General features: G+C 37.5%; 3 protein-coding genes across 3 annotated transcripts in view; 2 read left to right on the top strand and 1 right to left on the bottom strand.

Moving 5' to 3' along the window:
* Window positions 1–17,083: 17,083 nt before the first annotated feature.
* On the bottom strand, window positions 17,084–18,331 carry LOC139727566 (cholecystokinin receptor-like). Its single transcript, XM_071638548.1, has one exon. The coding sequence runs from the start codon at window positions 18,329–18,331 to the stop codon at window positions 17,084–17,086; it is 1,248 nt and encodes a 415-aa protein (XP_071494649.1).
* A 10,456-nt stretch (window positions 18,332–28,787) lies between these two features.
* On the top strand, window positions 28,788–59,376 carry LOC139727544 (elongation factor G, mitochondrial-like). The gene is made up of 21 exons (XM_071638518.1): window positions 28,788–28,942; window positions 32,117–32,170; window positions 38,502–38,612; window positions 39,917–40,049; window positions 40,831–40,996; window positions 42,167–42,322; window positions 43,563–43,636; window positions 44,714–44,790; window positions 45,758–45,838; window positions 48,962–49,029; window positions 49,946–50,021; window positions 50,655–50,792; window positions 51,529–51,630; window positions 52,272–52,328; window positions 52,903–52,992; window positions 53,942–54,072; window positions 54,478–54,547; window positions 55,178–55,270; window positions 56,159–56,303; window positions 57,956–58,116; window positions 58,866–59,376. Exons 1-21 carry the CDS (start codon window positions 28,874–28,876, stop codon window positions 59,043–59,045), a joined length of 2,232 nt encoding a protein of 743 aa, XP_071494619.1. The 5' UTR covers window positions 28,788–28,873; the 3' UTR covers window positions 59,046–59,376.
* A 7,550-nt stretch (window positions 59,377–66,926) lies between these two features.
* Window positions 66,927–72,089, top strand: part of LOC139727543 (thialysine N-epsilon-acetyltransferase-like) — a 5,281-nt gene continuing 118 nt past the window's right edge. The window contains exons 1-4 of the mRNA XM_071638517.1: window positions 66,927–67,044; window positions 69,561–69,728; window positions 70,323–70,363; window positions 71,995–72,089. The exon at window positions 71,995–72,089 is cut by the window's right edge and continues 118 nt beyond it. Coding sequence (XP_071494618.1) covers window positions 66,927–67,044; window positions 69,561–69,728; window positions 70,323–70,363; window positions 71,995–72,089 — 422 coding nt within the window. The remainder of the gene's footprint in view (window positions 67,045–69,560; window positions 69,729–70,322; window positions 70,364–71,994) is intronic.

Below are 72,089 nucleotides of genomic sequence, written 5' to 3'. Positions count from 1 at the left end.
CTAGTAACCAAATATGCTACTATAATTTAATAAATAAGAAATAACCATTCCAGTATGTATCTTAGTGTGCACAGTAAGACAGATCAAATCAAATAGGAAAACATCTGAGCACTAAGCCTGAGGTCTGAATTTGCACTCAACTTCTTCCAATGGCTAACGGATGTTTAATTTTTGAATTTCACTGACCTCCAAATTTCACAAAGAAAACCTTCTTAGCATGATGGTTAATATGACATTTGACTGATATTGGAGATGTTTGCAAATCGGATCTACTACCTTTGATATTATTAAATCTAAAATGATTATTTGAAAGTTCGGAAATGCTGGAAATATCCTACCACAAGGAGGCAAAATATAAATGGTTCACATTTACAATTCATTTTGTTTTAAAAAATTTCTTATTTATTTTCGTTTTTGACAAACTCGCATACCAACGGCTGATATACTGTATAGTAAAGTGAATGTTTCATCTTCCAAACAGCATCCAATGGGATGGAAAACTCCAACTGAAAGGTGGACACCGTGACCATACTCGCTAAAGAAAACGCGTAATAGGGGTCGTTTTTTCTCACGGATTAGATGGAAAGTGTGATGTACGAGCGTATATAATCAAAGGGTATCAAAAAGGCCGAAATTTTTGAAAATGGTATATTGTTCAATCATGATGAAGTACTTCTTTAGGGTGCAGGAAACATTTAAGGAATACTTGTTTTTAAGGCCCGAAAAAATCATATGATCATTACTCGTTTAGGGGCCATTTTGAAAGTCCATGTATGAGCATGGTGTCCACCTTTTAATTGTCGCTACCCCTCCCGGGACAGTATCAAAGGACCGTTTTGTTAATTAACGCAATCCCCCCTTCCTTTAAAAATCCTGGCTTCAGGCCTGCTAACGCGGGTATACAATAGAAAAAATAAAAGTTAAAACAACACCAGGAAAATCACTAGTCTCAATTTTGCGGCGCGCTACGCGCGCAGAGTCTCGAACACAATTAAACTTTGCAACTTCCTGGCAAAATGAGTTTTTACTATTTCCTAGATGAAATACCGTAACGCGATTGCATGCAACAGACAAAAATACAAATTTCCTCGAGACTTTAAAACGTCATTAAAACAGTCAAAATTCACAATTTGCGGCGCGCTTCGCGCGCAAATTCTTATACAACTTTTGTAGTTCGGTCGTCCAAAGAATATATATATATAAATAATTGTGTGTGTGTGTGTGTGTGTCATCATTGGTATTGGTACCGAAGGTCCTTTTTTTTAGTGACCGCACCCCCCCCCCCCTTGAAAAATCCTGGCTACGGGCCTGCTTACCTCTCTACGCCTTTTTCCCTCGGTTCTCTTCGAAGTCGATGCTCGAGGTGTTTCTGTTTTATAACTCATGTGAGCAAATGGTCGGGATTGCATCTGGTTTCAGGAGTTTTCTCGGTTTATAACCGAGGGCCACAGCCTGCCGGTCCATGTAAAAACATCGCTTCACAAGTTGTCCACGCACAGGTAGGTCACAACACGATTTCGAGATTTTGTAGGCCCTAAGTTTCTTATGTTCGGCATCGTTGTACCGATATTTCCCAGCCATACAGCTCACCTTTCACGATACTTTTGTGGGTCTGAGACGGAAAAAAAGGATTTTCCTGGGAAATTTTCTGCACGATTCGAGCAAAACTACTGATGTAAGATAGCCTGACCAGACGACGCTGAATGCGGTCGCCCCTATAGTGTACTAGCAGGCCTGTGTAGAATCGTTTCTACCTACAAATATGTACACTCTGTACGTACTATAGAACATGCATGAGCGGCGACAGGGCTGCAGCTGCGCTTGAGACTGGAAAAGTGCGAAGGGCAAACCGCGTACGGGGTGCGTACGCGTATCTACCGTAGATCTATCATCTAGTTGTACCGTCCACACGTGCGAATACAGTATAATACACAATACATACACACACACACACACACACAAACACACACACACACACACACACACACACACACACAACGTAGAAACAATGTCAAATACGAGTCGGAGTAGCCACCGACGTCTCCATGCATCCGGGTAAACTAGGGAGCGTACGGATAACGAGCAGAACACGGCTGGGAAGAGTTGTGCATCGATGACGTATGACTCTCCGCCAAGACTTGCTCATTAGCATATTCACCATGCAGAGTCACACTTTTTCAACCAAAATGTACGAGCTTATTTGGTGATTTGAAAGTTTATTTTTGGTGAAAGTAGTTCATTGGAGGTACCAACAACAACATATTTTTTTTAAATTTCGTGAGGTCTGTGTCCCTTTAAAGGGAAAATCCAATCCAAATATAAATTAGTCTGATGACGAAAAGTGAAATCTTACGTGTTCAAAATTTTGACTGAAATCTGATGAAAAATAAGGAAGTTATGACATTTTGAGGTTTTGGCTAATTTCTGCGAAACATTTCTTGTACAGTTTATATGAATATGCAAACGAGTGAGCTAACATTTTTTCCCCCTTCCACAGGGTTCCTTTATTGAATAATATCATACACACAAATATACACAAAAAGAGATATGTATGTACATGCAGATTTAACACATGATATTCTTGGCCATTCTAAATACAATAAGAACAGCAAACAGTTACGAAAATCAATTATAAATTGCAAATTCTTTTCAAAGTGTCAGAAAATTACCTGACAAATCATTTCATAAGAAAACACAATCAGAAACATTTAGTAAAATGTAACCACTTTTTCATAAATTTCTTTTCTTTCAGATTTGTTTTACATATATACTTTTCCATATCATAATAACTTTTTATCGCTCACATGATTTGTTCAAAAACTGGCAAACAATTTTTGCATTTGGCTGTAAAAATTTCTTTCCTTACTATAATCATAATGCAATTGAGGTCACTGTTATTACGTCCATAAAAACTAAATAATTTATTTTGATTTGTAAGCTTAATATGAATAACATTACGGGACAGCCAAAGCTCAAGTTTTGACCATATCTCGTTTGAATATATACAAGAACAAAATATATGCATAATTGTTTCTTCGCTGTTATTACAAAAAGTACATAAGTTATCTGTTACTAATTTAAAACTCAATAAAGCGTCTTTCATATAAAGAATTCTATTTAGCATCTTGAACTGAAACCATCTCATGTTTACATCGACAGTTGAATAAAAGGGAATTTGGTAATAAAAACTCCAAATGATATTGTCAAAATCAAACTCCTGTTTCCATTTTATAAGACTTTTACTTTCCTTTGTCTTATGTTTCAAGAAAGCCTGGTAGATATGTGCACAACCTTTTTTCACTTTCAGTATTAAAAACAATGTTTCAGGGATAATACATGTAGGTTCCATAATCTTAGGTATGACATTTTTATTATAACCAAATCGAATAGCATTACACAAACCATAATATTGAAGAAAGTTTACTTGTACATTGTATTTACGTTGAAAATCAAAATATGAAAGAAATTTTCCATCTGTTTCTAAAACATCGTTAACAAAACGTACCCCCTTAGCACACCATGACTTATAATAAATAACATTATTATTAACTTGTATTCTAGGATTGTTCCAAATGGGTTGACATGCGATATTATCTACAATGGACTGAGTTAAATTTGAAAAGGCTTATAATACCTCTTTCCAAAATGGGTTGCGCATTAAAATGGCTAATTCTTTGTAATGTTCAGCCCCCATGAATAAGTGGAGAGATGTGTTTGATGGAGGCAAGAATGATTGGAACATATGTAGATAGATAGCTAGATAAATGGTATTTTATTGAAGTATTCATGTCTCCCAGTCATACGACTGAATTGCACATAGAATTACATCGTAAAAGAGACAATAGATATTACAAAAAAGGGTATTCATACAAATGAAACACGTAAAATATTGACATCAAGAAACGAGGTCATACGACAGGACATGTAGACCTACAGACTGGGCAAACCGTAAACATCATCTCATAACAAAAACACAGATGATCATGGTTCGGTATTCACACACTCCCTTTCGACACCTGCCTCACACACTATCACACGCCCTTTCGCTCTTTGTCACTTTCACTCGCTCTTTCTCTCATGTTTTTGCATACGCACCACTACTACGCTCACACAATATATTAGTACATTAACAGACCTGCTGATTTCCTATTCTCGTTACACCCCAGTGTTCACTCTCGTGCACCTGATCATCAAAAGTGAAATTTTCGTTACTTCTTATCCATGATATTCTGAGTGATTTAGAATGTATAAAAATATCTGTCATTTTAACCCCACCATCACTGTATAATTGGCACATTAATTTTGTTTCCTACTTATTTTATCAGGTTTATCGTGCCATATAAATTTATAAAAAGATCGGTTAACATCATTCATAATTTCTAATTTTGGTTCTGGAAGAGATAAAAACAAATAATTCAGTTTGGGTATCAATAAAGATTTTACTATCGTTACTCTCCCTAAGGGAGTCAATGTTCTTTTCAGTCATATCGCTATCTGACGTTTTATCTCTTTAACCTTTTCTTGATAATTGTGATTAACCATTTCAGATAATTTAACTGAAAAATCAATGCCCAGGTACCTGAAATATCCTTCAGATATCCAGTTTAATTTGTACTCGTGTAAAATCTCTTTTTTGAAAGTTCTGTTCTTCCCAATCCATATTACTTGAGTTTTAGTTACGTTAATTTTAAGATTGGACATATTTGCAAATTCATTAAGTATTGTAAGAGCACTTTGTAAATCCTGGGTTGAACCGTTGAGTGTCAAAAGGGTATCATCTGCATATTGCACAAGTTTAAGCGATTTCCCATTCATATGCAATCCAACTAAAGAATCCGAGTGTCGTATTAGGATACCAAGTATTTCACTGACTAACAAAAAGAGGTAGGGGGACAGAGGATCTCCCTGGCGACACCCTCGTCCTATTTCAAATCTATCTGTACAGTATCCGTTAACTAATACACAAGAGGATGCATTTGCATAAAATAAATTGATCCATTTCTTTACAGATGGACCGAAGTGAAAAAAATCCAGGACCTTGAATAGAAAAGTATGCGATACGGAATCGAAAGCTTTTTCGAAATCGACAACAAGAAGCATGCCTGCTATATCATTTAATTCAGTATAAAGTAGCGTGTCATATAATAGACGTATATTTTCGCCAATGAAGCGACCACTCAAAAATCCTGTTTGATTTTCATGTATTAAAAAAGACAAAACGCCCTTGAGTCTATTTGCACTACAACCGGATGCCAATTTGTAAACTACATTCAGTAAAGTGATCGGGCGCCAATTTTTTAACAAATGTTTAGATTTATTTCCTTTAGGAATCAAGGTTATTATTCCCATTTTTTGTGAGTTTGACAATTGTCCTGAGAAATACGCATAATTCAGTGATCTTACCAGAAAGTATTTAATATCTTCCCAAAAGTAACGATAAAATTCTACAGTAAAACCATCCTGTCCGGGAGATTTATTATTTTTCATGAGTTTTAAAGTGGAATAGACCTCATCAACACTAAGTGGACCTTCCGATAAAGAGGACAATTGTGAAGACAGCTTAGGAATATCAGGATGATTTAATAACATTTCCAAATTAATTTCATCAGTTTCTTTTTCTGCATAAAGATTAGAGTAAAAATCAAACACTTCCTTAAGTATGTCATTTTGTTTATCTAAAATATCACCATTTTCAGTCGATAACTGACGTATTTCTTTATTGATATTATTTTGCTTTTCCAAATTTAAAAAGAATTTAGAAGGTTTTTCTCCAAACTCCATCCACTTTATCCGAGATCTAATCGCACTTCCTTCATTTGATTTTAAACGGAAAGCTTCCAATTCTAATTTCAATTGATCAATTTCCTCTAATATAAAATTCTTATCATTTAAAATTGTCAATTTTCTTTCTAACTCTTCAATTGTCTTTTCTAAATCCTTTTCACTATTCACACTTTGTTTTTTAGCGAAAGAAGCATATGATATTGCTTCTCCCCGTATTATCATCATTAAAGTTTCAAAAAATAACTGATCATTTACAATGAATTCACAGTCACCCACTATGCAATCATTTTGATCGAACTGTACTCCGTCTTTTGCATAAAACAGAATAGTATCTTTTATTTTTTTCTTAATGTGTGAAACAAAACCTTCGTTTTTTTAACAAAGAATTATTAAATTTCCAAACGCCAGGGCCTCGTTGTAACTGGTTCAAACTGAGACTTAAAAGAATTAAAGAATGATCTGTGAGCGAGCTAACATGTCATACCCTCACAATTTTCCATTGACCGTGTACAAAAAAAAAATGACGAAAATTCAATGTTTCTCTCAGTGAAGTCTGAAACTTGATGTTTTTCCTGGTTGAATAGCTTCAGAATAATGATCAGTTAGATATACCAGGATTTGATCCTCGGGCATAATTGCGTTTGAATTAAAAACTGAAATTGTTAAAATGTACACTGCAAAAAGTCCGGTGTTAAATAGTGAACACCGAGCTGGTGTTAAATTTTCGGTGCTCATTTATGGTGTTGAATTAACACCTCCGGGTGTCATTTCCAAATTTTAAACTGTTTTTTGAAGAGTTTTTAGTAACTGCACTTCTTGTTGATTTTTAATTTAAACAAGACGATCAAGAATTTTACATTAAAATACTAGATTTTTGAAAAAATGTGAAAATAAATTTACACCAAAGTAACACCAGCTGGTGTGGTCTCTTATTGAAGCTGGACGGGTGTTAAACCATTGATATTAACACCAACACATATCAAATCAACACCATGTGGTGTCATTTTTGAATTAACACCAGTACAGTGTCAAAATAACACCAGGTACAGTGTCAATTAACACCTCGAAGTGTCAGGTGAACACTTTTCAACACCATCACAGTGCATTTTCAACACCTGTGGGTGTGGTCCTTTATGGAAGTTTGATCGGTGTTAGATTTAACACCCGTGGTGTTAAATCTAACACCGATGTTTTTACAGTGTATGTGCAAACTATATGGCAAGTTGTGAGGGGGTGATATGCTCACTTTGCCATTTGCATATTCATATTGACAGTTCAAGATTTTTTTCCTGAAAAATTAGCGAAACTTTAAAATGTCATAATTTCCTTATTTTTCAAAAGATTTCGATCAAAATTTTGCCGTTGAACCCGTAATATTTTATTCTTTCTTATGAGACCAACTTGTCAAGACTGGATTTTGGACTGGATTTTCCCTTTACGTGCAACGCACATCGTGTGTGTTCGTCGATTTTAATAAATCTTGAGTGGGAGAAGGTAATCATCAAATGGCGAAGTTTGCTCCCGGTATCTCTCAGTGCAATAGTTAAAGGTGAAGCGGGGAGGTTTGTGGGTATGTGTTAGTGTGTTGGTGTGTGTGTGTATGTGTGTGTGTGTGTGTGTGGGTGTGTGTGCGTGCGTGTGTAACTCTATGTAGGCATATATGTATGTCAATATTTTCTCGTGAAGAAATTACCAGTGGGATTGATTTACAACTGCGTTATCATCCTTGTTTGAAGACAGAGGTTTTGCAGTATAAGTTGAAAATGTATTTTGTTAGTGTTTTTGAATTCTGTTTGTATTGTCATTGCTCATGTTACACCCAAAATGGGTTAATTCATGAATGATTTGAATTAAATCAATAAATAGCAAGGAAAACCAAAATATCCATATGAAACGTCGTTAATGTCTCTTCTCATTCACTTGTTTCTCCGAAAAAAAAATGTCACCATGTCAAACTATAACCCCTTGCAGATGGGAAAGACATTAGAACCTTGAATGAAAAACCAGAACCAGAAACTTAGAACCAGACTCTCAGAAAAGGTTATCATTATTACATTCCAGAGTCATAAAGCATATACATAGCCATACGTTATTTCTGACAGTTAATGAGAGGAATGTTATTCATAGTGTGAACCTTCATCAATCACTGCCTTGTAATGTTCACAGATTTTATCTCCATGGGAACCCACACATGCGCGCGACAAAATCATGGATAATGACATAAAACGAAATTGCAATCAGGGTCACCATCAGAATCACCTTGCTCAACGCTAACTAAATAATGATTCAACAGACCAGTTGTCCAACATTGATGATCATTTGCCCTGGTTATCTATATAGCACTGATTGATTGATTACTACATTGATTACTACATGCAATCAATACAATAATAGAGGAAAGAAACGAGGTACATCATTTTATATATATTTCTGGTCTTTCGCATTTTAAACGCATCGATATGAGGACGAGTCAGTATAACTATACATTTTCTGGGAGAGCAACGTCAATATCATCGTGATTGCGGGAAAAGAGGAAGGAATGCATTTCTTTATTGTGCGACAGTGCAGCGCACTATGAAATTTGCCCATTAGAGAGGCATTACAAGGCAGGACAAAAGGTAAAGATCACCTTCTGGCAAACATTTTGAAGTTTGTAAGTAGGACAGACGCAGGCGTGTAATCGAGGATTGCTCCGGTTGCCATAGTTACTTGCCTCCCTCTCCACATTTTGACTGATGTATCGTCGATCGAGAAAAACAAAGAAGGCGAACATGCGACCTCAAGAAATGTCTCTCATGGCTCACGGTGAATCAGATATATTATGATTCTTCGATTCCTTTGAAAGTGCGCTGTTTATTCATGCTGAAGAGCGTGCAGGCTAGTTCGTGCTCTTGTGATTCAATTTCAATAAGTTAGAAGATGTCAGTCAGAGATGTCGAACATCAAAATAATATGCTTCATGTTCATTGAATTATCATATGCGGTGACGGAATTTAAAACTTTCCACATCATCACAGTTTCATTAAGCTAACAAGTATTTTATATATACAGCTTTTCTGTACAAAAAAGCAAGCAAACAACAAACTCGTGCATATGTACATTGAATTAATCAAATTCAATTTTGTGATGCATATATTCACACATTATTATAAAGTTTCACGTGAAAACAAATCAAGAGGAGGAGAAGAAAACTCATTCCTGGTTTCAATGATTTCTTTCATAGTAGCAACTCTTTGATGTGAACAATGACAACGACACGAGATTCACCGCTCTGGAAATAATTCAATATGAGATTGTTAAACATCAATTAAATCCTCGCCTGATTATATTATGTCTACATGCAGCAGTCACAAAAGAGAGCATATTTTGGTTTGTTTGTTTGTTTGTTTGTTTACTGCTACTCGATTCCTTCAAGAAATTGTTAAGAAATCCAAATAGCAAGGAGGAATTTAACTGAAGAAAAAGTGATACCGTTGAAAGCAGTGTTAAAAAAATCAGCAGACTGACTGAAAGTTAAGTTCCTTCAAGTCAATTTTCATATTTCTCAAAACTAAGCAATTCATTGTGATATCACCATGTATCAGACATGCACCAAATAAATATGTTATCTTTGAATCTCACAAAAGATAAACACTGTGAAAGTCTTACTTTTATTGTCTTCTGATATTGCAGAAATTGCAATAGAACAGAGAAAGAAACAAGAAGGATACATACAAAGAGTCCATCCAAGCTTGTAGGAATTACAGGTTTCCAGTATGAGGAAATACAATGTATAAGTTATTTAGCATCAAGACGAAATCGAAATTGTAATAATAAAAAGACTAACCAAAACATAAAACCTATAAGAATAAAATGCTTGGGATTCTGTATTGTAGCACAACGTTTACCACTTCAGTCTCTAGAAACGTGTGTGTGTGTGTGTGTGTGTGTGTGTGTGTGTGTACGTGTGTGTGTGTGTTTGTATGTGTGTGTGTTTGTGTGTGTGTGTGTGTTTGTGTGTTTGTGTGCATGTGTATCCACGACAGTGTAGAGAATCTACATCTATTACTGTAGCTTATGAAACCATTGAAGTGTTCAGAGCATTTTTTCGATTCATACAGCCTATTATACGTTTCATGTTCTCATCATTCCTCTAATGTGCCTTGACAACTTTTGATAATCATTAATGTCTCGCATCATTAAATTTTGCGATGAAACTTCTTCTAGAACATTGTATTACTGTATTCCCTGTCTTTTTATAATCTATATGCCAAATGTGCTTTATATGCGTTGCTAACATGTGACCAGATCGTACTGAAAGTTCTACATTACTTACGGTTTGTCTGAACGAGTTTTGATAAAGATTTCTACCATGCATCCAGTCTACGCTTTGAACAACTGACAAACACTAAGGAAAATCAAACAAACAAACAAACATGTTTCTGACCAAATCAATATTAACCCTTAATATCATGTTATACCTTTCAACCTTGGATGCAATAATCAAGTCAGCCCTGAATAATAAAATCGGAGGCAACAAACCTAATTTCAACTCTAAATGTAATAAATTTTAACAATATATGTAAGAATCAAATCATTGTGACATTTCGATCGATATTACATTTGGTGTTACAATGAATTACATTTATGGTTAAAATGTGTTGCATTTAGGGTTTATATGACATTTAGGGTTGAATTGTAGTGCATTTAGCGTCGATATTACTTTTAGGGTAAAAAAATGTATAATATTTACGGTTGTGTCCGGCTGTTGAATTTAGGGATTACATTTATTACATTTAGAGATGACTTAATCATTTTATTTTGGGGTTAGATTCATTACATTCAGGGTCTATGATACATTGAGGGTTGAAAATAACATTTAAATGTGATCGAGTGTTCGCTGATTCCGTTAAATTTGATAGAGGACAAGCTTTCAAACTTATTGTAAAAATTGCGAATATTGCTGCCAGTGACAGAGTAAAAATGCAATATTTACCATTTTGGAAATGATAGCTTATCGTCGTGTATTGTGCTAATGCCATGTTGTTGCCCTTTATAAAGCTCTTTTAAATTGATTACCTGATTTTTTGTTAGTTTTCCGGTAACTTTTTTGGAAACTAACTTCTGATATGAAGTCACTCTATGTAACACAGTCATACAAAAGTTATTATTTTTCGATTCCATTGCTGTCAAAAACACACGTAGTGCATGCCTCATGGATTAAGATGTAATGTCAGTATTATATATATATATATATATATATATATATATATATATATTTGTACATTCACATATTGATAATATAATGATTACATATTAATGATTATACTCCTACAAACAAAGTTAATGCCTCTAATCTGATGGTGTGCTGCTTTCCAAAGACAGAGTTACAAAATCTCCAGAGATATAGAATCGTAAATAACACCGTAATCTTCTAGTCAATCACATTATTTTTCACAAACATCTACCATTCACCATGTGTCCGGGGGCTATATGCGTCACAAACCTGAACAAATATAGACTTGATCAAGGATAAACTTTCGAAGTAATGGTAAGTGTATAATTCTTCGCTGGGACTAAGTGTACAAGCGGGAAAATAGGGGTGCGGCTTACACCCAGCCTCGAAGCGTTTTCTGTTATCCACTCTAGTATACTTCAGGGAGTTTACCCCCATAGTGTCGAGTGTGTTTTGGTGTGTGTGTGTTGTGGGTGTGTGTTTATGTGTGTGTGTGTGGGTGTGTGTTTGTGTGTGTGTGTGTGTGTGTGTTTGTGTATGTGTGTGTGTGTTTGTTTGTTTGTTTGTTTGTTTGTTTGTTTGCGTAAGCCTGGACATCTTCATGATGGAGTAACAATGTATTATGAACTTAAAGGACAAGTCCACCTTCATATACATGTGGATTGAGTGAATGCAGCAATATTAGCAGAACACATCAGTGAAAGTTTGGGGAAAATCGGACAATCCTTTCAAAAGTTGTGAATTTTTGAAGTATCTGCGTAGTCACTGCTGAACGAGAAGACTACTACAGTGTATGATGTCATATGCGTACAACCATATAAAGAAAATAAAAAGAGAATTTCACAAAACTTTACTTTTTGAATAAAGTGCACATTTCTTCGACTTGTTACTGACATATTTTAAGGGTAATATTATTCTCCCTGCCTTCTGAAAGGGAGAAGTCAAGTGTTCTTTTGTTATGCGAAAAAAGTGAAAATATGTTGACTTTTCTTGATTCTGTTTTTATATCGTTGCACTCATGTGACATCATAAGCTACAGTAGTCTTCTCATCCAGCCTTGAGTGAGCAGAAACTTCAAAAATTCATAACTTTAGAACGGATTGTCCGATTTTCCTCAAACTCTCAATGATGTGTTCTACTAATATTGCTGCATTCACTCAACCCACATGTCTATGAGGGTGAACATGTCCTTTAAATGCGATGTTCGAGAAGCACGCTGCTGTATTGCAGAGTGTACTGCATGTGAAACCTAACGATTCAGTGAGATATTAAGTATTCTTGCTCTTGTAATTGAGTTCGTAATGTGCATGCTCCCCTCCCCATTTTACTCTTTCATTGTCTATCTCTCAGTGTCTCTTTCTCCCTCTCTTTCTCTCTGTCTGTCTGTCTGTCTGTCTGTCTCTCTCTCTCTCTCTTGTCTTTCTCATTGGACTCCTGAGAAGGTCATCTGTATTGCTGAGTGAAAGATACAACAGACATAAAGGGCTATATATTTTATTGATACGATTTCTATCACTGAAGAAAGTGTGATGTATGTTATATAATTTTTATTGTCGAAAAAAGGAAATAGATTTGAATTTGAACACATCGAATTCGCTGACAGTCTGACGGTCCTCTTTTCCAGTCGTTTTCCATTTTAAAGGAGATTTATCGATGGGTTTCAAACTTTTAATAGTATTTGAACATTTTCTTGGTTATGTTGGGTACAGAGTTCAGAAGTGGTCATGATTTCGATGAGGAATAAGAAAGCTTTCAAAATTAATTTAAAAAAATTACAATGAACAACGATGACGACATAGCAGCTTCACCATAGGAATGCATGATTGGATGTTCAAGGAAGAGGGACAAAGGAAGAAAACATGCCACAATTGTTTGAACAGGTGAGCTTTTTAGGCTGGTGGTATGGTAACGAAATTACATCGCTACGTTTCTTGAATATATTTTGAACCTTCTATGTCAACATCCTTGTTCGGTGTAATTTTTTGGTTATTTTTTTTTCAGAGTATTGGCATAATCGTTCACGGGCCAAATTAAATTCCACAGATCTATACATGGCACTACTGATTTTTGTACTACATGATTTGAGTTTATATTATCTGGAATTTCCTGTTAAGGTGTTGAGACAAACGCTCTATGATCCCTGTCACTTTGCTATTCACATTCTCTTTAATACGAGCATTATTTTTCCCCCTCAATATCACAGTAATTTCATTTAAACTGTTTAATACAGTTATCTACTTGCCAATATGTTTTCTTTTCCGCTTTCAAATGTATTTTATATATTTTGCATTGCCATTTATTTCTATTTGTTATAGTTGCCTTTGAAAGCGTCTTCGTGATATTTGAAATAAAAATTGAATTGAATTGAATTGAATTGAATTGAATTGAATTGAATTGAATTGAATTGAATTGAATTGAATTGAATTGAAAGAGAATCAAAACTTTATTGGAGATGAATGAAGTAAAAGCAGTATGATGATGGTTGACAATCAAAAGGCAAAAAATCACTATCTTGACAACAACAATCAATAGAATATCTTATTCATGCACTATTAGATAAATTCCTACATTATACGACTGTTCTCACGGCCATTTTTCATTCAAGTCAAACACACCGAAATTGTGGCCAGTGGATAGAATCTATCTCTGAAGCAACGTTTCATCAACGGTTGCACTATTCCTTAGACAATGACATTTGACATCCATTTTGCTTGAAAACAACATGTATACATCCGAGGGTAATTTAGGAGAAGACCGAGTTCCAACCATTTTCGAAAAATTGAAGCAACAACAACACAAAAATGCATGTATGTTGTTTCGCAAAGAAGCCTATACCTTGGGAAATCCTTAAAGCAAGGAAACATAACATGCAGCGGAAAGAACGCTGACAGTGTTGACTATAAAATAATTCCGCTGTCAAATCGAGACAATCTGGATAATGGCGATAAAATTTCATCTATAATAAAAATCCCTGTAGTCTTACGTGTGTCCCCCCCCCCCCCCCGTAATGTTCAAAAAATTATCGTATAGATCCAGAGCTCCAAAGGACGATTGTGTACTGATGTTAACTGGGTCACTCGAACCGGAACATACGACGACATAGGTGTTACATATTTCACACTTTATTTCAACTCATTCATCTTTTTTTTTCTATTTCACATCAGAGTTAACGCAGTAATAAAAATATCATCCTACAAGAAAATAACTGCAATATCTCGTGACTGCAATTTATTTCCATGTATACACATTGATGAGTGTAATTTTTTCTACACTCTAAAAACGCAAATGTTGAATCAGCATTTAAAAGGCCGAGGAGTGACAGCATTTTTGAAGAGCTGCATCCAACTTTTAGAATAACATTTTAAATGTTGAATCTAGCAGGATAACCAACACTTTGAAAATGTTGTCACTCCTCGGCCCTTTTAAATGCTAATTCAACATTTGTGTTTTTAGAGTGTATTTATTCATTTTTAGTTGGATTGTTGTCGTCCGCGCACCTTGGAATAGCCAGACTATAATTATTGATATAAGAATGAACTATAGTAATCACACAGAAACGAAAAGTAGCTCGTGAATACAGATTGTATAGATAATACATCAGTGATTCCATAGTTATGGGCCTAACTTATTTCTTTTTCTCTTACACTTAAGCAGGTCAATACCACTCAAATCTTTTAGATATATAGGCCTAGTGACATTGCTTCAAATGCTCTACTGAGTCAGATCAAAATTTAAGATTTTTTTTTTTTCAAACAAGTTTTTTTTTTCTTTCTCTCTCGCTTTTGTGCGTTTCTTCCTCCGTCCATCACGTCGACGTAAACACATTTTACCAAACAAATTACAACGCATAGTGAGAGATGGGCTGCTATCCCGAAAAGGACGCTATTTAGTTTCTCACGCTATGATACTTTGTCAGAATATTAACCACACTGCTGGCCCGAATCATAACTTCTCTGATCATTTACGCATGTGAGGAAACTGATCAACGTTAGATATGAAATTAATGTTGCGAACGCAAACCCGGCACATTTCCAAGCAAACGGAAGCATTCTGTATTCCTTTACCACAATGATTATGAAAAGATATAAGTTCGAAACTGACTCTACTCTCAATCAATAAAAAACATGTTTTAGTCTCAGAAAGTGTTTGTAGAAAAAGTTTGAGATATGACCATCAAGCGATCGGATTTTGCAGGTCAGTTACAATTACCAGAAGGCCTACCACTATAAACCCCAGTGTGACATTTTCCAGATTTGTTTTGTTTTGTTTTGTTTTAGAGGAGTTTCTTGCTCTCCCTTGAGCATTTTCTATTTTCCTCATTACAATGTAAAATAAAAGCGCAAACAAAATTATACATCCACTCTTGATGATTTCAGCGAAACAATAAGAGCAGGTTTACGACATTCAAGATGTGATCAAAGAAAGAAAATGAAATTTATGCCACTTTGTGAGATTGAATTTGAATTTTGAATTTCAATTGCACTGCATTCTTTCATTTTCGAGGGGAAAGTAGTATAACCTTTCTTTGACAATATTAAGCTGACCCCGAATGACAACAGCGTGCACACAGTGGAAAGCTTTATTTTGGAGACGAAAGGGTCTTGCAAAGGCGTACTTTAAGCGACAGCTTTCCATCACATCATCACCAAGCATTTTTTCCACTTTTTGTTTTGTTACAATCAGAATAATTACTTTATAGGAGAGTTACGTTCATTAAATAAAGCTCTGTGCGATATTAAGCATTTGCCTCTTTTTCCGGTAAGAGCGTTTAAGCGACTCAGTACAAGGTTAAAAAAAAAAAAACTGGGTGGGAGAAAAAAATTAATTTATCACAGCCACCCCCTCCCCCCCCCCCCCCCCCCCCCCCCCACACACACAAGCACATATACAGTAAACCTCGCATGAGTCGAAGCTCTCGGGACTGACAAAAATGCGTCGACTTAAGTGAAATTCGACTCTCGCGAGAGTCGATTTTTTTTCGACTCACAGTTATGTACATGTAGTATAGGACATTTGCATGCATGTGTGTGTGTGTGTGTGCGTGCTTGTGTGTGTTTGCATTCAAATTTGTCTGTTCTTGAAGATAATGTTCTTATTTTGTTCTAAAATTGAACATGGAATTTGTATCAATACTAGTACCTAGTAGTTAAACGTAGTTCGCTGAGAATGTCTGCGCTAATGTGGCAATGTGCATGTGCTATGTCTATGGTGCAACATAGGTAGCCATCTCTGTCAACCTACCCTGAGACAAACACTCTCCCAGGCCCATCCTACCTCCATTGAACAAAACTGTACAGCCAGCCGGGCACGCACAAACAAGCTCCACCCACTTGGCCTGTCACTAAAATATTAAAGCAGCGATTGGTTGACCAAGGAGTTCTGGCTTGACATGGATAAAGTATGGATGTGCTGTGTGTATGGATAAAGTACATGGATCGATGTGCTGTGTGTATACATACATGTGTATGTATTCGACATGCGTGCAGAGCGGTACGGTGAGTGTGCATGCTTACCTGCAGCAGGCCAGGGACGGGGTTCTGCGACATGCCGATTATTTTGTTCTCCTCTAAATGTAATGAGAATGCCAGACAAATCTTCTTCGGCTCAAGTGATGTAAACTACGTGTATTTTGTACAAAAGGGACTGACTGTTTTACTTCGACACAGCCGAAATTCGACTCTCGTACTTCGGCTTATCCAAATATTTCTTAGAGAAAATACATAGGGAAAAATCGGGACTTTTTATTTTGCTTCGAGTTAAGTGATTTTCGACTCACTCGACGTCGACTTATCCGAGGTTTACTGTAGTTGTTTTACCCGCTTCATAGCGCTGTTTCATATATTCTTTAATAGGACAAAAATAAAAAAAATATATGGCTGTCCTTAGAATTTTTCTGACGAAGATCATCCCCACTTTATGTGCATAGTGTGCGTATGTACAAAGTAGCATTATAATCCGACGTACAGTCTGACAGACAAACTATGTCAGGAGAAAACTAGTAACGTAGTTTGTTAATAATGCTAGTATGAAAAAACAGTCAAGGGTAAGCCTATCAACGTTTGGCGATCGAGTGCGAGTTATTTTTCAGCGGTGTCTGCAACAACCGCGAAACATTGCCGCCATCTCATTGCGGTATACTTTGAGGCGAAAGGCAAAGAGGAACGGATTCACACACGTGTTCAGTGTCCCCATGATCACCAAGAAACGATACCATCCTGAATCAAAGTCGATGTAGCCACCAAGGTTGAACTGCAGGAAGGTCCACTGGTTCGGAGACCAGCAAATTAAGTACAACAAGTACATAGCAAGTAGCACTTTAGTGGTGTTCCGTCTCTGGATCATGCCGGTTGCGGTGGACCGACGCGGCTGCTCAGTGGCCGACGGCAGCGACTGCTCCGCTCCCGACTGCTGAGTTTTCTTTCCTTCAGTAGGGTCGTTTTGTTCAGGAATATCATTACTACTGGATCTCTGTAGATTAGTGGTATTGTCACACCCTGGGCCGGATATGGTCGCTACAGACGCGCCGCCAGCCTGTTTGTCGGGCTCGTCGCTAATTGCTGTTGCAATGGTTGGCTGAGCTCTGGTCGGGAGCGCGCTTGAAGAAGGGATGGAGAGAACAGCCATTCGCCCAAACTCTCCCGCTCCGCGTCTGTGTGCCACCTTGTTGAGCTCACGAAATTTGCGCAGAATGGACACAAACGAGAAAGTCATGATGCAGACGGGAATAAAATACTCCCAAACAAAGAGCATCAATAGAATTCCCCGGTATTTTGGAGTGTAGCGACATTGTCCCTCGGGAGTTATATCATAGTGGAGGAATACAAGCAAAAATTGGAAAATTGGTCCCAGAAACCAAGTGGACACCCCAAGGATGTACACGGCTCGCTTTTTAAAGTGATGCAAGTACCACACGGGGTGAACCACGGCCAGATATCGTTCGATGGATAGGACGACCAAGTTGAACGTTGAGACTGCGAAACCCGAAAATACGAACAGAAATGAATTCCACAACTTGCAGTAGATTTCTGTCACGAGGGGAGGCTTCGGGATGTAGCGAATGCCGCAGCCTTCGGAGATGACGGTGGCGATAAGGATGAATGAAGTGATCGAATCGATCACGGCTTGGTTGACGATCAGCCAGTTGGTATTGTTGCTCACCGATTGTCGCCGGAGGACTATCACACAAGTCGAATTCCCGAAAAGGCCGAGAAATCCAATGAGGACTTGAAACACCTGTACGACACCAAATCCCGTGCATGCGGTCAGTTTTGTCTCGGAAGGCAACAACGTCACAGTGGCGTTGGAAGTCACAGTCGACGTCGACATGGACATCGTGTTCAACTATGAATGAGACGGGAAATCTAAAGGCGTCAAAGTCCAGCTCTCTTCAGTGATCCCGCCCTGACACTATGTTTCCTCCGAAAGAAACCCGCACTAGATGAATTCCCGTGAATTTCAACGCTCTCTTCCAGCGGACGTACGACGCGCTCCACTCAACCGCTGATTCAGTTGCTTAATTTCTGATTTTCACCCCAAGTGAATAAATGTGTCAAATTAGAATTTGCCCACCGCAAATGCACATTTCGTCATTTCTTACTGTGTGCAGTGGATTTGTGTGGGAACTTGTTCGTGCTTTTTGCGGACATGTCTGGCAGGCATAAGCTGAAGAGTAAGTAAAACCAAACAGCTAGTTGCGGCAATATACTTACGGATACTGATTAGGCGTGTGGATGTGTCGATGACGATGTGTGGAGATGTACGGCCGTTTTGCGTGTGGCAGATACGCGTGTGTGTAATGTGCCTCCGTATACAGTGTGTGTGTGTGTGTGTGTGTGTGTGTGTGTGTGTGTGTGTGTGTTTGTTTACTTGTAGTAACTTAAGAATACATGCCCACATTCCTTATTTACGACACTATAACCGACGTCACTGGGCAAAGAGATCTGCAAAGACTTTAGTTAGGAGATTGATATAGAAAGGCTCAAATAATAATCAACTTTGTTTTCCCCCTCAAGATAGATACTCGGTATCAACATACTATACAGCTCTGTTTTTATTAAAGGTGTTAATAGGAAATCTAGGTTGTAATCTGACAAAACTACGTTTCTCAAAGTTATAAGTATCTTTGCCAGATCTTTATGCTGGTTAATACATGACAGAACTGCGTTTCTCTTATAAATCTGTAAAATTTCTGTAGATACTTGATGGTGAACCCGTATTTCGAGTTACGTAATATGTAAATTTCCTTTTGTTATAGAACGCAATTCCAAGTTATGTGGCCTAAATCACTCCGTGAAAATCGTCAGGCATTTAACGTGAACATTTCGAAAGCGCCAAATTACAGCCGATCTGTCAACAAGAATTCCGTTTGTTTGGGCATTTTCGAATGTATAGACGTAAAATTACCTGCAAAATTTATACAGGCCTATTTGTGTATATGTTTATGTATATGTATATGAATACGTGCAGTAATTACTATGATGATTTATGTAATATCATTAAAGTATTATACAAATATACATATGAACATGTGTGTGTGTGTGTGTGTGTGTGTGTGTGTGCGATGTAGGAAAAGACCTCCAGTGTACAATCAACCTTTATTTGGTCGATGAATCATAAAAGCTGCTGTGCATTACTTATATCCTCAAATTTTCCTTTACATCAAACTGAATCTCGAATATCTTTCTGTACACACATGCATATTCTCTGACCTGTTCCACTGCGGAAAATTAAAAACGTGTGCTTCAGCTCAATTACTGAAATGAGGCGCTTTTGCCACAGCTGCGCACCATTGCACAGCCACCACAAAAATCATCAAAAACACGCTATATAGATGGGGGCGCGTCAAACGAAATTATATTTCTGTGCATACAAAATCCCATTTCAGGGGCTATCAACCCAATCGACATACATTCTTGAAATACAATCCCTAATATAGTGCTGTTAGGCTAGATTATATTCTTCCTGCGTCAGTCATTGCCACTGTTATTTGATTTCGGGCGCAAAATTAATCTTAGAGAGTGGTAATGCCCCCCCCCCCCTCCCCCCAAAAATAAAAGAAAGAAAGAAAGAAAGATATAGCAAGTTTATACGCTATTTACGCTACATAGGCTTTGAGAAAGACGAATGTATCATATTATGAAAGCAACAGGATGGCTTCAGATAAACAAACTCATCCTTTATAAAGCCTCGTCGATCACTTGAAAGTGACGTCCCTTGCGGGAAAACTCTTTTCTCCTCTTCTTTCTTCTTCTTCTTCTCCTTCTCCTCCTCCTCCTCGTTCTCCTCCTCCTCCTCCTTCTCCTCCTTCTTCCCCCTCTTCTGCTCACAAACTTAATTGGACATTACTTTAACTACACTCTATTTTGTTTATAGGAGGAAAAGTTGTCTTTGTAAATTTTGCTCACGGCATCTCTATAATTTGAGTGGAGCCGTGGAGAAATAGTCGATAATCTGTTGACTGATCATACATCGATCGATTGGCTTCATGTTTCACTGATCTACACGTAGATGTCCCTTGAATTTATGCTTACTTGAACCAAAATGCCGGTAGTCTTTTTTTCAAGCTGATTGCAAATCTAGAGAATGATGAAGAAGGTTTACCTAAGCGTCGTGTGACTAATATAAACGATTATTTCGAGATGTTTGTAGTAGGATTTGAGCTCAGATATATAAGGGCCTACACCGTGTAAACGTTTATCTATTGATTGTCATAACTTCTTCTGTGTCTATCCGTAGCCGCATGTCACTCACTTTTAGGCAGAAAAATACCAACAATTGTAAATCTTTTTTTTTCCGTATGCGATTTCAACCTCATGGCAGTCAGATTTTCATGTATTTATTGTAAAAATCCCCAATCAAAAAGAGACAGAATCACGTTGTCACGCCATATGATTCAAAGGTGTGTTATCGTGCCATGCCTTATGCGTATACGAGGTTTATCAGAATAATATCACTGACTTTTCCCGTAGTCAGTGTGTGACGCGTGTACGCATAAATTGAATGTACACTACTTTACTCTAACTGGCGTTCTAGCCTAATGGGCTTAGACGCTTTGCATTTTATTTTGTGAATGAATTTTTAATTATGCTCATGACATTTTAAAGTCTCGTCATTTGCATTTCAAAGTCGACTCAAACTTTGTATCATACTGCGGTTGTTTATACGGCTAGATTTTGCTTTTTGGAGACACTAACACATTGCGCGCCAATGTGGAATACGAAGCTTTCAAGTTTAACATTCTTCACGATCAACATGGCGGAGATACTTATAGATTACCTAAAAAAAAGCAAAAATAACAGCAACAAACAACAACAACAACAACAACAACAACAAACATAACTGGTCGAATATTGTATCAAAAGACGAATGTACAAATAGATAATTTCAATATATTGCAACTGATTGACAAATTGCCCTACATCGACGTAAATAAGCACTGAATTGATCAGTGTTTTAGTAGTAGCCATGATAAAAAATCATGGGCGTACATACTCGAGCAGGATTCGAACCCACGACCTCCTGATCACCGGACAGGCGTCATCTCCACTAGACCACCGAGCTTTCGCCCGACAGCAAGTGTTGGTTCTAATCCTTATAGCATGCAGCGGGTACTGCTTTTTTTATTCAAATTTATGAAGTTCTTCCGTCGTGATGTTTTCATTGCAACTGATTGACAAATTGCCCTACATCGACGTAAATAAGCACTGAATTGATCAGTGTTTTAGTAGTAGCCATGATAAAAAATCATGGGCGTACATACTCGAGCAGGATTCGAACCCACGACCTCCTGATCACCGGACAGGCGTCATCTCCACTAGACCACCGAGCTTTCGCCCGACAGCAAGTGTTGGTTCTAATCCTTATAGCATGCAGCGGGTACTGCTTTTGTTATTCAAATTTATGAAGTTCTTCCGTCGTGATGTTTTCATTGCAACTGATTGACAAATTGCCCTACATCGACGTAAATAAGCACTGAATTGATCAGTGTTTTAGTAGTAGCCATGATAAAAAATCATGGGCGTACATACTCGAGCAGGATTCGAACCCACGACCTCCTGATCACCGGACAGGCGTCATCTCCACTAGACCACCGAGCTTTCGCCCGACAGCAAGTGTTGGTTCTAATCCTTATAGCATGCAGCGGGTACTGCTTTTGTTATTCAAATTTATGAAGTTCTTCCGTCGTGATGTTTTCATTGCAACTGATTGACAAATTGCCCTACATCGACGTAAATAAGCACTGAATTGATCAGTGTTTTAGTAGTAGCCATGATAAAAAATCATGGGCGTACATACTCGAGCAGGATTCGAACCCACGACCTCCTGATCACCGGACAGGCGTCATCTCCACTAGACCACCGAGCTTTCGCCCGACAGCAAGTGTTGGTTCTAATCCTTATAGCATGCAGCGGGTACTGCTTTTGTTATTCAAATTTATGAAGTTCTTCCGTCGTGATGTTTTCATTGCAACTGATTGACAAATTGCCCTACATCGACGTAAATAAGCACTGAATTGATCAGTGTTTTAGTAGTAGCCATGATAAAAAATCATGGGCGTACATACTCGAGCAGGATTCGAACCCACGACCTCCTGATCACCGGACAGGCGTCATCTCCACTAGACCACCGAGCTTTCGCCCGACAGCAAGTGTTGGTTCTAATCCTTATAGCATGCAGCGGGTACTGCTTTTGTTATTCAAATTTATGAAGTTCTTCCGTCGTGATGTTTTCATTGCAACTGATTGACAAATTGCCCTACATCGACGTAAATAAGCACTGAATTGATCAGTGTTTTAGTAGTAGCCATGATAAAAAATCATGGGCGTACATACTCGAGCAGGATTCGAACCCACGACCTCCTGATCACCGGACAGGCGTCATCTCCACTAGACCACCGAGCTTTCGCCCGACAGCAAGTGTTGGTTCTAATCCTTATAGCATGCAGCGGGTACTGCTTTTGTTATTCAAATTTATGAAGTTCTTCCGTCGTGATGTTTTCATTGCAACTGATTGACAAATTGCCCTACATCGACGTAAATAAGCACTGAATTGATCAGTGTTTTAGTAGTAGCCATGATAAAAAATCATGGGCGTACATACTCGAGCAGGATTCGAACCCACGACCTCCTGATCACCGGACAGGCGTCATCTCCACTAGACCACCGAGCTTTCGCCCGACAGCAAGTGTTGGTTCTAATCCTTATAGCATGCAGCGGGTACTGCTTTTGTTATTCAAATTTATGAAGTTCTTCCGTCGTGATGTTTTCATTGCAACTGATTGACAAATTGCCCTACATCGACGTAAATAAGCACTGAATTGATCAGTGTTTTAGTAGTAGCCATGATAAAAAATCATGGGCGTACATACTCGAGCAGGATTCGAACCCACGACCTCCTGATCACCGGACAGGCGTCATCTCCACTAGACCACCGAGCTTTCGCCCGACAGCAAGTGTTGGTTCTAATCCTTATAGCATGCAGCGGGTACTGCTTTTGTTATTCAAATTTATGAAGTTCTTCCGTCGTGATGTTTTCATTGCAACTGATTGACAAATTGCCCTACATCGACGTAAATAAGCACTGAATTGATCAGTGTTTTAGTAGTAGCCATGATAAAAAATCATGGGCGTACATACTCGAGCAGGATTCGAACCCACGACCTCCTGATCACCGGACAGGCGTCATCTCCACTAGACCACCGAGCTTTCGCCCGACAGCAAGTGTTGGTTCTAATCCTTATAGCATGCAGCGGGTACTGATTTTGTTATTCAAATTTATGAAGTTCTTCCGTCGTGATGTTTTCATTGCAACTGATTGACAAATTGCCCTACATCGACGTAAATAAGCACTGAATTGATCAGTGTTTTAGTAGTAGCCATGATAAAAAATCATGGGCGTACATACTCGAGCAGGATTCGAACCCACGACCTCCTGATCACCGGACAGGCGTCATCTCCACTAGACCACCGAGCTTTCGCCCGATAGCAAGTGTTGGTTCTAATCCTTATAGCATGCAGCGGGTACTGCTTTTGTTATTCAAATTTATGAAGTTCTTCCGTCGTGATGTTTTCATTGCAACTGATTGACAAATTGCCCTACATCGACGTAAATAAGCACTGAATTGATCAGTGTTTTAGTAGTAGCCATGATAAAAATCATGGGCGTACATACTCGAGCAGGATTCGAACCCACGACCTCCTGATCACCGGACAGGCGTCATCTCCACTAGACCACCGAGCTTTCGCCCGACAGCAAGTGTTGGTTCTAATCCTTATAGCATGCAGCGGGTACTGCTTTTGATAAATTTGAATTTTTCATAAATTTGAATTTGAATTTCAATATACATGTTGATATAGTCGTAAATCAATCATATTAGAAATTGAAAACCAGCCTTCCACGCTTTTTTTTTTACCTTGATCTCCAATAGCCTCACAAGCAACTATGAAATGTAATACATAATTATTGTAAGCATCATGCTCTTTCATGCTGGGGAAAGGAAGAATAAGTCACTCGTGAGAGAGAAAAGGCGTCACTGCAGACACGAGATAAATTGAACCAACACATACACGCTGATGCGCAAACATTATTTTAATCCACTTATATTGAGCCCTATCAAGGTAATCCTCCACAAGGTCAGTGTATGTATCCTGCTTGATCCAAAAAAAAAAAAAAAAGATACTTGATGGCTTTGCTCTAGGCCACAGTGAAAGTTTATCCTGTTTTTTTTTTCTTTTCAATCATCTCGTTATATATACAGCGACAAACAACAACATAACAGCTATATGAGATACTGGCAAAGTAGGATGCTGGCAGCAAAGGATGGGAACAAAATACGCTAATGTAATTATGAAATTGCTGTTGAGTGGTTGATCAAGGTGATGGTTGATTGAGGTATGAAAAGAAAATCCTCTACCGGATCACTGAACGGCATTTAACGCCGTATTAAAGACGACTCGAGCGTTGCGACGAAATGAATGTCACTTATATCAATTAGAACCTTGCACTTCGTGTAGTATAATAATATGGTATAAGGTGCATGCTACGTGAGGAGCGTGTCTAGATTGTATACCCACTGACAGATCGTAATTCATATATACACATTCCCAAGTTGTGGGGAATGTACATTGCCCTGGTAGTAAGTCATGCAGGAGAGAAGAGCATCAGCAAAGCGACGTATATGAATAGATCGTGTGTCGTTGTAATTCATTTATGATTTTAAAACAGGTGACAAAGTCGAACCCGGAATTTGTCGCAAATTTACGGGAGATCCTGGTGAGTTCAGCCACAAGGAGATTTGATCCACCACCCAGAACTGCCACTTATACTCCAGATATAAAGTTCGAATGCCTACTGTTGACAGAGTGTCACATATCTTTCTTTTTGGTCATGGCAAAGAGTTGTTTAGTAGATTTATGAACATAGGGTGAGGGCAGAACTCTAAATTGCTGAATAAAGTTGTTTCCAGATTTAGAGGTGAGACCTTTTCTGTCATTTACACAATTGTTATAGAAGCAGTTATTTTTGTGATATATGGTGTAAGGATGACAAGAAGTTCTCCAACCAGTGATGCAGATTTAGGAAATATGGTTCATTATGTAAAAAAGTGGCTCAACTTTCCTGGATCTCCCCTATACGTGTGCGCTGAGGCATGAGTGAGTTAAGTTATATATTTCCAGTAAACTCCTCCTCCCCCTCCCCCTAAAAAGAGATAAAATAAACATAACAAAACAAAAAAGAAGGAAGAGTAAAAGATATGCGAGTAGCGAACATCTTCTGCGGCAACAATGGTATAGTATCGATCTCTGTCGGGAATTTTGCCTCCGATACTAGTTCCGTGTTACTACGTTTATTGGAGTCGGACATACGATACCGGGTGTCGGTTTACAATAATTGATCACATACCCATCAAATTGTCCACGCTAGACACCATTTGCTGGTGCTTAATCCTATTGCACAGCTATGCTCATTCCCACAAATCAATACCATTTCTTGAATATACACATTTTTCTACGTTTTCATAAATGGATAAGAAACATTTTGATAATGAAATTGATATCTTCTAATGTCTCAAAAGGAGTAGGCCTAATGAAACAAACTAAAAGTACATTTTCTCCCACGTCTCTCTCTGAATTATATTCAATAGTATCTTTAATTAGTTTATCCAGATTTGTTTTACTGCAATCTATCTTGGGGAAATTCTGTAAACCTAGAAACTCCTTCTTTTTATTCCTGATTTTAAAAAAAAAACGTTGCGGATTTGTACGTATGAAGTTACATTATTAGCAAGTATAAAACAGATCCATTGTTCTGCGAATCTACAACATGATATCCGTAAACCATATGGCTATCTTTATGTTAAACTTTCAAAACATTCTCTACCTTTGATTTTTAAACGCTTTCATGTGTACGTAAGACCAGAGTCTATTATCATCATGCTCCTGCATGGTGATTAACCTACACGAATAACCTCAGACTGCTCCTAGCGCAAAACAAACAAAACAAAACAAAACAAAACAAAACAACAAACAAACAAACAAACAAAAACTCAAACCAATAGCAACCCTAAAACACAATGATCTTCACTTTCAAATTTATTTAATTTCCATCAAACAAACAGGGAAATTATGTACTGATGTAGGCCTACAGTGTATAACCAGAACATAATAGTAATAATTGCAAAAACGTGAATTAACAAAATACATTTGAAAATTAACACATAATTGTATATTTTTTAAATATATTTTCATCGAACAAATTAAATAAGGATGGTCTTGATGCATAGAATTCATCACTCGAATTAGCTGCCTCTTCTCTGTGCCACGTTTATTCCCTGTTCATTTAGGTTTGTGTGTGAAGTTTTATGCGCATTTGACTCGTTTGCACAGGAGGGGTCAAGGCTCTATACTATATATGAAGAATTATTTCCATCCACTGAATACAACCATGACTTGAATATCAAGACCCGTTTACGTTCCTCTTCTTAAAAGGGAAATCCAGTCCAAATACAAGTTAGCCTGATAAGAAAGAGTAAAATATTAAGAGTTCAATGGTCAAATTTTGATCGAAATCGGATGTAAAATAAGGAAGTTATGACATTTTTCGCTAATTTTTGAGGAAACAGTTCTTAAATGGTTGATATAAATATGCAAATGGCAACGTGGGCATGTCATTCCCTCACAACTTACCATAATCACAATAGATTGTACATAAAATTTTGAAATTTCCAGTTTTTTATTCAAACGCAATTATGCCCGAGGCTCAAGTCCTCACATATCTAACTGATCACTATTCTGAAGTTATTCAACCAGCAATACCAGATTTAATGTTTCACACTTCATTAACAGAAACATTGAATTTCATCATTTTTTTTGTACACGATCAATGAAAAATTAGGGGGGTTATGACATGGTCAACTCACTCATTTGCATATTCATATCCACTGTACAAGAACTGTTTTGCAGAAATTAGCAAAACTTCAAACTTTCATGACTTCCTTATTTTTCATCCGATTTCATTCAAATTTTTACTGTTAAACTTGTAAGATTTTACTCTTTTTTATCAGACTATGTTATTTTTGGACTGGATTTCCCCTTTAAACCCAACAAATTTCCCCTCTGAACACTGACAATATTATTACTCCGCATTATTCCGCAAACTAAAGATTCCCAGCAATATGCAATACACCCCGCCTCCCTGCTTCAGTTTACATGCACAAACGTATGCAGTTTGTACAGAACGGCAACTCATTACATGATGACATTCACTTTGTGAATCCTCCATACCCTCACGTATGTAGGCCTATGTATTTTTGGAATATTTTTACTATTTTTTTTATCGCTTCAAGCAACTGCTTATAGTATCGATCGCCCTCTGCATTAATCAGAATTTTATTTATTTTATGAAACAAAGTTTTGAATGTAATCTATATGTACAATGTATAATTTCTTTAGCAACTGATTCCTTTGTCATGCATATTGTCATAGTATTTTTGTCAATATTTATTTTGGAATAAGTGCAGTCGGCAGGATATGAAAGACGAGGCAAAGCATTGCAGAAAAATAAAGAAGTATACGGAAGACTGAGATACTTAAGAATTGCATCTTTATAATAAGAATATATAAAACTGATTTTTGCAAGCATCTATTTTTGCTTATAAATGAATGCAATTAACCCAGTATTGATAAACAATTTCCATCCACTGTGCACCTTCCATTCAAGCATTTTTTGCATATGACTGTATTGTCTTCTGCAGTAATCACAATATTGTATTGATTTTACCAAACAAATTCAGGCTTTGTATCGAATATACCCATTACTGTATAATTTGTTTATTTTATATCATATGATCATTTCCATATTATATGTCATAATGTTAACTTTTATCTTGAAATAAATGCAAAAATGTATTCTGCAAAGAAATAAACTTTTAGACTTCAATAACGAGAGAAAAAGAAGAGACTTAACGCAAAATCAATAGAACACAAATGAAACGAAATGTCGCCAAAAACTCATCACGCCACTGCGTGTACAAGATCATTATAGATGGCCTTCCCCCTCCCCCCCTCCCCCCTCCCCCCCCTCCCCCCCCCCCCCCCCCCCCCCACACACACACACAAAACCACCACCACTGGTGTGTACGTAGCTGCATAATGGTTTTGTAAGTGAATTCGCCGCTCCTCTACTGATATATTTTGTTGTGTTAGCACTATGGGATCCCCTACGTTTTGTTAGGGACTCTTAGTAATGCGAAATGCCGGTTATTGCATAATCGCATGTGCGATGTATTACACATGAGAATCAGTGTGTGGATTCGTCGGTAATTGTGAATGCTTTTTGCAATTCAGATCAAAACACAGAAGTTCCTCGGAGGGAATCATGAGTTTAACAAGAATTCTTACTGGGAGATACTCTTCTCTGACGAGAAATATCTATCATCTGAAGCTGGTAAGGAGGCGCGACATGATGAATACTGAGCGTTGTTGTAATTTAATTCTGTCCCATACGCAGGCATTGGTGTTGCTTTTTAACCCGTGTGAAATCTGGACGGAAGTTGTAAATGAATGGCAGCTACGGAGCTAATGCTGTTTTGTACTCCACCTGCATTCTCATAATTTATGCTGCATTAAGCCTAACCCTGACTGTAACCCCAATCCTGGGACTGGGTAGATTAAGCTTAAGCATGTGGCTAGCTAGGGAATCAGCTCGGGAAACCCACTCACAAGGGGGGCCCCTCCTTTTAAGTAACCCGTCCCCCTTATAAGTAAACCCCGTCCCCCTTATAAGTAACCCCGGGGCACCCCTTATCAGCTTATAAGGAGTCTCCACGCATTTTTGCAATGCAACGCGAAAATGAAAGGACTGCGGCAATTCGCTTGATTATGTCCATAAAGCTTCACAAGTTTCCTAGTTACTCACAAAATTTGAGCAAAATCGGTTCGAGGCATCATATCTAAAATCATGGATTTAAATGCGATGTCAAACGACCCATGCGAACGCTGGAATGCGAGCGATTGCTGGCGTGAGTGTCTCCAGGCGCAGCGGCGATGCCTGAGTGAAGACGTGGCGACTGAACACGGATACTTACATTCATTCAGGTGGCTTTAAATGAAGGAAAAATAACAATAGTAATGAAATAGTCAACCACCTACCTTTGCAATTGGTATGCATATATACAAAAGGATACGTTCTGATAGGGCAGTCCAGTTGAAGTCGTCCCTAAACAAAAATTTTAAGTTGAAACTTGTAAGTTTCGCCGATGAAGCTTGATATTTCCAACAGCTCACGCATTCAGCCAAAATTGAACATACGTGTCAATGACATGTATGTTCAATTTGGGTCGCATGGGTCGTTTGACATCGCATTTAAATCCATGATTTTAGATATGATGCCTCGAACCGATTTTGCTCAAATTTTGTGAGTAACTAGGAAACTTGTGAAGCTTTGTGGACATAATCAAGCGAATTGCCGCAGTCCTTTCATTTTCGCGTTGCATTGCAAAAAAGCGTGGAGACTCCTTATAAGGGGTGCCCCGGGGGTTACTTATAAGGGGGACGGGGTTACTTATAAGGTAGCCCCGGAGACCGCGCCGCCAGGCGCGGTCCTGGCGGCTTCCCCGCAGTTTCGCTTATGTTATAGTTCAAGTATTCTGTGCGCTTGTGCAAGTGATTGTGAATTCTGTGAACATCGGTGAGCTGCTTATAAGACATCATTTTGTGCATCACAAGCAATGAAATGCATCAAACAGTCGCCGATGATAGTCATTTAGGTTTCATCGACCCATGTAAGTATTCCTAGTAGTTTCTGTTGAAAAATTAAGGAAATATAGCGCCGCAAAGGCACCCGTTTGTTCAACATGAAGATCTTTTACGGGAGCACGGCGCAGCCGCCACACTGCGTGTGGCGGCTGTCGCAGTTACTTATAAGGGGGACGGGTTACTTATAAGGAGGGGCCCCCCTTGTGAGTGGGTTTCCCGAGCTGGAATAGACTAATGTCAAAATTGCATGAGACGAGGGCCCTTGCCTTGTTTGTAGGCCTTGTATTAAAATCATGATGATACATGTACAAGCTAGTCCACACCTTCTAGATCTAGACTAGTGGATGTTCTACATTTTTATACCAGTGACTACACACAGCACAGCTTGATGTGTTTGCCTTTATAACTGTGAGTGATGATAGCCTGATACCTTGAATGAGTGATTGATAGGAAGTATATTTCTTTTTAATTAAGGTTGAATATGAATCATGGATGGCCATGGGTGCAGGGTGCAGAGTAGACAGAAAGATCCGTCTGTCCGGAGGACTCTTTTATATTTTGCCACTAACGCTGTCCTCCGTAGACAGACGGAAGGTATCAGTACCCATTGCTGTGTGGATGTTCTTAACCGCTGTCTCTATGGAAAATTGGGTGAGGTACCTCACCCTTCTCGATTGCGTCTAACAATGTGTTAATTCACGCCCCTAAGTCGGCAAATTTAAGCTTGTATAGTGAAATTAGTTTTTTAAGAATACATTACACTCACCAGATTAATGAATAATCCAACATTTTAGCAGAATTTTCAACGTAAAACACAGCCTGTCGCGTTGTCACATTCAAACTGCAGGAACATACACTACGAATCTATTAGCCAATCACATGCGAGGTAGTTTCTACGTGTTTGTTTTACTAAAACACGTACCTCGCATGTGATTGGCTTACAGATTCAAAATGGCGACTTACTGCTCGCGATCGGCGATGTTGCGATATTGATAAAATTTCCGCGTTATAACCGAGTTTATGTGAGTATTTTGATTGCACAATGTGAGAAATTTATCCCAAATATTGCTGCATAATGTGTCATGTCATGTCGAACTTGTTTGAATGTAAAAAAGCTGTCTGAAATTTGGTTTATCGCAACGTTTGATCTGTGCGCGATGCTCCACATAGGAGCTGGGATCATTGACTTAGGTCTGTATACGGAGGGGATCCGTGAAGCCAGACGCAGTCTCCGCGGAACATTCCCCGACGGACAGATACAGACTGATCTTTCGGTCAAGGTGCAGAGCAGCATTCAGACTTGACCGAAAGATCGGTCTGTATCTGTCCGTCGGGTAATGTTCCACGGAGACTGCGTCTGGCTTCACGGATCCCTCCCCCCCCCCCCCCCCCCCCATACAGACTGAAGTCAATGATTCCGGCTCCTGTGTGGAGCAGTCGCGCACAGATCAAACGTTACAATATATCGATAAACCAAATTTCAGACAGCTTTTTTACATTCAAACAAGTTTGACATGACATGACACATTATGCAGCAATATGTGGGGTAAATTTCTCACATTGTGCAATCGAAATACTCACAGTAACTTGGTTATAATGCAGAAATTTTATTCATATCGCAATATCGCCGTTCGCTCAGTAGCTGATGAAACTCGGAAGTGGCCCCCCTCCCCCCACTTTTGAAAATGTTCCACTGGCCATGCATTATACTTCTTAAGCAAACCACCTTATTAATCTTTGCGTGTGTGTGATACAAATGTATGTTTGCTTGCATATACATGTAGTTTACCCCTTGTGGATGACCTTGAACTTTTGTAGAAACTTTGATGAAAAGCATGAATTTTTTTCTTTGCCATCTTTCTAGACAAGGCCGGCCATAACAGCTACTGGTAAATACTCAACATTAGTGTCACAAGATGTAAGTATTCTAACTGCTTTTTGTTCTTGCTCTGTAGTGTACTAACTGTATTTTGTTTGATAAGCACATCAGAAGTTCAATGTGATTTAGATTTGATTAAAGGTCATATTTACCTTTGCGAGCAGTGATTTAAAACATTTTCAAGATATCACATTTGATGCATACATATCATGTGTAGGTCTGTTGTATCACAAAACACTCCTTGCACCCCACCATATAAAATTTTTGCAATAAAGCCTAAAATATGAGAGGAGATATCATCAGTATTTTTCTCAATAAACTGTAACTGTAGAAGGTTTAGTCTGAAAACATTTGTATTATAACTATTGTTCACATTTTGTGTATTTAACACTACTTAACACTGATTTTACGGATTCAAATTTTTACAGTGGTTATCAGGCCTGTAGTCCAGTCAAAATATGAAATGACCCCCAACTAATTGCAACAGAAACGATTCCACTTGCATTTGAACTGGAAGGGCAACTAAAATAACATATTAAAAGTTCCCTAAAATTCGAGTGGTGGATCAGTGTCTAATTTGCATAAATTCAAAATGGCCACCATACAACCTATTTATGCCCATATCTCGGGATATATAACCCACAGAAAGTAAATTCCGGTGTCTAAACCTATGTTTTTTAGGTCAAGTACAATTTTGTTATCTGTAGCAACTTTCAAGCATCCCTTTATATAGTTTTTGCATATATTTGCATATAATTACATGCAAAATGGCCACCAAATTGCCTGTGCAAGCCCGTATCTTCGTATACCATTAATGTACACTCAGGAATAAGTCGCTATATATCTGGACATAAAACCCGCAGAAAATAGATTCTGGTGTCTAAACCTATGTTTTTTAGGTCGGGGAATACAATTTTGATATAAGCAGTAAATTTCAAACTTCCCTTTATACATTTTTTGCATATATTTGCATTCAATTAAATGCAAAATGGCCGCCATAATGCCACTACATCTTATATTTCTATCTGTAAAAGGTACCTAGTGATGGTGTCTGTGGTCTTAATTTTACTGCTGAGAATCACTGATGTAGAATACGTTCCACTCAGGAATAAATACCTATATTTCACAAAAAATTTGCATATATTTATACATAAATCTATTCAAATTACTACCGAGAATATAATTTCAGATATACGAATATGAGCTGCAGAACATTAATTGTACTGTAATGTATACATCCAAGATTTCAAGGGAAAATTGTTATGATACCATTCACAACCTTGATGATTATCCTTACACCTAGTGTTTATATTCTTGCATTGATTAAAAGTATTGTATTACATTGTACTCACATTTTCTTGACATAAAGCCTCAGAACAGAAAACAACTGTATGTAGCATCGAATAGAACATATCTTTATTTAACTGTAATCTCAACGTAGCTTCCAAAGTGTGCTCAATAGGTACACAAATATTAAAGTCTCAAATTATGTAGTAGGAATCGTTAAAATATTTCATGTATATTCAATGTATTATATTTTGTAATTTGCCCTCATGTTCACTGCTTATACTTGTGTCTATGTTGCAATTCATTATTTATTCCTTCTTTGTTTTTGCCAAAGGGGGAGGGGGGGGGGGGGGCATGTCATCAAGTTCATGATTATCAATAAGCTACTCTACAAAAGTTTCATGAGTTTGGACATATCTCATATAGCTTTCAAAGTGTGCGATGATTTGTATCCATGTTTAGTCGATACTTGTGTCTTTTGTTGCAAAACTTTTGGTAAAGGCATGTTTATCTATGTGCAACATATGACAGTGATAATTTGTATGGAAGTGGATTTTGTCATATTTTTGCACGGTTTCACCAGGTGACCCAGTGACTTACTGAAAATGTAAAACATTGTGATTTACAGCCAGATTAAAAAAAAAGAAAAAAAGGAAATGCCCTAACATTTCTATTACTATTACTCTGGATTCATCAGTCAATTAATACAAACAGCATCCTTCTCATCGGCTTCAAGCTCGTACAACACGTATGAATTCTTATAAGTCTTACTTTTACCATTTTTCGTGTTGTACGTGTATCTCCAGCTTTATTAAAAGAAATGTTTCCTATTGCATTGAGGCTTCGCACTAATAGCATTTTCATCAACACACTGGCTTTTTTTCGTCAATGCGAGCAGCATGAAGACTGAATTCAATTTGCTGGCAAAAAAGCAGTTTTAAGTCAGATTAAAAACAAAACAAAATACATAACATCATTTTCTGTTCCTGTTCCAAAAGTTCCCTTCCCTCCACTTCAGCAGCAGCTTTTCTTCATGTTAAACAGTGGAAGGGAAATGACATACAATCATTGGAATTTGGACGATTTGAGGAAGATGTTTAATCAAAAATATGTTCTGATCACTACAGACAAAGCTGCAGCTATTAAAAAACTCCTGAAGTCTGATGCAATTGCAAGACAGGCTTTTAGCGACTGGCAGTGTATAGTTGCAGGGCAAACAGATTTGACTGCACACAACCCATACCAGTGGCAGATGTGGGCCATTATATATCAGACACTTGTAATGTTGTGTTTCTTAAATATGTGAGGAGTCAGATGATGCTGTTCTAATTGGTGACTAGGAATAAGAAGCATTCTCAAAAGACATCGACACAGTTTACAACAAACGTTAAACTTACCACGCTTCAGTATGAAATGGAGCGGAGATCCTGTTTGCTTTAAAGTTAATCAACTGCAATTTCACACTATCCTAGTCCAGAATTTGTGGTAAACGCATAGAACACTGTGAGTGTAAGCGAGTTTTGTGTGCTTGTTTTATACTTTTATCATTGATCTATATTTTCAGTGATCACATTACATACCTTGAGTATCTGTATTATCACAAGGTAGAAAATGAAAATAATGTACTGGAAACGAAAGAAAGTTTTCTTGAAATTAAGTGACTTTGATTCATGAGATTTTAAACTTATCTTAGCCAAAGGTTCGAAGACAGCAAAAAAAGGTTCAAGCTGATATTGCAAATAGTCATCATTTATCTTCTGCCGTCCGGTCGTCAGTCATGCATACATTTTCAAAAATCATTTTCAGATTCTCTTTAAAAACCCCATGTAATGACAGATTTTCAACAAACTAGGCGAGTAGCATCCCAAGGATGATAGACTTTCAAGGTGTTCAAATAGACACCATGTCCAAAAGGTCCCAGAACCCCGAAATTAAGGAATCTATCATTAAAAAAAAAAATCTCCCCTCACACACACACACACACACACACACACAAACACACACACACACAAAGTAGAACCAGGTGTAACAGAGCTAGGTATAATGTACAAGGTTGAATATCTTGGAGACTGCATATAGTTTTAAGTTTACTTTCGCAATTTTATCTTCTTTTCAAAATATTACACATTATATATGTATATATATATATATATATATATATATATACCTATCATATATATATATATATATATATATATATATATATATATATATGATACTAGTAGTCTGCGTGTTGGTACCAGTACAGGAAAGATGACGAAGTAGAGTGGTAATGCATTTCAGTCCAACAGTGCTATTTAGCCAGACCAAATTTTCGACGATCTTTCTTCACAATTGTCATTGTCGACCCTGAGGAAGAGGAATGTATCCGTCGAAAATTTGATCTGAATAAATAGCACTCTTGGACTAAAATGCATTACCACCCTACTTCGTGTTATATATACATATTATATATATATATATATATATATATATATATATATATATATATATAATATATTACGTGTGGGCACTATGTCCCCCTCTGAATTTAGAGTTGCTTCTTTTATAAAACTAGAAGAGCATTGAGTAAATACATCAGTGAGTGTATAAGCATACTTTCAATATACTCATACTTGGGGCTAGAGCCAAATAGAAACCAATTTTCACACGTTCATCTTCACAAAAGGTGTGTTCGATTTGTTACCAAACTTGGCTAGTAGAATATTGGTAAAATGGGTACCATCTACCATCTACCCCCCCCCCCCCAGACGACAGGATGCCCAAAGGCACCTAAAATCTGATCTAGGTGCGGCAGCCTTGGGGCTGGGACCAAATTATTGGGGACCAATTTTGATTTTTGATCCTCTTTTTTGAAAACACATGGTCAAATTAGTTTTCAACAAACTTAGTATTGTAGGTGCATTTATCGCTAGTGTCATGTATATCATGAACATCATGCCTCCCTGGGCCCTGGAAGTCCCTAAAGGCTTCCAGATATGGCCCTAGGGGTTCCCAAAGTCTTCAAATTTCCTCTCTCCCAAGTAATAGTTTGTAAGAATGCATGGAAGGTGAACTTGAGATACTCGGGTGAGGGATGGACCCCTGGGTCCTTTATTCAGAAAGTGAGTGAGTGACATGGTACCCTGATATGACAAGAACATTCTGTAAACAAAATGTCCAAACTCATGAAACTTTTGTAGAGTAGCTTATGGATATAAGCTACTCTTAATTTGAATAGATTTATGTATAAATACATTATGCAAATGTTTAGTGAAATATAGGTAATCATTCCTGATTGGAACGTATTCTATATCAGTGATTCTCAGCAGTAAAATTAAGACCACAGACACCGTCACAGGGTACCTTTTACAGATAGAGATATAAGCCTGAAGAGGCATAATGGCGGCCATTTTGCATTTAAATAAATGCAAATATATGCAAAAAAATGTATAAAGGGAAGCTTGAAAGTTATTGTTTATATCATAATTCTATTCCCTGACCTAAAAAAAAAAAAGGTTTAGACACCAGAATCTATTTTCTGCGGGTTTAATGTCCAGATATAGGGTCTTATTCCTGAGTGTATATCAATGGTATACGAAGATACGGCTACCACAGGCAATATGGCGGCCATTTTGCATGTAATTATATGCAAATATATGCAAAAACTATATAAAAGGGTGCTTGAAAGTTGCTACAGATAACAAAATTGTATTCCTTGACCTAAAAAACATAGGATTAGACACCGGAATTTACTTTCTGTGGGTTATATATCCCGAGATATAGGCACAAATAGGTTGTATGGCGGCCATTTTGAATTTATGCAAATTAGACACTGATCCACCACTCGAATTTTAGGGAACTTTTAATGTGTTATTTTAATAGCTCTTCCGGGTCAAATGCAAGTGGAATCGTTTCTGTTCCAATTAGTTGTGGGTTAACCCCCTTTTTGTCGTATTTTGACTGGACTACTGGTGGTTATGTCTATCCATAACTCACATTTCAGAACTATTTTAAAGCACTAATGCTGGGTTTTTGTTTCATCTACAAATGGTAGATTATGCCTTTAATCAATGTTTTCACTACATTGAAAAAATAAAGTAGTAGATTCAAATCGTAAGCCTGTACTTTTGGCTGATATTTCTTTAAGAAAAGATATTATTTTGTTAAAGGGATGGTACAGTATTGGTGGAGATGAAAATTGGGCTTTAACTTTTTTGCGAGATACCAAGAAAACACTTCTGACCGTTTGTAGTACAGAGCATACCATTTTAAGAGGAATTTAAAGTTTATTTGATGAGAATCGGGTTTAGAATAGCTGAAACATCCAAAAACAAAGTAAAACAAAACGATCATAATAAAATGTAGGTCCCACACTTTATTAGGATCGCTCTCTTTTGGATATCTCAGCCATTTCAAAATCAATTTTTATCAAATAAACGTTGAAATCCTCATGGAATTACATGCTCTTTCATATTTCATAAGAGGTTTCTCACTATCTCACCAAAGAATGATAAAAACCTGAAGTTAAGTCTCAACCAAAACTATACAATCCCTTTAAATCTTAAATTTCATCATGTGGACTAGTAAAGAACTAATAAAAAAAAACCCTGCTTGAGGCATCCTGAAAAACATACAGACAAACAAGAAAGAAAAAGGTACCAGTAGCTTGGATAATGGTTGATGGACCAGTTTTGGTCATAGGGTAATCTCCCTTCTAGTCCTTTATAACACTTATGTTGTTTTTTGTTATACTATGTTATTCATTTGCAGGAGAATACACAATTCTTATCCCCTCCCCGAGTGTTTTCCAGCTGTAATGCTTAGGCCTTTATCTTATATGAATATCTTTTCACTCAACACTGTTGGACATACAATGTAGATTGATTGCACTTCATGCCAAAAGTAAAAAGGGAAAAGTGGTGCATCTCCCAGGGTGTGGAGTAGCATATTGAGTTAGTGGTGGCAAAGTATGTTTTGCATTTATGTTTAAAATGGTTATTGCAGATGTTGGTTGCAGATTTTGTACAAAGTTCAGGACCAACACTGGCAACTCCATCCATACAGTACATCTCATTTTGTCTCCTCTTGTCTCAATGAATAGGATGTACACAAAATCAGAAACATCGGTATTTCGGCTCACATTGACTCTGGAAAAACAACCCTGACTGAGAGGCTGCTCTTCTACACTGGAAGAATCAAAGAAATGCATGAGGTGAGGGAATGAGTTCAAGTGAGTGCAGAACCATGCAAAAATTATCAAAACTGGATAAGGTATTATACAAATGATGCACAGGAAAGAGTGCGTTAGTGGAGATGTAGCGCACTCAAAATAATCCTGTGCATCATTTGTTTTATAAAATGGGTCGAAAACTAACAGCATTTTTCACGTACCTTTGTGGGTCAATACCAGTCAAAGAGTCAAGATGTCCAAAGATGTTCATCCCAGACATTTACGCACGTCGCACTCGGAAATCCCGCACATATAAGTACTGTACGTATAAGAGTATACGTACGCCACACATGTTATGCACACAAGAAAGGCCGGCCGGCAGCCTGAACTAGAAGTTGTTTACAGGATCGACAGCGCGTATAGTAGTGCGCGACGCACTTGTAACAACTGATTGAGTGCGCACTGCTAGTGTAAACATTGTGACGTCAGGCCGCGCATGTTAGTGAGAAATTAATACACGCACACGTGACTCATTTCAGCGCTTCCAATTGGCTACATTCTTGAACCCATTTTATAAAAGAAGTTATGACATTCTGAAATTTCACAATCTTTCAGAAAACATTTCTTGATGTGTCATTATGAATATTCAAATCAGCAAGTTGATGATGTCATGCTGTCACAATCTCTTATGCATTTCATTTACAGAAATGACAAAAATCTCATATTTCAGCTGTATAAATTTAAAACTTGCCTTAAAGGTTCCCTGAAATACAAATGCATGTTGATTTGTGATTTGCAGTGAAATGAATATCTAGAAACATTCCATATATTTTTTCGCTAATTTTTCTTCCATTTTTTCTTCAGATTACTTGGATATGCCCACAAAAAAAAAAAAAAATCCTTCCAAACCAATATTCCTGTTGTGACCTCATCTGTCAATCATTGCTAAAGTACTGAAATGTTTAACAAAAGACATAGGAATGCACCTTTCCCTCGACTCATCATAACTTGCATGTTCCCTTGCCATATCTTTTGTTAGTTACATTAATATCACACAGTAATATCTCTCTCCTTTTTTCTTTTTTGAGTTTATTTATTTTTGAAGTGGATTTCCTCTTTAAATCTCAATATCTCCTCACGTCTGGATAAAAAGAATAGCAATATCTCCCTGATCCAGGAATTTATTTTTGCCCGTTGAGATTCACATAACATACAAGTGTCTCCCCAATTATGGCTGTATCATTGCTCTTTGGAATCTCTCTGAAATTGATGGTGACTTTTAGCAGCCCTAGACGTGGTTCCTGTGTTTACATTTAGCGATATTGGTGTGTTTTTTTAAATTTAAGGTGAAGGGAAAGGATAACGTTGGTGCCACAATGGACTCTATGGAGCTGGAGAGGCAGAGAGGAATAACCATCCAGTCTGCTGCCACCTACATCTCATGGAAGGACAACAACATCAACATCATTGACACTCCAGGTATGAAGTATGAAAGTGAAGTATTGTTACAGATTGCTTTAAATTTTATCGTTTGATCATGTTCTTAATGGGAATTTTATTCAGTGATAAATGAATCATACAATGAAATATGTGCAATGCAGCATATGCTCCACTCTTTATTTTTTGCTTAAATGCATGCATGCCAAAAAAGGAATTTTTTTGTTCTCAATAAGCTTTAATTGTGGTATCACGTAAAACAAATAAAAATTACGCTGTCACTTTGAATGTGTTAACAAAATGAATAGGACAAGTATGGAAAGTACTTTTGTTGTTGGTTGTTGTCTTGAATGTAAAAATCAGACAATTACAATGAAATCAGCTGAAAGTATGTTACCTATAAATTGTGATTAAACCTAAACTTGTACATACTCATGCACAGACATACACTTATAACAGAGACAATACATTACCTGGAGACTATACATCTCCTTTTCAACCATTTGAAAGTGAAATGCAAATAGTCTGAACTTCAACTTCATGATAGACTTTTTTTTTTTGTTTTTTCACAGAGCTCAGAGTATTTTGCATGGATAGCAAGAAGCATGTTAAAGCACCTGTCTATAGCAGCCACCTGACAGTAAGGGCCTCTTTTTTTTTTTTTTTTTTTTTTTGGGGGGGGGGGGGTCTACCTTGGATTGCTGCTATAGACAGGTTTGACTGTACTTGAATTTCCTGAAATGATTGTGAACTATCTCTGCCAAGTGTATTGTTTCATGACTCAGGAAACAGTAACCAACATGTGATGCGGTTTAACCTTCAGGTCATGTGGACTTCACTGTGGAGGTTGAGAGAGCCTTGAGGGTGCTGGACGGAGCTGTTTTGGTCTTGTGCAGTGTTGGCGGGGTCCAGAGCCAGACTTTGACTGTCAATAGACAGATGAAGAGATACTCTGTGCCATGCATTGCATTCATCAATAAACTTGACAGGTGAAGATGCATATAAGTAGATAATAATTTATGTATGTACATAATTGTTATGTTGTATATGTAGAGAAAGAGAATCTGTAACAACATTAAATGCAGGGTGGCTGGTCTGTTAACACATACATTGATAGAATTAGTTAGATGGCATGTGTACATTGCTTCGACAACTTTGTATGTGGACTCTGATATACAGTATTCGTAAATTTGTAAGCAGGCTATCAAACGTACCTGAGTTCACTGGGTACTGGATCAATTCAAAATATGTTGTTTTGGTCTTCAGAGACTTAACAAAATGTTTTGGCTCAGAATTTTGCTCTTTTCAAGTGATACTGATGTCATTTCTTGTGGTGGAAATGCTGAAGAGTCTCTACTGATGGTCATATTATGAAAGACCCGGTAGTGTTTGAAACATGGCTGGTCCAGTTGAGTTCATTGCCCACCAGAGGCATTTGAAAACCCCCATTGGCACCCGTCAGCCACATGTCAGTGAATAATATGCATGGAAGCATACGCTCATTGGTAGTGGTGGACTCCAGTCAAGATTCGTTGGCTGTGTGTGCACTTTTAAAGATACATAGGATCAGTAGTAATGCTGTACACAATTCGTTTCGGGGATTTCCAAATATATCTGAGCTGGGCCAGCCTTCCCACTCTGTAGTGTCCCCTCACTTCTGGGTCTCTTATGTGTTGAAATATAGAAAGGGTATCTAGTGTTGGTTGTAGAATCATATTCATGGAGTTTTCAATGTTTTAAAGGGATGGATTAGTTCTGATGTAGATGGAGATTTAGGTTTTTAACTTTTTTATGAGATAGCTAGAAACCACTTATATAAAACATTCAAGAGCATACGATTCTAAGAGCAATTCGAAATTTATTTGACGAAATTCATCTTTGAAATATCTGAGCTATCCAAAAACAAAATGAAACAGTGGTCATAATAAGAGCAGGGACCCACCTTTTATTAGGACCACTTTGTTTTGGGATATCTCAGCCATATCAAAACTGAATTTCATCAAATAAACTTTGAATTGCTCTTAGAATTGTATGCTCGCGAATGTTCCATGTAGGTGGTTTCTAAGTATCTCACAAAAAGTTAAAACCTGAATCCCCATCTCAATTGGAACTGTACCATCCCTTTAACCTTCGTGCTTGTCCTTCTGATCCATTTGTAGAACCAAAGCAAACCCACACAGAGTGCTGTCACAGCTGCAATCCAAGTTGAACCACAACGCTGCATTCCTACAGCTCCCCATCGGTCTCGAGGCCAACTCGAAGGGGGTTGTGGACCTCGTACACCGGAGGGCTCTGCTCTTTGAAGGAGCTGCTGGGTAAGATGTCCCACAAACCTATTCAAAGTGAAAGGGATCAGGGGCGGATCCAGGAATTCCGTAAAGGGGGGCGCAAACAATTTTCCAGTGCTACTTCTCATTTTTTTCTTTTTATTCCTTTTGTTTTAACAACAAAGGGGGCATGCGCCTCCCTCTGGATCTGCCACTGGGGATGGTATAGTATTGATTGAGATGAGGATCCAGCTTTTCACTTTTCCGAGAAACTTAAAAACCACTTTATGAAATGTTAAAGAGCATATGATTCTAAGAGGAATTTAAAGTTTATTTAATGAAAATCGATTTTGAAATGGCTGAGATATCCAAAAGCAAAGTAAAACAAAGTGATCCTAATAAAAGGTGAGTTGACTAGGATAGCTTTGTTTTGGATATCTCAGCCATTTCAAAACGCATTTTCATTAAAGAAACTTTAAATTCCTCTTAGAATTATGTGCTGTTCTGTATTTCATGAGAGGTTTTTCATTATCTCAAAAAATAATAAAAAAATTTGAAATCCTGAAGCCCCATCTCAACTAAAACTATGCCATCCCTTTAATGCATCTAAGCTGTTTTCTGTACTGTACATGATGTGGTGTTAAACTTTACCTTTGTAGAATATGTGTACTCTACTGTCGTGACACCTTGCTTGTGTTTTAGAGAATTATCCTGGTATTTCTGAGTCATTGCGCCACCATCTCTTGTGGCATTGTGATCTATCATGAAGGATAGTGTTGCACCCGTGCCTCAGGGAGCATTGCATTCACAGAAAACAATTATGTACTTGTTCCACACACAGTATTCACTGAGTGTGCCCAGGATTATGAATGTAGGCTATGCATGTACTATCCAACAAGTTTTGTGAAGTAATAGAACAATCTTTAAGATACTCCATCAGTCAATCATTGCTTAAGTACCGTACCAATAAGTTAACAAAAAACATTGGAATGCACCTCCCCCTTAACTGAGCATAAATTGCATGTTTCCATGTTACTAATATGACTACCAACAGATTTGAACTGTGAGGTGCATAAAGTTGTTAGAACTACATTCACAAATTGTATAAAATGCAACTGTACTATAAATTCCTACTAAAAAAATAGGGGGAAAATTATTTTGTTTCCTTATATATGTGGATGTGGAGTTACATGATGTGCTTGAAGTGAAGAGAAAACTTCTTCTGTGCATTTTTATGAATGGTTATATGAGCTCATAGTAAACAGCAACATACTCCCTTATTTTGAAGAGAACTGGTTGTGGAGGGTGATGTTCCAGAAGACATGAAGGCTGATGTAGAGAAGTACCGGCAGAAACTGATCGGTGAGAAACATGGTGTAATCAAATGTTAGTTTGCAACATAATGACTTTGATTTACTATACTTTGTGGTGATTCAAACCAGAACAGGTGGTAACATGCCACACATAGGGATGTCTGCGCAAACTTTGGTGTGTGGCAAAAATGAGTCAGTTGTATTTTGGCTTCACAAGTGCTTGAGCCTGCATTGGCCAATTAATTCAAGTCCGTGAATATATGTTTGTAATACTGGCCCATGATCTCTGTGATATTTTTATTGTAAAGTTCAAGCAGGGTACACCCACAAATATGCATGATATGTGACTACAAAAGGAATGCTTTGTGCAGTGCTGCCGTGCCCTATTGTACAGTCAGTGTGGGTAATGCAGTAACAAAACCTTGGTTCTTGTTCAACTTGTAGTACTGGGTGTAGCAATGACTTGAAGCAAATGTTCTTTTGGAAATACTACTTGAATCACTGTTTTTAGAGGAAGGGAATTGTTTGTTTTCAACAAGATGATGTGACCATGTAGATATCATGCCAGAAAATACCTTAACCCGTTGAGGACAGTTTGATTTTGCTACAACACGCATTTCCCATAGACACCTGCCCGAGTATACTCGGGAGTTGTCCTCAACGGGTTAATCTGCTGTACAGAGTTGTTACAGATTCGTTGGGAGTAAATATTGTAGGCAACTAAACTAGAGTTTGCAGAGCACAATATCTATTTCTCTGTTTCAATTGGTTTGGCATGGCAATCTCATATCAAAGTCAGTATCAGGAATGTCCAGTGACAAAGAATCACCAGCCTAGTGATGCAATTGAGTTGCTAACTGGAATTTCTGATCAATATGAGCTGGCATCAAAACTCTAAGAATCATCACCTTTTTTGGTATGTACAGAAAATTACAGACCATCTACAACTGATATTCTGAGCAAAAATAAACGTTGAAATACTCCCAGACACCGTGATGTGATACAGTGAGAAATGCAGAGACATCATAATTTATTAGCCACCCTGTCCAGTGTTTCAAGCTGTCATTGAGTTCTCTTCAAGATAGCTCAATACAACTAACGGCTGACTTTTTCTTCATGCCCGTAGAATCTTTGTCAAATGTGGATGATGAGTTGGGAGAGATGTTCTTGGAAGAAAAGGAACCAAGTGAAAAACAAATCAAGGTCAGTACCATCTAATGCTGTCTTACCCATGTACAGTAGCCCTTGATGATAAGTTCTCTATTAACAGTGCTGTGGGAAAGCCCCTTTGTTTTTTAATATCGCAACTTCACTTTGTTTGAGGTACGTGTATTATTAAAGGAAATTTGAAATATGTCCATATTCCTCTTAATTTAGTATCACTGGACTGATGACAGTTAAAATGGCTAAGTACATATAGGCAAACTGTTTGCCCTGAAAAGCAAATTATTATGAAACTTATTCTCTCTTCACTATTTGTTCATTATCCAGTGTTTGCTAATTTCACATGTGAGCCATCCTTGCAGAAGCCTCATTGAGTCAGCAGACTTCAATTGTCTGAATAAGATATTTTAAGCACTCTTCAGACTTCATAGGCTTTCTAATGATATATCACTTGTCGTACCTAGTTTCCAATCAAACACCTTCCACACAACAGTGAATAAGATCCTACCAGAGGGACTTAACTTTGAGAAAATGGCTGTCTAATGTCTTGTACAGTTGAAGGGTAAGGAAGTAAGGTGCCTAGACACATCAGCCAATTCAAAACACAATAGACGCACATACAAGTGTCATGAAACTAAACACTCTTAAAGATCATTATACTCTTGGACAGGAGGGTATTCAGAATGTTCAACCAATGATTCTATCATAACAATAACCAAAATAATTCATTATGTTTCAGCCTGATGAAACCTCCTCTTATGGCTCTAGGGGTACCTTGGGGATACATAATACATGTACACCTGCCCATTCTGCATACAATTTAGGACCTGCATGTAGGCAAATAGTACTTTACAATACACACTATTCAAATGGGGAAATGTGAAAATTTTTACAGGTATTCTTGATTATTGTGTGTGCACTTATACACTAAAATCAAGCCTACATTTTTGGCTTAGTAAACTTGTTTCTTACTATTCACCCATCACTGTTTCTCGTAACATTCCAGGAAGCCATCAGGAGATGCGTGCTGCAGAGGTCGTTCACCCCAGTTCTGATGGGTACTGCCCTCAAGAACAAAGGCGTTCAGGTTGGGGCCCAAACTACTCCTTAACACCACACCACTGGGCAAGCTTTTCTAAACTTGCTATCATTGCTATCAGTGTTTTAAGGTGTCTGGCAGAAAGGCACTGGTTATGTTTACCCCTTTTAAAGTATGATTTATCTAACTGCTAGTAACTTCTTTTTCTTCTTTTTTTTTTGCTTTTTCCTTTCTATATTTATAGTAAAATCTTTCATGGTACACTTTGTTAGGTGTTATGTATTAATAAGTGAGTTTATATCTCCAACTTTATCTAACTTTAAGGACAAGTTCACCTTCATAGACATGTGGGTTGAGTGAATGCAGCAATATTAGTAGAACACATCAGTGAGAGTTTGAGGAAAATCGGACAATCCGTTCAAAAGTTATGAATTTTTGAAGTTTCTGCTCAGTCACGGCTGGATGAAAAGTATACTATAGCTTGTGATGTCACATGTGTACAACGATATAAAGAAAGAATAAAGAAAATTCAGCATATTTCCATTTTTCTCGCATAACAAAAGAACACTCGACTTCTCTCTTTCAGAAGGCAGGGGGGATAATATTACCCTTAACCCTAAAAAGACTGGGGGGGGGCCTAAAAGGCCCCCCCTCGACATTTCGCGCGATTACTCAGCAACACGCAATGCTCTCGCCGCGATGCTCTATGACTTTTTTCTTTCAAGTTTCCCGCACATTTTGACACCAAAGTTGTGACGCCCGGGGGTACGGTTCTGAAGTTACATAACTTTTTGTACATGCACGTGAGACCGAAAATGGCTCAAAAATGTGATTTTGTGTACAAAGTCAATACAAATTGAGTTTTATCACATGGTTCATATAAATATGCTTATTTTTACTCTCAATGGCTAAAATCAATTTGTTTTAGTAGTATTATGCTTCAAAAAGGGTCTGCCACAAATTTTGCTGAAAAAAACAACAAAAACAAAAGGTTGAAAAAACAAAGAAATACATAAGAAATTCATAAAACAATAAAATAAATAAATTAATTTTGATACCGATTTTTTTTTCAAGTACATTTGCTAAGAATGTTACAAAGAATATCTAGACCCAAAATGAGCACTTTTGGAGCTTTATTTACTGATTTAGATAAAAAAGTCTGATTTCTCGCATAAATTAGCATAATTAATCAAAATAAAATAAAAGAAGACTATTTTGGAAAATTTAAATATACGATCTTGTAGATTACATCGCACACTACCATTGTGCAAATTTCCGCGGCGATCGCGCGATCGACGGCCGAGATCTTAAGGGGGGCCCTTTAGGCCCCCCCCCCCCAGTCTTTCGAGCTACCAAAATAGCCCAGTCTTTTTAGGGTTAACATACGTCAGTGACAAGTCAAAGAAATGTACACTTTATTATACCCCCGCCAAACGAAGTTTGAAGGGGGTATATAGGAATCAGCGGACGGTCGGGCGGTCGGGCGGGCGGTCGGGCGGTCGGTCGGTCGGGCGGTCGGTCCGTTGCAAATCTTGCGTCGCGAACTACTTCCTCAGTTTTCAACCGATTCCCACAAAACTTGGCACAGATGTGTGCCTTGGGTTGTAGATGTGCAAGACGTATTTTTTGACAGTACCCAAAAGTACGTTGCCACGGTAACGGCATATTATGGGCAAAAATGGGTACAAATCTTGCGTCGCGAACTCCTCCCACAGTTTTTTGATCAATTTATATGAAATTAGGTACAGATGTTCATCTGAATATGTTAATGTGCAAGACACATATTTCCGCAGTGGCAAAAAGTGCGTTGCCATGGTAACGGCATGTTATTTGTAAAATATAGGGCAAAATGCTTCATGGCAAAACTGCTTCATCAGTGTTCTTCCAATTCTCATGGAATTCATATTGAATGTTTGTCTTAGGATATAGGTCAGCATGACACATTTCTTGACAGTGACAAAAAGTATGTTGCCATGGTAACAGCTCACATATTATGAGCCAAAATGATGGAAAATTTTGTGTTGCAAACTACTTCCTCAGTTTTTGCCCAATTTCCATGAAACTTGGTACAGATGTGTGCCTTTGGTTGTAGATGTGCAAGACGCATTTTTTGACAGTACCCGAAAGTACGTTGCCATGGTAACGGCATATTAATGGCAGAAGATCAAGGAAAGATCTTGCGGATTTAACTACTTCCTCAGTTTTTTGACCAAAGCTTATGAAATGTGGCACACACCTTGATCTTGGTGGGAAGATGTGGAAGACATATTTTTCGGACGTGTCGGAAGCTGCGTTGCCATGGTAACGGCATATAAATGGCAGAAGATCAAGGAAAGATCTTGCGGATTGAACTACTTCCTCTGTATTCGACTGAAGCTCATGAAATGTGGCACACACATTGGTCTTGGTGGGAAGATGTGCAAGACATATTTTTTGGACGTGTCGGAAGCTGCGTTGCCATGGTAACGGCATATTAATGGCGGAAGATCAAGGAAAGATCTTGTGGATTGAACTACTTCCTCAGTTTTTGACAAAAGCTTATGAAATGTGGCACACACAATAGTCTTGGTGGGAAGATGTGCAAGACATATTTTTCGGACGTGTCGGAAGCTGCGTTGCCATGGTAACGGCATTTAAATGGCAGAAGATCAAGGAAAGATCATTCCTTGGGTAAGACTGTCGTCACGGGGCGGGGGTATTAATCACCTTAAGTGATATTTCTAGTTCAAAAAGTAAAGTTTTGTGAAATTCTCTTTTTATTTTCCTGATATTGTTGTACGCATGTGACATCATACACTGTAGTAGTCTTCTCATCCAGCAGTGACTGTGCAGATACTTTAAAAATTCATAACTTTTGAAGGGATTGTCCGATTTTCCTCAAACTTTCACTGATGTGTTCCACTATTATTGCTGCATTCTCTCAATCCTGATATGTATATGAAGGTGGACTTGTCCTTTAATTAGAGTGATACTATGTGGTAAAGAACATAAGAATTTTAACTTTTCTTTTAAGAATGGTCGTGTGTGCATACCTGGGAGCTTTCATATGCATCCTCTCTTCTTACAAGCCTGTGTAGTAGCGTACACTGTAATGAAAGCTTTCCCACAGGTTAGTGTAGTTTGGTTGTTTGTTGTAGTAATTGGTTTGGAATGTTTCACTTTTCTCTCTAGCCCCTGCTGGATGCTGTCATAGACTACCTGCCAAATCCATCAGAAGTCGACAACTTTGCGTTCAATGAGTAAGTGAGAAAAATAAATGTCTCAAATATGGTGATTTTTCAATCTCTCCTGCGAAATTATGATGCAGATCCTTATAGAATGAGTGGATGAGAGCGTACACATGACCAGGCATTTAATTTGCTTAACACATGATTATGCCTGTGACCGATAGTGCATAAAGTAAAGTAATGACCGGTCATTAGCACTGTACTTCGCAATGGTCGTCAGGCAAGATTTTATTGTTTTATGTACTCGCGAGAATGGCTGCTGTAGAATTTCATTGCCTACATTTGGAGTTCTTTGGACCGAGGATGTCTGCTAAATCAGTTTATAAAACAGAGAATATCACGTCACTTTGGCCGGGCATTAGTACTTCCCACACTCAGTTCCTTTGAAACAGTCCGAGCACCATCGGCTATTTCCTCGGGTGTGTTAGACTATTCCAAAGGTACCTCGTGTGGGTAATTTGTAGTAATGCCCTCATAGACGTGTATTACTAGTATAATTGTATACTCACTTTCAATTCTTTAATGACACAAACAAATCTTATTGTACAGAAATCAGTAACGGTCTTATTATAATTTACATTCTTTTGAAAAGATACAATGCTCTATGTGTTCTTTGTGATGTTTCATTGGCACTTTGTATGAAATCAAAGAACACTCACCATCATATTACTTGTTTGGGTACCAGGATGACTATAGTTGCTGTTATATCATACCATCTCTAGGTATTTATCTGAATATAATTTCTTAATTTTAAAAAGAAATCATAGCCATGCCTTATGTCGGCAAATATTTGTTGCATGATTTGCTGAGACACTACCACATTGACATGAAATTGATGAAAATATAAAATGGCCGCAAAGAAGCCTATTGCCTCTTATATGTCTCTGAGTACGCCCAAATGGTGTCAAAATTTTATTTGATGTTTCAGGGAGGATGAGAGAGTGAAGATGAGTCCAGTGAGGGATGATGCCGAAAAATTTGTCTCCTTGGCTTTCAAACTTGAGGTAAGAATATTCATGGAATAATTGGGTAATGGCTTCCCTGAGCAGAAAATACATGTACACTGTATCTGCAGGTCAAATATTGTTGCTTGAATTTTTTTTTCTTATATTTGTCCTTCAAACACATTGTTCTGATATTCAGAACTATTGTAGAGTTCATCTAGCAATATTCCATACATGTTGTGAATTTGTTATGAAGCTGTTATGTATCCACGCACAATCCTCACGAAAGAGCGAGGTTGAGGTTAAATGAGAATTAGTAATTCAAGCTGATGTAAGGGCAGCGATACTATTTATTATTATGAAAGAGGATGAGAATGATTGAGTATGCATTCCATGGTAAGAGTTCCAAAAACTTCCAAATCAAACGATTGGTCTTTCTCCTACCCAGCCAATGTCCTCTGTACTTTCTCCACATGTACATGTTCTTATACTTTATATTTACACTTTAAACTTCTGTGTAGAATGCAGTGAGCATTTCTTTACTGGCTCTAGCGCAATACAAATTGCAACTGTCATTATTATTATTATTGTAATTATTATTATTATTATTATTATAATTATTATTGTTGTTGTTGTTGTTATTATTACTTTTATCATTATAATTGTTGTTATTATCATTATGTATCTGACTAGGCTGGTAGATTTGGCCAGCTGACCTACATGAGGGTGTATCAGGGGTGTCTACAGAAAGGGCAGTACATCTACAACACCAGGACACGCAAGAGAGTCAAGGTCTCACGCCTTGTCCGCATGCACTCTGACAAGATGGAGGTAACTCTTTGGTGTCCCCTGTTCAACATATATCCATTGATTATCTCCTATCTGTTGGTAGATCTTGTTGTTCCTTCCCAAGCAATGTTTACCGAGAGTCAAATTTGGTAAGGAGGGACTTTCGTTTGAAATATTTACTTTATTTCATGCACTCTACTTTGATATCTCTCTCTTTTTTTTTTCTTTGTCATTCTATCCCTTCCCATTTTGTTCATGCATCATAGTCAGCATTCATAAATTGTGCTGGATGCCAGCCTGAAATGTGATTCAAGAATCATAGTTTGTGAAGCTGTCAAGTCAAGTGCTGGGTTTGTGAAACTAAGCAAACTAGCAGGGGTGGATCCAGGAATTCCGTAAAGAGGGGGCGCAAACAATATTTCTCGTGCTACTGCTGGGTTTTATCTCATTTTTTCTTTGTATTTCTTTTGTTTTTTAACAACAAATAATGAGGGGGGGGGGGTGCACCCAGTGCTCCCCCGCTGGATCCACCACTGAACTAAAATCAAATTCCCATTAACAGTCACATAACCAATTAAACAATCATCAGGTTTTCAGGGCATGTCATATGAAACCATTTACTGACATAAAAGTATATGTTTTATTTTACACATACCGTGTATTTTTTGACAGATTTTTTCTGCTTCTGTCGAGATACTTGCGCTGAAGAAACAAATTGTACGTTTGCATTTGTTCTGGATTGACTTTGAGCATCTGACGTTTTCTCATATGTCTCCAGGATGTGGCTGAAGTGTATGCGGGAGACATCTGTGCTCTGTTTGGCATCGACTGTGCCAGTGGAGACACCTTCACCAATGACGGAAAGTTCCAGATATCTATGGTGAGACAAAACAAAAAACAAAAACAAGAAAACATCCAGAGTGAGAGTGGGTGAAGTTGTCGTTTTTTTTTTTCATCTTCTTAAAATGTTCATATGTTTGTGACCTCGCATCACAAAACAAGCAAAACTTAACGGGATATAAGTTGTCATAGTTCGTTCGACAGAAGAGATTTATCAGCTTTAAAATGATGTAAAACCCATCTAAATTGAATGAGCTCAACCCAATGAAATGAGGGCTAGAAATTCTAACCATTAGAAAAGTTGGTAATGATGAAGAGGACTATAGGTGAATAGCAAGGAGGGATTTCAAAATTTAGCAAGAAACTTAAAAGGATTATTAGCTTACCTGGGAGCATCGCACACTCATTACTCACATTCTATTCATGACTTTTTAAAAGTAAAAGTTTTCACTGTAAACATGACTGTGTTACGAATAGTACTGTAAGTGTATGTGTCCTGTATTACTAAACATACTTATTTATGTGTTGGTATCAATACATTCATATTTTAATGTTTGTGTAAGTTTTAGAATCAGTGGTCAAGCAAAATGTGATGAAAAATAATTTTGTATGTTATTCATTGTGAAGTTTGTTCTATGTTTATTTTATTGTAATGCACTATGTATCCATTTGTTCTTTCAGGAACCAATGCACGTGCCAGATCCTGTAATTTCTCTTGCCATTAAACCTGAAAAAAAGGTAAAGATCCATCCCAAGCTTGCCATGTGAAATTACTTAACATTGATTAACACCTTTCATTGTATTTTGGTTTAAATTCATTCTGGTGGAAGACAGCAAAATACAAATTCAGAGACACAAGCTTATACTGTGTAAATGTAAATATTACAGTATAGTGTAAATAATGTAATTCAAATTATTGTGCTCACAAAACATATATTTGAAACAATATATGTGTTGCAAGGAAGTTGAGAAAAAAAAAGCACATACATTGTTTGTATGAATATTTGTCTGCTGCAGAATGATGCGATATGGATTCTTTATCTTTTTATGGTTCTGCGACTCGACCACCCCAGTACTGTTGAAAGATGGCTTTCAAAAGATGACTGGTGTGTCTGTTCAGGTTACACTGCTTGTTCAGGGGGATTTCAGGATTTGAAATGAAACATCAAAAACTTGATACACATGAGCTTGCTTGTGTGTCCCTATCCCCTGTCCGTCAGTGCTGGAATTTATTTTGAGAGAATGTTTTAATGAACATACATAATAATGGAGGGAGTAAATGATACAACTCAAATACTACCTTGACTTACAGACGGATCTTGACAACTTCTCCAAGGCCATTAACCGATTTACAAGAGAGGACCCAACCTTCACCGTCTACTTTGATGATGAAAGCAAAGAGGTAACATTTTTCTTCTCAAGGGTTGTTCCTTTAAATCTGAAAACAAAAATGTGACAAAACTTTGCTCTGTTTTTACCCAAAGAAGGTTTTTGTTATGTCATAACACTCTACCAGTTCACTTATAAGAATTTTAAACTTCGTCGCATATGATAATGTACATGTAACTACTAGAATATGTAGATAGAGAAATAGGTTTAGGTGCACATATACTTTTCGAATTGGATTTTATGAATTATATAATATATAGAGAATAAGGGAGATAGGTCAGCAGATAAATACATGCACCCATTTAACATTCATACTTCAATTATTTGATCAAATGGTACGTGGTGTGACATGGTTGTGTAGCATATTAGGTTATAGTAATAAGTTACAGTCATGATAACATCTTGGAAGAGGTCCATCTGATTGGTAATTCTCTAATTAAGGCAAAATTTCGTTTGTACACAACCAAAGAAAATAATTTACCTTGCGTGAGCTTTCGCCTAATGTCTGTAGGCTTCATCAGACTGGCGTTGACTCGCCGTAGATGGGGTGTAGGCAGTCTTACAGTCCAAGAGAATGGACTCGCGCAAGGTAAATAGTTTTCTTTGGTTGCGTACAAACGAAATTTTGCCTTAATTAGTCATAATAACAGTCATTAAAGTTCAAGTCATATCTATGATATAGTCACTATCATGATGATGCCATAGCATGTCTAGGGCAATTACCCCCTGGGCAATTACCCCAGACCCTTCCCCTGACCCTAACCCTAATCCTAATCCTACATCCTGAACCTAAACCTAACCTAAACCCAAACTCTAACCCTAAACATAATTTTTACTCTAACCTTATAACTAACCAGTATTTAGCTGGGGATAATTGCCCTGATATGATCACAGCAAGTGCTGGTTATTCCCAGAACCTTTGTTCTTAACATGAAGATTTCTCATCCTCGATTCCTTCCCAGACCATAGTTTCAGGGATGGGTGAGCTCCACCTGGAGATTTACGCCCAGAGGATGAAGAATGAGTATAACTGTCCAGTCATCACCGGCAAGCCCAAAGTCGCCTTCCGGGAAACCATCTTGGGGGAGGTGGAGTAAGTACAATGTATTCCCATCATCACCCTTAATGCTGAGTTCCCACTGTTGTGTTTATCAACCATGTTCACTTTGTGCGCCATGATTGACCATTAGTAGCTAATCTCGAAGTTTTTGTCTATGTCTATCACAATTTGTGCCATGATTGAAATTGTGGTCCTGATCGTGAAGTAATTTTGTAATCTTTTCAGATCTTGAGGTCAGTTGTGGCAATCACATTGATCGTAAACAAGTCTTTCACAGTTCAAAAATTGTCTGAGATCAATGCGATTGCCAGGACTGTTTTGATGCAATCCATAATATAATATACACCATTTATCTCCTATTCTTGTCATGCTACACTTACTTTCACTGTTGCATATATTCATTGTTTGTTTGTTTTTCCCCCAATTCTGCCTTCACAGCTTTGAGTATCTGCACAAGAAGCAATCTGGAGGGGCTGGTCAGTTCGGAAAGGTCATTGGGACCATAGAGGTCAGTAGGTTGGAACAGATGGCACACTGCTAATTATAGTAAAACCTGTCTTAGCGACCACCTGTCTATAGTGACCACCTGCCTTATACGACCACTAAAAACAATTCCCTCCAAGAGAAAAAAAACCCAAAATGTTAAAGAACCTGTCTGTAGCGGCTACCAGTCTATAACAGCCACTTTTTTTGTCTCTCTTGGGTGGCAGCTATAGATGGCTTTGACTGTACTTTCAATTTATTTCATCCGCACAATCAATGTCATTGCATATTTTTAGTCACTCTTTGAGAGAGCAGATCCCTTTCCCCCTTAATGTATACTTCAACCACCAAACCTTACTGGACTGTAATGGGTAATTTCAGTTTACTGTAATGGTTAAGAATGTAATGATAGATATCAGATTTAATTGTTGCATGTGAGGATGAACTGAATACATTGTAATACACACATACTTTCTCGATGGAATATTATCGTTAATTTTGATGGTTGCACGTTCTTTCAGCATTAGGGTGTAGCTTTTTAATCAGAGTTCTTGTGTATTGTGTGATTTTTTTTTTTTTTTTAAAGTGACCAATGTAGAATCAGTGAATAAAGATGCTAATATCCATTTCATTATATCTTTACTGAATGTTGCAGCCTCTATCACCGGAGAGTTACACCAAGTTTGAATTCTCTGATGAGACCGTTGGGACCAACATCCCCAAACAGTTTGTTCCTGCAATAGAAAAGGTGAGATCCATTAAAACAAATAGTATAATGTCTTTGTCAGTCACTATTGTTGTGATTATTTTGAGCTCCAACCATTGAAAAGTTGCTGCTTCTTTTTAAGTTTAGCTATGAACTATAGCATGGGTCTTTTGATCAGCTATATGTATGATGTAATATTGTTAGATAATAGGTTCTAGTCCCTTGTATGTAGTTGTTCTCCTAAAACATCGGGCAGGCATGTTGACATTTTCAGACATATATCTTTTTGTAATAACATATAGTCTGAAGAAAGATTAAGTACAAGGTTCATTTACTTCCAGAAACCTCACTCACTAAGTGTTTGAGATTTTGAGATATTTTTCTAATGGCATTGCTGAATCATAGTCTGAAAGAAGACTACATGAGAAGCTCCATTCCTCTTCCGGAAACCTCAATCTTCAAATTACAAAGGGTATGAGAATGTTAGATAGCTTCTGACAGAAATGCTGATGTGATTTTTCCCTTCTTAATCATAGTCTGAAGAAAGATTAAGTATAAGGTCCATTCCTCTTCCAGAAGCCGCACTTGGTAAACCTGACAAAGTGATTGAGATTGTGATATATATATATATATATTTCTTTAATCGGAAATGCTAATGTAATTTCCCTTCATAATACCTAGCATGGGATTTGAATGTTCATAAACTTATGTTGTACAAAACAAATAATTACATACTGCTGATAACCAAAAAAATCCCAACTTCTCAGAGTTTCAAGAACACTTTATATATAGGTACTGATAAACTATTATTTGTTCTGTAAGTTGAGCAAAGGATGTCAAGCTTTGCATGCCTTTACTATGTATATTTATATGTATTGGGGCTGATATTTGGTGAACTTGTGTCATTCCATATGACTATCAAAAATGTAGGGCTTCATCGAGGCTTGTGAGAAGGGCACCCTCATGGGCCAGAAGATTACAGGAATGCGGGTGAGACTGATTGACGGCCAACACCACATGGTAGATTCCAGTGAGCTGGCTTTTCGACTGGCAGCCATTGGTGCACTGAAGCAAGGTACGATACAATTATTAGCATCTTGAAGCAGTGCTCCCTTTCTTACCCCACTATATTCCGAGTACTACTAGTACTTCCCTCCCCCACCATTTTGGAGGCATACAAGAGTTGTGAGAATTTTTATTCCATTGTATGTCTCAAAGGTCATGTATCCCTTTTTCAAACATCACAAAATTCAGCATGGTTTAACCCTAAAAAGACTGGGGGGGCCTAAAAGGCCCCCCCTCGACATTTCGTGCGATTACTCTGCAACACGTAATGCTCTCGCTGCGATGCTCTATGACTTTTTTCTTTCGAGTTTCCCGCACATTTTGACACCAAATTTGTAATGCTCGGGGGTGCGGTTCTGAAGTTACATTGTACATAAGTTTTTGTACATGCATGCGAGGCCAAAAATGGCTCAGAAATGTTATTTTGTGTACAAAGTCAATGCAAATTGAGTTTTTTCACATGGTTCATATGAATATGCTTATTTTTGCTCTAAATGGCTAAAATTAACTTGTTTTAGGAGTATTATGCTTCAAAAAGTGTCTGCCACAAATTTTGTTGAAAAAACAACATAAAACAAAAGGTCGAAAAAACAAGGAAATACATAAGAAGTTCATAAAACAATAAAATAAATAAGAAATTAATTTTGATACTGAATTTTTTTAAAGTACATTTGCTAAGAATGCCACAAAGAATAATTAGACCGAAAATCGGCACTTTTGGAGCTTTGTTTACTGATTTAGGTCAAAGAATCTGATATCTCGCTTAAATTGGCATAATTAATCAAAATAAAATAAAAGAAGACTATTTTGGAAAATTAGAATATACGGTCTTGTAGATTACATCGCACACTACCATTGTGCAAATTTCCGCTGCGATCGCGCGATCCATGGCCGAGATCTTAAGGGGGGGCCCTTTAGGCCCCCCAAGTCTTTCGAGCTACCAAAATAGCCCAGTCTTTTTAGGGTTAAGGATGATGTCTTCCAACATGGCCTATGAAATCTTACAGTAATGCAACTCAGAGTTTAAAAAACAGGAAAATATATTAACCCGTTGAGGACGGATTGATTTTGCTGCAACACACATTTCCCATAGACACCTGCCCGAGTATACTCAGGACTCGTCCTCAGCGGGTTAAAGAAAAACCAATCCCATGTTACTCAAGAATGCACTCCCCTTTTGTACAGAGAATATCAGTTTGATATTTTGCAGGGTTTGAATAAATTTACTGGAAATATGAAGTATTGTTTCACTCTCCATCATAAAGGAGTTATCAGTTATATTATTTTGATTATAATGACCGATACTAACAACCACTCATTTGCACTCTGCTTCATTGCCTGCATGTGTAGTATGAATGCATTGGAATTATTTGTGGGTGTGTTTCAGTTAGCTTGGAGCTGGTGCTACCCTAGGAATCTTGTGAAACTAGTTGCCCCGTAATGTGAATCATGTTACCATTTTCTAAAACAAATAATGCACATTAATTGGTTGGATGTTAGTAAGAATTATCCACCCTATGGTAACTTCTGGAACAATCTGAAACATTTCAGGTGAAGCCAAGCGTGCTTTAGACTGACCGAAATTCATAGTGAGCATTGTTTGTATAAAGTAATAATGTGTATTATTTGTTAAATCTCCTCCTTCCACCCCCCCCCCCCCAGCCATGGCCAAAGCACAAGGCATCATCTTAGAGCCCATAATGGATGTGGAGGTCAATGCCCCCAATGAGTTCCAGGGAGCGGTCATCGCTGGGATCAACAAGAGGAACGGAGTCATCCTGGGCAGCGATGGAGGCGAGGGGTACTTCACACTCTACTGTGAGGTGAGGGAGTCAGCAAAGCTCCTTAACATTACATGTAGAATTGCGACCAGGACTACGTTTTACATTGTACTGGACTGACTCTCCATGTGCCCAATACCCACCTTAAAAAGAATGGGGATATAGAGCCTTCACGTTTGAGGAACTCTCTTCCAGTTTCACTTTGGAATTGTAACAATCTCATTACCTTCAAATCTGAATTGAAGACTTATCTTTTCCAGCATCTTTGTGAATGATGTGTGACATATTGTGAGAGTTGGTCAGATTTGAATGTTTCTACAGATAAATGGTGATATATAAATGTTGTTTCATCATCATCATCATCATAAGTGACACCAGAGACTAAGAAGAGATGAACACTCTCTTCAGTAGAGGATGGCATGTAACTTTGTGATATATAGATAATGACATTGTGAAAGTCAAAATTTGATTCACTAGGCAGCATGATTAAATGTAGCAGTGGCCAAACTCTATTGAGAAATGTTAGAGATGGAATGGTCAAAGGTTAGTTTAACACACACTCACACACACACACAAATATTTGATTTTGATGTCAATATGTTGCACATTAATTCTTTAGATTGCTGGGTCTTGAATTGTACCATCACACTGTAAACACCATATACGTATGCGAGTATGATATTTTGCGATTGGGACTTGTATTAAAAACTATTTCATGAGTGGTCGAATGCATGATCGAGATCCACATTGTACAATAATGTCTCCTTTCTCTCCGTTTCATCATCGCACAGGTTCCGCTGAATGACATGTTTGGCTACGCAACTGAACTCCGTTCCAACACGCAGGGCAAGGGGGAATACTCCATGGACTACAGCCGATACCAACCAACTCGCCCAGCCGTCCAAGAATCCTTGATACAAACATACCAGGCGGAGAACGGTCTCCTGAAGTCTGCCAAGAGGTCAAGATGATAATGTTGCCAAGGAGCTCGTGGAGGCTGCTTCGGATAATTATGTCATGCAGTCAAACTCTATGAACTTTGCAGCCAGAGGGCAGTGTGCAGAAGAAATACGAAAGAAAGTTGATTAACTGGACTGTTTGAGATCTGCCTGCCAAGAGATTCAGGGGAGATGTGTTCAGAGATGACATATAGTTGCCCCTGGAAGTAAAAGAACTGAATGACGTCTATATGTTATTAGCCAGGTCTAGTGCAATGCAGTCTACAGTGCTCCATACCAGAAGGATGATCTCGTTTTGTACAGTAAAGCTATAATTTAATTTTTTTAGGTACAGTCTTCGCCATGCATACACATATTCGTTTAAGAACAGAATTATGTAAGCCCTTCCACTGTGACTGGTGCAGACAAGTGCAAATGAATGAAATAATATTCCTCGCCAATGTTATCTAACACTGAGGAATTGTCATAACGTGGGTTAGAAAACATTAAAAGCAAAACAATCAAATTGTGGTCTCCTTCAGGAGTATAATTGAGATGTTCTCATCATGGGAAAACTGGAGCAATGTGATGATTAACATTCATAAGATGTTGTTTCTTCCCACTCTGTCTAGTGAGTGGCAGGATTGCTTATATTGCTTATGCAAAGCTCATTCGCCCTGTACATACCCAAGTGTAACGGGATGGGGGAATCTTGTAGGGAAAACTTCCTCTGTATCATTGATCCATACTTTTGCTGAATTAAAAGTTCAGTCTGTATGATTTTCACCCAAGTTGTTGAATAGCACAATCCATCTCATGCCATTGAATTTTTGAGAAGCTATTGAAAGATGAGTGTCGTTTATTTGTTTGTTTTGTTTTTGTTATCATTTTGCTCTTTCACTGTGACCCAAAGAATACTCAAGTATCTAGATGCTGATAACTATTAAGTGTAAACAGCTACTTGAAACTGTACAGGCCATGACTCCATAGGTTCAGAAGTATAGTGTGGTAATTTCTTTCTTTTTTTTTTGGATGGGCTATCTATCTATCTGTCTGTCTGTCTGTCTGTCTGTCTGTCTGTCTGTCTGTCTATCTGTCTATATATGCATTATGCAATCTGCTTTTGATAACGGCATGATGCGTATTGTTGCGGTTGGCCAGACTCTCTCTCTCTCTCTCTCTCTCTCTCTCTCTCTCTCTCTCTCTCTCTCTCTCTATATATATATATATATATATATATATATATATACATGTATTATATATATATATATATATATATATATATATATATATATATATATATGGCGCATACGGCACTGCATGGGTCTAGAGTACCGACATGATGAAGACTTAACAATTTAAAGACTAGTCCTAGTCCTGAGTATACTTGCGCATGTGTCTATGGGAAATGCATGATGTAGCAAATTTAGCCCATCCTTATCGGGTTAAAGGTACTCTTTGTGGGGCCATGCAACAGCGCTCTTTTGAATCCCGGGTCAGTGTACCTTGTTGGTTCCATATAATGTGTATGAGGATTTCAGAATCTTGTAAGGAATGAGTTAACTGTCATAGTAACAAGCACTTCATGTGATATATCATCCTTAGACAAGAATGGTATTGCTCACATGGGCTGCATCTCACTGGAATATGTCTGTGAATGACTGCTTTGATTCGGGCCAAGACTCGTCACTATTGTATCACCTGTGCATGTTCATAATCGACCTGTATACAGCAGTTTCCTCCGATCCCCCTATACTAGTGTAGTATTTAAAAGTTATGAAATAAAGCACTATGATTCATATATTATGCCATGCCATCATGAGTACTTTTTGTTGTTGTTAAGTGCTTATTTTGACATTTCCTTTGGGAGAATATCCCGATAAGCAGTTGTGTATGTGTGTGTGCGTGTGTGTATGTGTGTGTGTGTGTGTGTGTGTGCGTGTGTGTGTGTGTGTGTGTGTTTGTGTTGAAATGATCTTCATATAGGCTTCTGACCCATGATGAATATATACTTAATGTGAATATGCGGCATACAGTGTGCATTATCATCCCGGATTATCTAATCTGTTTTCAGGTCGGGCTAGCATTTGAATATCCAAGAAATGAAATCTTTGTTCTCTTTTTGAGTTGAGGTGAAAAAAGAAAGAAGAAAAAAAGAGCTGACTGCAAGATTATGTTTTAAGCAGGAGTTGAGAGAAAGAAAGGAAAAGAAAAAGAGACCACACTCATTATTCATCGAGTCAAGAGGGCAGGGACTACAAAGATAACTGAATGTGCAGGACATGATGTAGGGCGTACCAGAAACTACAACGTAAAGTATTGCAAACACAAAATATATCTTGAAATAAAGTAGAACCAAACCAGCAGGTCTGCAAAAACTGCAGGGAAATAGGCCTATAAGAAAAATAACTTCTACAAGAAAATGATTCTTCCATAAGATAATAACTTCATAGCCTTATGTCTGCAAGTTACCGTTCGTGATGATAAGGATGCAAAATGAAATGACCATTCCCCCCCCCCCCCCACACACACACACACACAAACCAAGCTGATAAAACTTTAGTGTATCTCAGTGGAGGATCCAGAGGGGGCGTAACCGACGCACGCCCCCTCCCTTCATTTTCATTAAAACAAGAGAAATAAAAAAAGAAAATGAAATGAAACCCGGAAGTGTCACCAGAAATATTAGTCGTGTTCCCCCCCCCCCTTTCCAGAATTCCTGGATCTGCCCCTGTATCTAACACAAGTTCAGAGGGCAATAAAACAAGAGTTCACAATATAGGCCTGAATCCTAACCATATAGAGCGTAAGGATGGGTGAATTTTACAGTTGCAGAGCATATCAAAAGCAGACTTATGCAATTCCACCATTCCTATTTGGAAATAATGAATTTACTGTATCCAACTTTCCCATTTCCCATTTGCTTTGATTTTAGAGATACATCTTACTCGGTTTTTTTTTTTTTTTTTCATGCCATTGGATATGAGGGCACTGAGCAACTGGTCCTGTGGGACGTGCACTGGCGAATGTGTATTAGTGTATAATAAACTGTAAAAGAGGTATAGACATATACAATAGTCTCTTGTACCCAATCATTTAGTTATTTGCAAGTGCTGAAATTAGCGTCATGCAAATCAAAGACGTGGAAAATAAGAAAACAAATCCAACTAAACATCCACCGATACATCCAACTATTACTAATTTCCAAACTTCTTCAGTCCCAATGTATTGCAGGAGATTGACAGCTAATAACAGGGTAATTTTTAGCATTTCCCACATTTTCAGGCACTCTATAAAACTGCATTGTGTGTGTCGATACGAAAAATTGAAAAATTAGCATTTATACACGTTTATGTATATTACATGGAATCAGTTCCCGTTTCTTGTCTTGGCAGAAGTGCATCGATCTTGCTGTGTTATAGTTTCCTATTTTTCCCTCTCCATCACGAGTAATTTATAGAATGTGTGACCTATATAGTTGGTATGATGTCTGAAACTGTGAGGTTGTATTGCAAGTGGCTCTCAATTTGTTTTTCACCTCAGATTGACATAATTAACAGCCTGTAACTCATAATAATGCCCGCTTGAATTGTTTTTAAGAGCATCTGCTTGATTCCACACGAGCGGAGGATTAATTAGCTGTCTTTCTGCTATCGTCTCGTGTGAAACATTATACGGTTGGTGCACTATACACTCCAACAACCTCCACGTTAATGACATCCGTCGTCTGCTTATACATCTCTCACGAAGCGAGACTTTTCTTTTGTTTTCTTTTCTATTCCCAGCTAACAAATAAGTTTAGCAGGAAACATTAAAATCATTCGCTCATAAACGTACTGTTTACATTTCCCAACACGATGTTTTTAAACTTGGAATTTTTATGTACACCTTCTGCCTGCGAATAAATCACCTAACGACTTTTCCATACAATACATGCTTTAAAGAAAACCAAAACTGGTTCATATACTATATCTTACTCGCCTGAGTGATTCATGCTCATCATCTTCCTCGCACTCGAACACTCTTCGCTGAAAATAGAATTATGTTTACAAGATTGCAACCAGTAGAATGATTTGCCCCTTGAAACGACTCGGACTAATGAAAAATGTCTTCTAATGTAAAGTAAAGTCAATCGTATCAAATGAATATTCTTATATGTATAATAATAACAATTGTCATTATATATTATCAATATTATCATTTTTATTATCATTATTATTATCAACATTATCATTACTATTATTATCATTTTTATTATCATTATTATTATCATTAGTAGTAGTAGTAGTAATAGTTGTTGTTGTTGTAGTATAGGCGAAGTATTTTCATTATCATTAATGGGGGATGGGCTGTGGGACGGCGGTTTTGTGTGTGGGGTGTGGGTGTGTGCATATTCATTTTTTTTCGTTTTCTTTGTCATCTTTTTTGTACTCTTTTATACCCCTTTCCCGAAAAATGGGGAAGTATGCAGATAATATGATTCTGAAAACACACACACACACACACACACACACCACAGAAACCATCGACAAACAAATAGGGCACAGTGGTAGCATTTTTCCTGTGAGCTGTTTTCCCCTTCTATTCTTTGTTTTTAAGCAGACTTGAACTTGTGACCTATACTAAGGCTGTGTATCTCGATCGTGTCCACTACGTGTGAAGTCAATCATAATATGACGCAACACCAGGATAAATCATAAAACAAAGCAGTGCTTGTTAACAGAACTGACCAGAGATCATCAGAGGCGTTCGCACGTACGGATAGATATTGTAACACAGACAGGTGCCGTTGCATTCACACTTGGTGACGAAGAACTCTAAACAAATTACAGTTGAACAACGCGTCCCCCTGTCGGAATTTCTGTCGCTACCACGAATGTCGCTGTCAGATCTTGTTCTGGCGTTTTGTGATATTGTGTCAAAATACTGTCTCTCAATCTTTTAGGAGTTGTTATCTTCTGAAACATAATCATTCCTATTCCCTTTAGGCTTAAGCCCCCCCCCCCCAAAAAAAAAAAAGAAAAGAAAAAGTAATAATAATCTGCCTTTCATGTTTCTGAATTGATCAAGTTATATTTTTCATGTTATAATTCATTTTACTGTTGGGTCTCTCTGTATAACTTATTTAAGTAGCAATTCAATCATAAAGTCCCTTCTTCAAGTGCTAGTATCTTAGCACGCCCAGCAACCGATGAGTGCAGCCGAATAGAGCAGGTCATCACGTCATTCAGCGACCGGTAAGTAAGTCTGTCTTAGTTTTATTTCATTCTGTTTCATTAAACTTGTTCATGCGAGAGAGCGTAGCGAGTACAAAAACAACAGCAACAACAACAACAAAAACAACAAAAACAACAACAACAACAACAATAAACAAACAAAACCAAAACAAAACCCAACACTTTGAGACTTTTTTTTTTATTGTGAAGAAGACAGAAATTAGATATTCCGGCGTACATTTAGCAGTATCAGAAAATCTATACTCGTCAGTTGCCCAAACGGGTGCACGTCACGAGACCGACACCCACGAGTCATACAGCCCAAGAGTCATACAGCTCACAAGTCATACAGCCCATAAGATATACAGCTCACGAGTCATACAGCCCATCAGTTCGACATTAAGCCAACAAGGCCCACGAGACCGACACACTACAGGGGCGGATCCAGGAATTCCGTAAAGAGGGGGCGTGTTTACAAAATTAAAGGGGGAGCGCACGCACCCCTCCCCCCATTTTTTTCTTTTTATTTCTTTTGTTTCAACAAAAAATAAAGGGGGGGGGGGCGTGCGCCGGTTGCGGTCCTCCCTGGATCCGCCCCTGCACTATACGCGCCGTGTTGTATCTGTCGAACTCGTGGGCTGTTTTAACTTCGTGTCGGTCTCATGGGCTGTATGACTCGTGAGCTGTATGACTCATGGACCTGTTTTCAATGTCGAACTCGTGGGCTGTATGACTCGTGGGTGTCGGTCTACTGGGATGACCCCGCCCAAACATGTATCAACATTTTGTTTGTTTGTTTGTTTGTTTGTTTGTTTGTTTGTTTTTATTTCTGCATTCAATCAGATACAATTTGAATACAAATTTCAAAAAGTACAAAGACAAAGAATAGCAAGTGCAGTGAAATAAATCGATAACAGTATAACACAAATATATACACATAGGTGATTGCATTGAGCAATAGATACACAGAAACATAAGATAAAATATACAGTATTTTCAGTAAACAACAGAGATCATTGAATGCAGAAGACCACCATCGTAAGCGATTAAGTTTGAAATGGATGGAGGCCTCATTTTCATTTTCACATTGAAGTCGAAGGGGACGATGGATGGCTAAAAGGGGAGGGGTGGCTAAAGACCCCAGCATCCCTCTTCCTGATATCCGCCTTCGTATAGTTAGTTTATTTTACATTGTAAATTGAACATATCCCCGGATCGTATTATTGTCCAGATTTCTGTATCAACTTTTTAAATGTCAGAAATGACGGTAAATGTATACGGTATGTTAATTGAAATAGAATGAGTAACTGAATAGACAAATAGATGAATAACATCTTTGTAATATTAACCACTAACATTATTTACCTCGGTCATTTTTTTACCCCTGAAATTATCACCTCCGACATTTTTACTTCTGAAATTTTGACCACTAATATATTTTTACCTGGCACCATTGAATTACGATGTCTCTACCAGCATCTATCTGAAGATCAATGGTAACAAACACTTGCTACATCATCATCAATTATTCATTTTAGCATTGTCTTTCTAAGATATCTGTCCAGATCGACATTTGCCCGTCAGAGGGATCTAAACATGTACGTAGATAATTTTTGAATTTTTTGTTAATGATTTCTCCTATATACCTAATTCTTCTAAATGATAATAATGTATCTTACTGTTATAAGAAGGCAATTGAATTAGAAAACGTCTAAGGAGAGAATATCAATCATTCAACTATATATAGACGTTATTTCCGGATAACAAAGATTCCAATAATTGCAAGAGATTTGCATCATTTATGCATTATCTGTATAATTTGAGCACAACCCAGTCAAGAATACGATAATAGGGAGCTTTAGATTTTAGACGCGCGGACGTTTAAAGGGGAAAAAAAACATGATCTGAGCGTGCGCAGTAGCGCGGGTCAAGTTGACGCACGCTACTGCGCACGCTCAGATCATGTTTTTTCCCTCTGAACGTCCGCGCGTCTAAAATCTAAAGCTCCCTAATATTGAGGTTATATGGATTAAACTTCTCATGCATTCCCTACTTGGTATTTCAGCAGACGTCCATTCAACATCGAAAGTAAATTATTTCCATCTTTCACCAATTCCCCTTGATCCACATAGGGGACATAATACACTGCCGTAGACCCATGCCAGCTCTGGTAATTTCTTTCAAGAGCTATGTTTGTGTATTCATTCATTCATTCATCATTCATGTTTTATTTTCATTTCCGAACAATATACATGGGTAATACAAACGTCAAAATGGTGGTATTTTCTTGTAACATAATGTCACATAATCAGCAGAAATACATCTTGTTTTATTAAGGACTTGATGGAAATAGAAAATGAGGGGCTGCTGAAAAGCGAACTTGTATAGTGCAGTCCCCTCACTTAATATTCTCGTTACATTACCATACAATAAACAAAGCTTACAAAACTTCAATACATGTACCTAACAAATTAATCAGTGCAAGTACATTTTTCATTACATCGATGGTAAAGTGAGGCATACGCATAATGTACATACGAGTTCTTAGAGCCTTTGTTTTACTGTGTGATCCTCTGATTATTTCACTCTCTTGATTATATCTTTCACTGCAGTCCAAAGGTTTTACAGCAACTATTTGATAGTACCGTACCACAAATCCCAGACTTCATTGTAATTCAGCAGCAGTTATTCAATGAGCATGGCATCGTATATCATCAGAAAAGCTGGGCCAGACGATTGTGAGGCTGTCGTGCCACTGATCAATGAGCTAGCTGCCTATTTACGTATGCAGGACCAGGTTGAGATGACAGCAGACAGTAAGACCATTTTTTAACCCTTCACACTAAAAAATAAAGGTTCAGATTTGCAACCTATTTGACCCTATAGCAGCACCCTGGGGTGCACAATGGCACCTTTTATTGTGCAAGTATAAGAAAATAAAATCTCTTAATGTTTATATTCGTACTTACAAAGATGCAGACATATCCATCAGAAAGTAAGTTTGATCATACGAGTAAAACCTCGGTACTCGTGGTCCAAATTTTCAATTCACAATGTATTAATGTTTATGGTGCATGTTTACACCCTTGATGAGCACAAAACTGAGGGTGCAAATTTGCACCCCTGCAGGTTCAAAATTCCGCGTATTGCACCTCTACGAGTGCAAATTGCTTATTGGGTGAAAAGTTGCACCCTATATAGTGGCTGTATAGCGACAGTTTTGGGGTTCAAATTTGAACCCGTATTTCTTAGTGTGTTCCTGTACCAATGAGTCTCATGTGCACAAATTTCACACACAAACCAATTGACAGTAAAGTATGTGGCATAAAAAATAAACCAATTATACCTGATATTTTAAAATTGGTTATAAAACATCGTAAAGGATATTCACATATTTATGCTGTTTTGTTAAAGAATAGAAATTATGTATATCAATGTAAAGGATTTTTAAAATGGCGACAACTGATACAACTTGAAGAAAAGAAATGGCAATCTTTTTCGTTGGCCCCGTTCAAGAGCACGGAGGATGTTAATTTACGATGGTTTCAGTTTAAAATAGTTAATAGAATTTTGTATACAAATAAGATGTTGACTAGAATTGGACTAATTTGTTGAAAGAAAAGAATGTTCATTTTGTAATGTGTATGTTGAGACTTTAATACATTTTTTGAGTGAGTGTCAATATGTTGATAGATTGTGGGTTGAAGTATAACGAGAATGGATTAATGTCAACACGGGGTAAGAAATAACATTTACGACGGAAAATAAATCATTTGGTTTTTTGGGGGTATTAACAATTCGGCATTGAATTGTATTGCCATGTTTGTGAGATATGAAATTTATGTTTGTAAAATTAAAAAAAAATGATACCTCGTTTTGATTTATGTAAATATAGTATAAGGGAATATTATGATAAAGAGAAATTTAATGCAAGAAATAATCATAAGTTGCAAGTGTTTCAGCAAAAATGGTGTCTCTTTAGACACCTTTTTTCTTGATGTATATTATATTGTATTGAATTCGAAAAAAAGTATGATGTTATTTGAAATATGATGTATCACGTGTACGGATGAAAGAGAATAATAAATATCCCAGTGAGGGGAAAAAATAAAAAAGGTTAAGCAAATTTCAACATATTTTAATACTGTCTGTGCCAGGGACTTTGGACAGTGTGTAAAAGTCTATAGAGTGTTCTGTGCCAAGTAGCGCTAAAACATACAGAGGAATACACTTCATTAAACAACAAAACAAACAAACAAACAAAAATAGATATGAAATCCTGTACACATTTACCCAGTGAAATATTTTTCCTCAGATAATTTTATTTCCATATAGAGTCGTACAAAGTAATATGTGTATAACGCTTACATGAGTACAGAATTTTCAAAGGAACTTTGATCACAAAAGCTTTAAATTATACTCATATCAACTTTGTATTAATAAATGTGCAACTTTAGCTATTAAATTGCAAGTAGGCCTATATTATGTTGCTATCGTGAGGATTGTGAAAGAAGCATAATGCAAAACATACTTTCCATTTGTGTATGGACAAATGATCTTGAAAAATAGTAACTTTCATATTGTATTTTCTGAAAATGGCATTTAGCGTTGATGTAATGGACTTATGGCTTAACCGTCCAGGGGTTCCAAATAGGGAAGAGTTCTGTTTTCCCAAATTTGAATCTCCATTCGAACCATTGCATTTTTATTGTGTTTACTATACTAGTATATGGACACTGATGTCGAGGGATGTGATCTTAAATACCCATGGCAAGTTGAAATGAATGGGGCACTCTACCACACGCTATAGTGCATGAGTATACAAGGTGCTCTCAGTTATGAGATGTTAGCATAATGGGATATTGCGGCAAGGACACGACATCAATGAGTATGTACCCTGGAAATTACTCTGAATGCAATGCATTGTGTACTAGTCCATAGTATTTCAGCTAATGCTCACGCTAAAATCCTTCCAAATGCATACATGTATTTTTCAATTCAATTCAGTTCAATTCAATTCAATTCAATCATAGTTTATTTCCAATCAACGAAAATCAAAACATAGTACAAAGTATACATGTCATGAAATGATATTGTTCAAACATCTGCAAAAGATTCATGTAGGCTAGTATCCGAGATGAATTATATAACAACATATTCATATATATATATATATATATATATATATATATATACACAATAATTAGGAGGAACAATACTTATATACTTCGTGGGCTTTGTAAAAACACATAGAAGTTAGGAGTATTCTTTAAGAGACAGTGCACGCATTATGAAATCGTGTCATTATTTCTTATTGTTGTGTGTGTTTCAGAGTTGAGGGGAGATGCATTCTGCGAGCATCCCTTTGTTCATCTTCTGGTAGCCGAGAGCAGCGTTACCAAGGAGACCGTTGCCTACACATCATTTTCATATACTTACAGCAGCTGGAAAGGACGAACTGTTTACCTAGACGACCTTTATGTCACACCAAAGCACAGAGGTAATCATCGCGAGTTTCACTTTTACCGATAATGACATATTTGTTACGGCATAGTACTGCAATAAAAGTGTAAACTTTGCACTTGGGTGAGTAAGGTCAATAGCCGAGCTGTATCTTCTATTTTTACAAATAGTAAGACAAATAGTAGTGAATTAACGATTTCTTTTAATGTCTAAATCATTCCTTCATTATTGAATTTTGTGAATTGAGCGAAATATTCTGGTCTGGAAAATACTCCTTAGTAATAGTTTCTCATTTCTGAATTTCTCTGATAAAGGCAGTTTAAATCTGCTTCGTCTAATTTTGAAGCAAATATGAACACAGCTTGATTTCATCCAAATTTCAAAGCCAGTTTACTCAAAAAGTGTTAATATGATTGTTTGATTTTTTTTTTTGGCCATTTCTGTGGAAGGCTATTATTTTGAAGTCAATCCGTACAACGTCACAGGAAAGCATAAAGAGTCTAGAAGAATAATTATATACAAATGCCAAAATCAGCGAATTGATATCCGCGGATATCAGACTTCATTGATATTGACGGTCAGACGTGTATTATGATGTAAAAGTATCATTCTTTTCTATCTTTTTTTTCAGGGGCAGGTCTTGGAACATCCCTCATGCAAGCAGTTGCAAAGGTAAAAGTCCACAGATGCCTCTAAGCATTAAATACTGCATGCTTAATATGATAATATTGACTGACTTTGAGTGGATATTGCTTGAAGTATAGATGGAGCTAATATGATTATGTAATTTTTCTCGAAATAGCCAGTCAAAATAATTATCATCACCCATATCAGATATCTTGAGCACGTAACGGAAATTTATAAAATGTACAACTTTGCGGAACAAGCCCAATTTCTCGTTTTCCCCATGCGGCGGCAGCTCGTGCTTTTAGCTACATGCTTGCATGCACACATGCACATCAGAGGCATGAATGCGGCACATATTTTTATGGAGCTACGAATATAATAGCTCCATGGGCACGTTAATCTGTGAACACAGTCACACGCCCACACAGAAAGCAACTGAGATTGCATGCTGTTTTTGAAAGTTGCCGTGTCACGATTAGAAGTTTTTATCAACGGCAAACTTTTATCTGACTTTCATCACCCTCCCTCCCCCCCCCCCCCCCCCCCCCCCCCCTCAGTTTTGGATTACCAGCTCAGATGTCTGATACGGGTATACTCTCGTGATGTCAGATAATACCACTTGTACTGTGGATGGCTCGAAATGTCTTTGTATTTGCAATCGCATACTTTAAATCTTGTGTATCAGCAAAAAAAACAAAATATGCCAAAATAACATTGTGCAAAAGAAATACCACTTTGAGTCATTTGTCACTCAACCTGAAGTGGCCATGCCAACTATCAAATTATTGGTTGTTTGTTGATATATTATAGACTTTCGCATTCATTTCTTTTAAATGATATTTTTTTTTTCACATTTGAATTTTGTGATTGAATAAGAAAATAGAGTAGGAATAGATCTCCAGACTACAATATTGCTGAATTGAACTGAAGAGCTTTGCATTTAGATATTCACAGTGGTATGGTTCTGTGAAGTTGATTTGTGTTTTCAAATACTGGCTATTCATGAGACATAATTAGTGTTTGATGCTTTAATAATGACAGATACTAATATTGTCACCATTCATGTGATTTAAGCAGCAGTTTCCTGTTCCAATCGAGTTCTCAAAATGAATCTTTTGATTAAAATCATATTTTCATGGCATTATTCTTGATTGAGTTTTTGATATAAGGAGTGAGCACATACCACTGAATGGGATAACGTTTAAAGGGGAAATCCAGTCCAAATATAAGTTAGTCTGATAAAAAAAGAGTAAAATCTTACGAGTCAACGGTAAAAATTTTACTGAAATCGGATGAAAAATAAGGAAGTTATGACATTTTTAAGTTTTGCTAATTTCTGCAAAACAGTTCTTGAACAGCTAGTGGATATGAATATGCAAAGGCAAGTTGGCAAGTTGTGAAGGGATGACATGCTCACCATGCCATCATTTGAATAATATTCGTACTGACCGTTCAAGAACTGTTTCCTGAAAAAAAAAACCTTCAAAATGTCATAACTTCCTTATTTTTCATCCGATTTCAGTCAAATTTTTACCGTTGAACTCGTAAGGTTTCACTCTTTCTTTATCAGACTAACTCATATTTGGACCCCTTTAAGTCTTTGAGGAATTTCGATATTTGTTGTATTGAAATACCTGTCCATGCAAACTGTCTTCCATTTTGCCATCTGATGTAAGACTGCAGTGGCACAAGGGTGTACTCGCATGAACTGGATCGTCTTTGCCTGGAACGAGCGACCGAGGGCGCTATATACCAGACTTGGAGGGGAAAA

This window comes from Diadema antillarum, unplaced genomic scaffold (assembly GCF_040938485.1).
Source record: "Diadema antillarum isolate AM-2024a unplaced genomic scaffold, OU_Dant_1.0 seq00000136_RagTag, whole genome shotgun sequence".
Classification (NCBI taxonomy): domain Eukaryota; kingdom Metazoa; phylum Echinodermata; class Echinoidea; order Diadematoida; family Diadematidae; genus Diadema; species Diadema antillarum.
Note: the sequence above shows the minus strand (reverse complement) of the source record. Positions and strands in the feature narration are given on the sequence as shown.

Bases quoted from the DNA above. Each gene is read 5' to 3' on its own strand.
- LOC139727566 (XM_071638548.1), bottom strand. From the start codon at position 18,331: ATGTCCATGTCGACGTCGACTGTGACTTCCAACGCCACTGTGACGTTG.
- LOC139727544 (XM_071638518.1), top strand. From the start codon at position 28,874: ATGAGTTTAACAAGAATTCTTACTGGGAGATACTCTTCTCTGACGAGA. The intron at 40,050-40,830 runs GTATGAAGTATG...TTTAACCTTCAG, and splicing joins CAACATCATTGACACTCCAG to GTCATGTGGACTTCACTGTG. The intron at 52,329-52,902 runs GTAAAGATCCAT...CTTGACTTACAG, and splicing joins CCATTAAACCTGAAAAAAAG to ACGGATCTTGACAACTTCTC.